This window comes from Rattus norvegicus, chromosome 2 (genome assembly GCF_021556685.1).
Source record: "Rattus norvegicus strain SHRSP/BbbUtx chromosome 2, alternate assembly SHRSP_T2T, whole genome shotgun sequence".
NCBI lineage: Eukaryota > Metazoa > Chordata > Mammalia > Rodentia > Muridae > Rattus > Rattus norvegicus.
Window position 1 is genome coordinate 111241130 of NC_141535.1, and position 72089 is coordinate 111313218.

Below are 72089 nucleotides of genomic sequence, written 5' to 3' on the forward strand. Positions count from 1 at the left end.
CCTTGATGGTAACCAGTAGCTCTCTAAAATATGTTTTTAATTGAAGAAGAATTATGCCACTTTTCTCCCTCAAGCCTCTCTCCTAGTACTCTCCTCCACCCCTTTCCATGTTGCCAACACTCAAGTTGATAGCCTCTTTTTCTTCTGATGGTGTTCTTGTATACACATGCATGTGTGCATGTGTATGCAAAATATACAAATGCAACCTGCCGAGTCCATGTTTGTTGTTCTTGTGTGTGTGCTTTCAGGGCTGACCACTCTGTATTAGACAACCCATAAAAAGACTCATTCCTGGGAGAGACCAACTCTCCTTCTCCCAGTAGTCATTAGTTGTCTATAATTCTTATGGGTGGAACCCCACAAAATCTCCCCCCTGCTATGTTAATATGCCACTACTATAACTTTACTTATACAGTAATAGCTAGAAGAGACTCTCATGGTCCATTTCTTGGTATTCTGGGTTTTACAATATCCACCACCACCACCACCCCATCCTGTACCCATGTTCCCTAACCCGTAGATGCAAGAGCTGCAATACAGATGTGTCACTGGGGAATAGGCAACCTACGATCCATTGATCTCTGCACTGTACCCACTTCCAATGTCTGTAAGAATCCCTTTTGCTTCTTTCATGGTGGGTAGTAACTAGACCTATCTGTGAGAATAAGGATAACATTTAGAATGTGAAAAGAAATTCTGGTTTAGCAAGTGGTAGTACTCCTGGGAAACTGGCTGAGTTTTCAGTAGCAGGCATAATTTTCTTCCTGTATAGACCTTAGATCCAATTAGAAAGCTGTTGATCCCCACCAGCATATGAGTGCAGCTTATGCTTCCTACTCACACCACTCACACTATTCATGCTATTTGCACTACTCACACTATTCATACTAGGCAGAAAGCAGAAACAACATAAATGTCCCTCAACCGATAAATGAATAATGAAAATGCATTACATATGCACAATGGAATACTATGCAGCTGTAAAGAAAAATAAAACCATGAGATGTTCAGGATACGAAAAGTCCATGGATAGACTTAGAAAAGATTCTATTGTGTAAGGTAATCCAAGACCCAGAAAGACAAATGCCCACATGCACTCTCTCATCTGTGCTTCCTAGCTCCAAATCCTCCATGTGAGTAGCTAACAGGGAGGTTATGAGGCCCCCGCACAGCAGGAGTTCCCCTTTAAACCCCTGGACTAGGTACAACCACACCAAACACCTATTCTTACAGAGAGATCCTTTAATAATCGGGGAAGAAAAGTTAGACTAGCTGTTCTCTGACTCAGGCTGAAAAACCTCAGCCAATGACCTTGCAGGTGTCATTTTTAAGAAGAGATAAAGGGGGGGCCTGTGTTAGAATGGGCGAGGATGCATTGGTATATTTTGATTGGGCATGTTAATTAGGTGAGCCAAAGTGGGCTTTTGATTGCTGGACTTCAATATTTTAATAGCTGAGCCTTGGTAGTCAATCTCGGGATAAGGGAGTGGCTTAATAAGGAAATAGACCTTAGTGGCTAGCTTTAGGAATATAATCTAATGGTTTTTTAGCAAGTCAGAGGGAATGGGGGAGAAGGGCAAGGCCTGCCAGAGCCATGCTTGATGAGGTCAAGCTGGCCAGAGTCCCTTCATGGGATAACCAAAGAAACTATAAAAGTATAAAGGGACCATGGGTAGGGATGGGGAGGCAGGTTTGAGAGGGACTAACAGGATTGAGATGATAGAAATGATTCAGATGATGAAACCAATCAGGAAGAGGCTCCAACTGGGGAAAAGAGAGGGAGGTTGAGGTGGCTTGAATATGCTTGGCCAATGGGAAGTGGTGCTATTAGGAGGTGTGGCCTTTTTGGAGAAAGTGGATCACTGTTGGGTGGGCTTTGAAGTTCTGCCCAGTGCAGAAGAGTGAGTCTTCTCCTGGCTGCCTTTGGATCAAAATGTAGAACTTCAGGCTCCTCTAGCCTCATGTCTGCCCATATGCTGCCATGCTTCCTGCCATGATGATAATAGATTACACCTCTAAAATTGTTAACTAGCTCCAGTTCAATGTTGTCCTTTTAAGAGTTGCCTTGAGACTTCAGGGGGAATCACTATCCCTGAACTCAAGTAGTATTACAGAGCAATAGTGATAAAAACTGCATGGTATTGGTACAGAGACAGACAGATAGACCAATGGAATAGAATTGAAGACCCAGAAATGAACCCACACACCTATGGTCACTTGATTTTTGACAAAGGAGCCAAAACCATCCAATGGAAAAAAGATAGCATTTTCAGCAAATGGTGCTGGTTCAACTGGAGGTCAACATGTAGAAGAATGCAGATCGATCCATGCTTATCATCCTGTACAAAGCTTAAGTCCAAGTGGATCAAGGACCTCCACATCAGGCCAGACACACTCAAACTAATAGAAGAAAAACTAGTGAAGCATTTGGAACACACATGGGCACTGGAAAAAATTTCCTAAACAAAACACCAATGGCTTACGCTCTAAGATCAAGAATCGACAAATGGGATCTCGACCCGCGGATCCCGGCCCGCAGGAGCTCTCTGATCCCAAACCCCGTGGGAGAGAGAGACCTCACCGCCTGGTCAGGTGGGCACTCCTGAGGCTGCAGAGCAGAGGAGACCACCAACACTGCCCACCCCCGCCCACATCCCTGGCCCAAGAGGCAACTGTATAAGGCCTCTGGGTTCCCGTAGGGGAGGGCCCAGGAGCGGCAGGACCCCTGCGCCTGAGACACCGCCAGAACCTGAAGGAAACAGACCGGATAAACAGTTCTCTGCACCTAAATCCCGTGGGAGGGAGAGCTAAACCCTCAGAGAGGCAGACACGCCTGGGAAACCAGAAGAGACTGCATTCTGCACACATCCAGACGCCAGAGGAAAACACCAAACGCCATCTGGAACCTTGGTGCACGGAGGCTCCCGGAAAGAGCAGCGCAGATCTTCCTGGTTGCTGCCGCCACGGAGAGGACTTAGGCAGTACCCCACGAGCAAACTTGACCCTTGGAAGCACAGGTAGGACCAACTTTTCCCCTGCAAGAGACCTGCCTGGTGAACTCCAAACACAGGCCCACAGGAACAGCTGAAGACCTGTAGATAGGAAAAACTACATGCCCGAAAGCAGAACACTCTGTCCCCATAACTGGCTGAAAGAAAACAGGAAAACAGATCTACAGCACCTCTGACACACAGGCTTATAGGACAGTCTAGCCACTGTCAGAAATAGCACTACAAAGTAACACTAGAGATAATCTGATGGCGAGAGGCAAGCGCAGGAACCCAAGCAACAGAAACCAAGACTACATGGCATCTTCGGAGCCCAATTCTCCCATCAAAACAAACATGGAATATCCAAACACACCAGAAAAGCAAGATCTAGTTTCAAAATCATATTTGATCATGATGCTGGAGGACTTCAAGAAAGACGTGAAGAACTCCCTTAGAGAACAAGTAGAAGCCTACAGAGAGGAATCACAAAAATGCCTGAAAGAATTCCAGGAAAACATAAATAAACAAGTAGAAACCCATAGAGAGGAGACACAAAAATCCCTGAAAGAATTCCAGGAAAACACAATCAAACAGTTGAAGGAATTAAAAATGGAAATAGAAGCAATCAAGAAAGAACACATGGAAACAACCCTGGATATAGAAAATCAAAAGAAGAGACAAGGAGCTGTAGATACAAGCTTCACCAACAGAATACAAGAGATGGAAGAGAGAATCTCAGGAGCAGAAGATTCCATAGAAATCATTGACTCAACTGTCAAAGATAATGTAAAGCAGAAAAAGCTACTGGTCCAAAACATACAGGAAATCCAGGACTCAATGAGAAAATCAAACCTAAGGATAATAGGTATAGAAGAGAGTGAAGACTCCCAGCTCAAAGGACCAGTAAATATCTTCAACAAAATCATAGAAGAAAACTTCCCTAACCTAAAAAAAAGAGATACCCATAGGCATACAAGAAGCCTACAGAACTCCAAATAGATTGGACCAGAAAAGAAACACCTCCCGTCACATAATAGTCAAAACACCAAACGCACAAAATAAAGAAAGAATATTAAAAGCAGTAAGGGAAAAAGGTCAAGTAACATATAAAGGCAGACCTATCAGAATCACACCAGACTTCTCGACAGAAACTATGAAGGCCAGAAGATCCTGGACAGATGTCATACAGACCCTAAGAGAACACAAATGCCAGCCCAGGTTACTGTATCCTGCAAAACTCTCAATTAACATAGATGGAGAAAACAAGATATTCCATGACAAAACCAAATTTACATAATATCTTTCTACAAATCCAGCACTATAAAGGATAATAAATGGTAAAGCCCAACATAAGGAGGCAAGCTATACCCTAGAAGAAGCAAGAAACTAATCGTCTTGGCAACAAAACAAAGAGAAGAAAAGCACACAAACATAACCTCACTTCCAAATATGAATATAACAGGAAGCAATAATCACTATTCCTTAATATCTCTCAACATCAATGGCCTCAACTCCCCAATAAAAAGACATAGATTAACAAACTGGATATGCAACGAGGACCCTGCATTCTGCTGCCTACAGGAAACACACCTCAGAGACAAAGACAGACACTACCTCAGAGTGAAAGGCTGGAAAACAACTTTCCAAGCAAATGGTCAGAAGAAGCAAGCTGGAGTAGCCATTCTAATATCAAATAAAATCAATTTTCAACTAAAAGTCATCAAAAAAGATAAGGAAGGACACTTCATATTCATCAAAGGAAAAATCCACCAAGATGAACTCTCAATCCTAAATATCTATGCCCCAAATACAAGGGCACCTACATATGTAAAAGAAACCTTACTAAAGCTCAAAACACACATTGCACCTCACACAATAATAGTGGGAGATTTCAACACCCCACTCTCATCAATGGACAGATCATGGAAACAGAAATTAAACAGAGATGTAGACAGACTAAGAGAAGTCATGAGCCAAATGGACTTAACGGATATTTATAGAACATTCTATCCTAAAGCAAAAGGATATACCTTCTTCTCAGCTCCTCATGGTACTTTCTCCAAAATTGACCATATAATTGGTCAAAAAACGGGCCTCAAGAGGTACAGAAAGATAGAAATAATCCCATGCGTGCTATCGGACCACCACGGCCTAAAACTGGTCTTCAATAACAATAAGGGAAGAATACCCACATATACGTGGAAATTGAACAATGCTCTACTCAATGATAACCTGGTCAAGGAAGAAATAAAGAAATTAAAAACTTTTTAGAATTTAATGAAAATGAAGGTACAACATACCCATACTTATGGGACACAATGAAAGCTGTGCTAAGAGGAAAACTCATAGCGCTGAGTGCCTGCAGAAAGAAACAGGAAAGAGCATATGTCAGCAGCTTGACAGCACACCTAAAAGCTCTAGAACAAAAAGAAGCAAATACACCTAGGAGGAGTAGAAGGCAGGAAATAATCAAACTCAGAGCTGAAATCAACCAAGTAGAAACAAAAAGGACCATAGAAAGAATCAACAGAACCAAAAGTTGGTTCTTTCAGAAAATCAACAAGATAGATAAACCCTTAGCCAGACTAACGAGAGGACACAGAGAGTGCGTCCAAATTAACAAAATCAGAAATGAAAAGGGAGACATAACAACAGATTCAGAGGAAATTCAAAAAATCATCAGATCTTACTATAAAAACCTGTATTCAACAAAACTTGAAAATCTACAGGAAATGGACAATTTCCTAGACAGATACCAGGTACCGAAGTTAAATCAGGAACAGATAAACCAGTTAAACAACCCCATAACTCCTAAGGAAATAGAAGCAGTCATTAAAGGTCTCCCAACCAAAAAGAGCCCAGGTCCAGACGGGTTTAGTGCAGAATTCTATCAAACCTTCATAGAAGACCTCATACCAATATTATCCAAACTATTCCACAAAATTGAAACAGATGGACCACTACCGAATACCTTCTACGAAGCCACAATTACTCTTATACCTAAACCACACAAAGACACAACAAAGAAAGAGAACTTCAGACCAATTTCCCTTATGAATATCGACGCAAAAATATTCAACAAAATTCTGGCAAACCGAATCCAAGAGCACATCAAAACAATCATCCACCATGACCAAGTAGGCTTCATCCCAGGCATGCAGGGATGGTTTAATATACGGAAAACCATCAACGTGATCCATTATATAAACAAACTGAAAGAACAAAACCACATGATCATTTCATTAGATGCTGAGAAAGCATTTGACAAAATTCAACACCCCTTCATGATAAAAGTCCTGGAAAGAATAGGAATTCAAGGCCCATACCTGAACATAGTAAAAGCCATATACAGCAAACCAGTTGCTAACATTAAACTAAATGGAGAGAAACTTGAAGCAATCCCACTAAAATCAGGGACTAGACAAGGCTGCCCACTCTCTCCCTACTTATTCAATATAGTTCTTGAAGTTCTAGCCAGAGCAATCAGACAACAAAAGGAGGTCAAGGGGATATAGATCGGAAAAGAAGAAGTCAAAATATCACTATTTGCAGATGATATGATAGTATATTTAAGTGATCCCAAAAGTTCCACCAGAGAACTACTAAAGCTGATAAACAACTTCAGCAAAGTGGCTGGGTATAAAATTAACTCAAATAAATCAGTTGCCTTCCTCTATACAAAAGAGAAACAAGCCGAGAAAGAAATTAGGGAAACGACACCCTTCATAATAGACCCAAATAATATAAAGTACCTCGGTGTGACTTTAACAAAGCAAGTAAAAGATCAGTACAATAAGAACTTCAAGACACTGAAGAAGGAAATTGAAGAAGACCTCAGAAGATGGAAAGATCTCCCATGCTCATGGATTGGCAGGATTAATATAGTAAAAATGGCCATTTTATCAAAAGCGATTTACAGATTCAATGCAATCCCCATCAAAATACCAATCCAATTCTTCAAAGAGTTAGACAGAACAATTTGCAAATTCATCTGGAATAACAAAAAACCCAGGATAGCTAAAACTATCCTCAACAATAAAAGGACTTCAGGGGGAATCACTATCCCTGAACTGAAGCAGTATTACAGAGCAATAGTGATAAAAACTGCATGGTATTGGTACAGAGACAGACAGATAGACCAATGGAATAGAATTGAAGACCCAGAAATGAACCCACACACCTATGGTCACTTGATTTTTGACAAAGGAGCCAAAACCATCCAATGGAAAAAAGATAGCATTTTCAGCTAATGGTGCTGGTTCAACTGGAGGTCAACATGTAGAAGAATGTAGATTGATCCATGCTTATCACCCTGTACAAAGCTTAAGTCCAAGTGGATCAAGGACCTCCACATCAAACCAGATACACTCAAACTAATAGAAGAAAAACTAGGGAAGCATCTGGAACACATGGGCACTGGAAAAAATTTCCTGAACAAAACACCAATGGCTTACGCTCTAAGATCAAGAATCAACAAATGGGATCTCATAAAACTGCAACGCTTCTGTAAGGCAAAGGACACTGTGGTTAGGACAAAACGGCAACCAACAGATTGGGAAAAGATCTTTACCAATCCTACAACAGATAGAGGGCTTATATCCTAAATATACAAAGAACTCAAGAAGTTAGACCGCAGGGAGACAAATAACCCTATTAAAAAATGGGGTTCAGAACTAAACAAAGAATTCACAGCTGAGGAATGCCAAATGACTGAGACACACACACCTAAAGAAATGTTCAACATCTTTAGTCATAAGGGAAATGCAAATCAAAACAACCCTGAGATTTCACCTCACACCAGTGAGAATGGCTAAGATCAAAAACTCAGGTGACAGCAGATGCTGGCGAGGATGTGGAGAAAGAGGAACACTCCTCCATTGTTGGTGGGATTGCAGACTGGTACAACCATTCTGAAAATCAGTCTGGAGGTTCCTCAGAAATTTGGACATTGACCTACCTGAGGATCCAGCTATACCTCTCTTGGGCATACATCCAAAAGATGCCCCAACATATAAAAAAGACACGTGCTCCACTATGTTCATAGCAGCCTTATTTATAATAGCCAGAAGCTGGAAAGAACCCAGATGCCCTTCAACAGAGAAATGGATACAGAAAATGTGGTACATCTACACAATGGAATATTACTCACCTATCAAAAACAATGACTTTATGAAATTCATAGACAAATGTTTGGAACTGGAAAATATCATCCTGAGTGAGGTAACCCAATCACAGAAAAACACACATGGTATGCACTCATTGATAAGTGGGTATTAGTCCAAATGCTTGAATTACCCTAGATGCATAGAACACATGAAACTCAAGACGGATGATCAAAATGTGAATGCTTCACTCCTTCTTTAAACGGGGGAACAAGAATACCGTTGGCAGGGAATAGAGAGGCAAAGATTAAAACATAGACTGAAGGAACACCCATTCAGAGCCTGCCCCACATGTGGCCCATGCATATACAGCCATCCAATTAGACAAGATGGATGAAGCAAAGAAGTGCAGACCGACAGGAGCCGGATGTAGATCCCTCCTGAGAGACACAGCCAGAATACAGCAAATACAGAGGCGAATGCCAGCAGCAAACCACTGAACTGAGAATAGGACCCCCGTTGAAGGAATCAGAGAAAGAACTGGAAGAGCTTGAAGGAGCTCGAGACCCCATATGTACAATAATGCTAAGCAACCAGAGCTTCCAGGGACTAAGCCACTACCTAAAGACTATACATGGACTGACCCTGGACTCTGACCTCATAAGTAGCAATGAATATCCTAGTAAGATCACCAGTGGAAGGGGAAGCCCTTGGTCCTGCTAAGACTGAACCCCGAGTGAACGTGATTGTTGGGGGAAGGGCGGCAATGGGGGGAGGATGGGGAGGGGAACTCCCAACAAGAAGGGGAGGGGGAGGGATTAGGGGGATGTTTGCCCGGAACCCGGGAAAGGGAATAACATTCGAAATGTAAATAAGAAATACTCAAGTTAATTAAAAAAAAAAAAAAAGAGTGTTTGCACAGTCACCTGATTTCCGCGATTTCCCATATGAACAGTTAGTTCTGTGCCAACAGAAGGGAAGGGGGTTAAAGGGGAGCATGGCTCTCCTGAGGATGTATCCAAGACAGAAACGTTCTGTTCATTCGTTCACTGGTGCTTTATGCCATGCACATGCTTTTAATTTCTCTATGGTTGAATTTGCTGTCTTTCCTTTCTTGGTATTCAGAAGCCTTCACAGCTCTATAGAAACATTTTCCCATGAGCTGCAGGAGTAGCTGGATGGTAGAACATAGGACCACAGGCCAGCATCATAGGACCGGCGCAAATGAGGCTCCGGGTTTGGTCGCTAGTAGTAGAAAAAAAAAAGAAAGAAAGAAAAAGAAAAACCAAAACTACCAGGGTGTCTGAATAAACTGTATTTTTAACTGTTGATACTTATATTCTGACCCCACTAATAACTGCTTTGGTTTAAAAGGAACTGTCAACTTATAAGCTCACACGTTTGAACACTCAGTCCTAGCTGACGGTGTGCCACAGAAGGCCATAGAGGTTTGTTTGTTTGTTATTTTACTTATTTACATTTCAAATGTTATCCCCCTTCCCAGTTAAAACTCCTATCTCCTACCCATCCACCCTGCTTCTATGAGGGTGATCCTCTACCCACCTGACCTCTCCGGCCTTAGCATTCCCCTACACTGGGTCGTCAAGCCTCCACAGGACCAAGAGACTCCCCTCCCATTGCTACCAGAAAAGACCATCCTCTGCTACATATGCAGCAGGAGTCAGGGGTTCCTCCATGTGTACTCTTTGGTTGGAACTTTGCAGTGGCCGAGGGAGGGGGTGGCTGATATTGTTGTTCCCCTAACTCCTAAGGGGCAGACTCTAAAGGGAGTCTCTGGCAAGTCTGAGGCTTTATACCTTGGCCCCACTTCCTGTTTACTCTGTGCTCCCTGAGGATGGATACAATGTGACCACCCAGCCTCCTGGTGCCACCGCCATGTTTTCTAAGCAGTGATAGGGCCAAAATAAACCCTTTCTTCCTTAAGTTGCTTTCGCTGGGGTGTTTTATCCCAGCTACAAAAAGTAATCAAGACAAAGATTAAATTAGAGGAGCCATCAAATCATTTCATAAGGGCACAACTTTAGTCTTATGCCAGCAGCATTCCCTGTGCAAGGAAAAGGAAGCACAATCATTCTCCTGTTTGTGTGGAAATAACCTCTCTAGGTAGCTCACACTGGCCTAGAGTTCACTGTATAACATAGTCTGGAGTTGAATTTGAGAACCCCAAGGCTGAGTTCATGAATTATCTAAGATTGAAAACCCAGTTTCACCTCTATTTTCTTAATCAGTGTTTATTTTGCATTTATTCACTTCTGTTTTCACATAACAATATATTTTACATTGAGTATAACTGTTCTTTTTCTCCACCCTCTCTTCTCTCATCGATGGCCTAGAGCAGTGACTCTCAACCTTCCTAATGCCGCAACCCTTTTATACAGTTCTTCATTTTGTTGTGATTCCCAACCGTAAAACTATTTTCCTTACTACTTCATAACCATATTTTCATTGCCCTTATGAATTGTAATGCAAAGTCTGTATTTTCTTATGGTCGTAGGCGTCTCCTGTGAAAGGGGCCATGACTCACAGGTTGGGAAGCACTGCCCTCAAGGGTGGAGCCTAGACAGCTTCATTCCTACCTCCAGGTTGTATGTGCATGATGATTTTGTGTAGCTGTATAGCATCTAGGATCTACAAATGAGAAGAAACCTACAATATTTGTCTTTCTGAGACTGACTTAATTTGCTTAATATGATTGTCTCCAGTTGCATCCATTTTCCTTCAAGCACATAGCTTGTTCTTGGTGACTGAAGGAAATTCCATTAGATAGATAAATCACATTTCCTTTTTCTATGCCTCTACTGTTGGGCACCTAAGTTGGTTCCCTAACTTAAGTGTAAAAGGTATATGCATGCATATATATGTATATACATGCATGCATATATATGTGCACATATGTGTATGCATTATGCATGTATGTATCCATATGTGTGTATGTATACACATGTATATGGGTGTATATATATGTATGTTTGTATGCATGTGTGTATTTGTGCCTTATGCATGTGTGTATTATGTATGCATGTATGTGTGTGCATATGAATATATGTGTGCAGGTGCATGTATGTATATATGCATGTATGTATGCATGCATGCATGTGTATATATGTATATATTTAAACTATTTCAAAACATTTCTGTAAAGCTTGTTTGTCTCTGATTATACAGCTGTAGAAACTGAATCTCAGAAAGGCTAAATAACTTGCCACTTGCCCAAGGCCACACAGATAATGAACATCATTTGGAACTTATGCCCAAACCATCTGACCTTAGAAGCCATCCTTTTGGCTCCAGACTAGCTCATGCCTCACCTTTGGTCTGGGGTGGACTTTGGCAGCTTCTGATTGCCCTGCACTGACGCCACATGTACTTTTTTTAATGAAAACAATGCTTGGCGAAGAACGACCCTGAAGAGTAAATGTGAAGTCAGAGCTCTGAAATTGTTTCCCATCATATTTCCTGAAAGCAATTGTTCATGAAGATAAGGTGGTACTTCCAGTAAAACTGTGACAGTCCCAGAGGTGCTGACTCACTCTGAGCGCAGTGTCATTCCTGGAACTGTCCTATATAAAGTGGCCTGTCAGAGCTACAGCAGAGACAGCAGGCCTCTCTGGTCATGGCGCCTCTCCCTAGCTTTCCTTCAAGAGCCATGTGCACAAGACACCTTCTGGCTACCTGGGGCTTCCACAGTTGTTAGAGAAGTCAACGTTCTACCATCCAGATCTACTACACACTGATACAGCAATGGGCATTTGTTTTCCTCTAAACAAAAAGGTTTGAAATTAATCATTTTTAACAACGTCTCCTTTACTGTTTTAGCATTTCTTTGAATCATTTTACCCTGCTTCCTTTCTTGGAAAGCCTCTTTATCTCTGTTTGTCTCTTTATATCTCTCTCTGTTTTGTCGCTCTTTATATATCTATATCTTTCTCTCTGTTTCTCTATTTCTCTGTCTCTGTCTCTCTGTCTCTCTGTCTCTCTCTCTGTCTCTCTCTCTGCCTCTCTCTCTCTCTCTCTCTCTCTCTCTGTGTGTGTGTGTGTGTGTGTGTGTGTGTGTGTGTGTGTGTGTATCGGCCACAACTCAACTTTGGAGGTCATTCCTTGGGAACTGTCCACCTTGGTTTGGTTGGTATTCCCCAGGTATGCTGGGCTGGCTGTGCAGAGGTGAGAAGCTGCCCCAGGCATCTGCACAGCTCTGCCTTTCCAGCACTGTGACAGCAAAGACACACCTGGCCTCTGTTTACATGGATTCTGGGATCACATTCATGTCCTCATGTTGGCAAACCACTTACCTCTCCCCAGCCCTTGAAAGTCACTTACATAGAGTTCTACCCCTTTACCATATAAAGCAGAATGTAGCCAACTCTTTCTCCAAAGCTCCATGGCAGTAATCTCTACTACTCCATATTTTCACTTTTCAGCATTTGACTCATTTCTATTCTTTCTTTTTTCCCTCCTCATTCCTCATCTTTCAAACTAAAGACTCAATTTCTTCATCAAAAACAAATTTCCTGCATATACTACCAATAAGTCACTTTAAATAGATGGTTAAATTCTTTGTCTCATTTGATTTGTGCAATATTTGACACCGTTCACCATTCCCTCCTTGAAACATCTATATACACTCATTTCTTTGTTATCATTATGTCACAGTGAAGGGACAGAAACACAGCTCCACACTGCCACCCTTGTCAACCTTGGAAGTCAGTATGCTTAATCTTTTAGAGACCTCAACTCAAGTCAAATCTGAACTATTGCTTTAGTGCAGAAAATAATTTCTATCCCAGACCTTTTGGCACAGAACTAAAGATCTTTATTTTGTTAGGAGGTAAGAAGAAAAAGGATTCCGAAAGACAGACGACTGTGTGGAGAGTGTGTCTTATCTGCATGTAAGTGTGATCTGCAAAAGGGAAACTCAAAGAGAATGGGATCTGGGTGAGGATGAGGGTTGCAAAGAGTAGCACACATCCAAGTATAGGTGTGTTCTCCTTAAAATAGCCACAGTTAACCGACTGTCCTAGCACTAACCCTATATGCCATATTGGTGTTCTCCAGTTACACCATTTTCCACTTCTGTATGCTCTGCATATGCAAGCACCATCTTATTACCTTGCTGACTCGTTCTATGTTTAAAGGTGGTCAAAAAACCATCTCTCTCTCTCTTTCTCTCTCTCTCCCTCCTTCTCTCTGTCTCCATCTCCCTGTCTCTTTCTCTCGAGCTCTGTCTCTCTGTCTCTGTGTGTGTCTGTCTCTTTCTCAATATTTATTTATGTGCACTGTGTGTGTGCAGAAGCCTTTGGAGGACAAAAGAAGACAAGGGAGCACCTAGACCTGAGTTACTAGCATTTGTGAGCCATCGTGTGGATTCTAGGAACCAAGCCCAGGTCCTCTGCAGGAACAGTAAGTGCTCTTTACCACTGAGCTATCTCCCTTATCACTTTTCCTCTTCCCTTCGACCAGTGGGGTTATTGGGTGACTCAGGGGATGCCTTGGATAGGAAGACATCATACTCTGATAAAGAAGAACCGGGAGCGAGAGCGTGGTACAAGAACTCAATAAATATCCTTTCCCTGTAAATGGGTCTCTGGTGATATCCCAAGAACATTGTAGGTTTACAGTTGGAGTGGGAGAGAGACCTTGAGCCCTTGTAATTGTACTAGAATTCCTGTTTCTCTTCTGGAGAAAGTCTTCAAATGGACTTCATGTGGAGGGGCTCCCCTTCTCATGTCCCTTCACCTGCCTCTCTGTCCTGACACAATTCTTCAACTATTTTTCTCTAACCCTCCCTATTTTCATCTATTAGTGATGTTGCTCATCCTTCTGTCTCCTGCATCCAAGATGTAAGTTATCCACAAGACACTGCTTCCAAGTGTTTACTTCCACAACGTCCCTAAGTGGCTCCATCCCAACTACTTTAAATGTGGCCATTAATCTGCATTTGCCAAGTACTGAAACCACACTGAAGGCAAGAGTTATGCTCACTTTGATCTGAAGCATAGAAAATGAGTGGTGTGTTTGTTGAACGTATTAAGTGTATATGCCTTGGTTTTCTTCCGTAGTCCCAGGCAGCAAATATACATGACACAGAACCACAACCAAAGCAACTTATAGAAGGAAGGGTTGATTTGGGGATTTTCATTCCAGAGGATAAGAGTGAGCCATCATGGCAAACGGATGCACTGAAGCCAGCACCAGACACAGCAGCAGAAACCCCTGACCACAGCATCTCTAACCACAGGCACCAAGTAAAAGTTCACTGAAAGGGGCACAAGGCTTGTGAAACCGCAAAACCTGATCCCAGTGACACATTTCTTCCAGCAAGGCCACACTTCCCAAACCTACCCCAGCAGAGTCTCCAAGCAGGATTGGTGGTGGTGTTTGTTTGTGACTGGTTCAACTCAACTATTCTGGTTCAAAACTCCTCTTTTAGCTGACTGATTCAAACTGGCATATCCAGGCTTTTCACTGTATTGCTGTGTTTGGCCTCAAACTAACTCTGGCAATTTGTTCTAATATTGTGCTTCCTCATTCTCTGGCTTATTCTGTCTTTGCCAGCAGCCTGTCTTTGTGAGACTGTTCTGGTAAACTGCCTCCTCTCAGAAGAGGCCCTTGATCCTGTCAAGGCTCCATACTCCAGTGTAGGGGAATGTCAGGGTGGGGAGGTGGGAGGGAGTGGGTAGGTGGGTGAGGAAGCACCCTCCTAGAAGCAGGGGGAGGGGGAATCAGATAGCGGATTTCTGGAGGGGAAACCTGGAAAAGGAATAACATTTAAAATGTAAATAAAAAATTCAATAAAAGAAAAAAAACTGTTTCTCTCTCTCTCTCTCTCTCTCTCTCTCTCTCTCTCTCTCTCTCTCTCTCTCTGCACTGCTCTTTCATAACCATTCCTTCCTCTGCCATTCTCAGTGAATTGGGTATACCCTATCTCTGATCCATTCTGTCAAATCTTTCTTGGATTCATCACTTTGTCTGCCACTCAAGTAGTCATCACTTTCTCTTTTTTTTTTTTTTATTAACTTGAGTATTTCTTATATACATTTCGAGTGTTATTCCCTTTCCCAGTTTCCGGACAAACATCCCCCTCCCGCCTCCCCTTCCTTATGGGTGTTCCCCTCCCAACCCTCCCCCCATTGCCGCCCTCCCCCCAAAGTCTAGATCACTGGGGGTTCAGTCTTAGCCGGACCCAGGGCTTCCCCTTCCACTGGTGCTCTTACTAGGATATTCATTGCTACGTATGGGGTCAGAGTCCAGGGTCAGTCCATGTATAGTCTTTAGGTAGTGGCTTAGTCCCTGGAAGCTCTGGTTGCTTGGCATTGTTGTACATATGGGGTCTCGAGCCCCTTCAAGCTCTTCCAGTTCTTTCTCTGATTCCTTCAACGGGGGTCCTGTTCTCAGTTCAGTGGTTTGCTGCTGGCATTTGCCTCTGTATTTGCTGTATTCTGGCTGTGTCTCTCAGGAGCGATCTACATCCGGCTCCTGTCGGTCTGCACTTCTTTGCTTCATCCATCTTGTCTAATTGGATGGCTGTATATGTATGGGCCACATGTGGGGCAGGCTCTGAATGGTAGTTCCTTCAGTCTCTGTTTTAATCTTTGCCTCTCTATTCCCTGCCAAGGGTATTCTTCTTCCCCTTTTAAAGAAGGAGTGAAGCATTCACATTTTGATCATCCGTCTTGAGTTTCATTTGTTCTAGGCATCTAGGGTAATTCAAGCATTTGGACTAATAGCCACTTATCAATGAGTGCATACCATGTGTGTTTTTCTGTGATTGGGTTAGCTCACTCAGGATGATATTTTCCAGTTCCAACCATTTGCCTACGAATTTCATAAACTCGTTGTTTTTGATAGCTGAGTAATATTCCATTGTGTAGATGTACCACATTTTCTGTATCCATTCCTCTGTTGAAGGGCATCTGGGTTCTTTCCAGCTTCTGGCTATTATAAATAAGGCTGCTATGAACATAGTGGAGCACGTGTCTTTTTTATATGTTGGGGCATCTTTTGGGTATATGCCCAAGAGAGGTATAGCTGGATCCTCAGGCAGTTCAATGTCCAATTTTCGGAGGAACCTCCAGACTGATTTCCAGAATGGTTGTACCAGTCTGCAATCCAACCAACAATGGAGGAGTGTTCCTCTTCCTCCGCATCCTCCCCAGCATCTGCTGTCACCTGAGTTTTTGATCTTAGCCATTCTCACTGGTGTGAGGTGAAATCTCAGGGTTGTTTTGATTTGCATTTCCCTTATGACTAAAGATGTTGTCTCTGCTCCCAGACCCCGTGGGAAAGAGACCTCACTGCCTGGTCAGGTGGGCACTCCTGAGGCTGCAGAGCGGAAGAGACCACCAACACTGCCCACCCCTGCCCACATCCCTGGCCCAAGAGGAAACTGTATAAGGCCTCTGGGCTCCCGTGGGGGAGGGCCCAGGAGCGGCAGGACCCCTGCCTGAGACACCGCAGGAACCTGAAGGAAACAGACCAGATAAACAGTTCTCTGCACCCAAATCCCGTGGGAGGGAGAGCTAAACCTTCAGAGAGGCAGACAAGCCTGGGAAACCAGAAAAGACTGCTCTCTGCACACACATCTCGGACGCCAGAGGAAAACACCAAAGGCCATCTGGAATCCTGGTGCACTGAAGCTCCCAGAAGGGGCGGCACAGGTCTTCCTGGTTGGTGCCGCCGCAAAGAGCCCGTGGGCAGCACCCCGCGAGCGAACTTGAGCCTCGGGACCACAGGTAAGACCAAATTTTCTGCTGCAAGAAAGCTGCCTGGTGAACTCAAGACACAGGCCCACAGGAACAGCTGAAGACCTGTAGAGAGGAAAAACTACACGCCCGAAAGCAGAACACTCTGTCCCCATTACTGGCTGAAAGAAAACAGTAAAACAGGTCTACAGCACTCCTGACACACAGGCTTATAGGGACAGTCTAGCCACTGTCAGAAATAGCAGAACAAAGTAACACTAGAGATAATCTGATGGCGAGAGGCAAGCGCAGGAACCCAAGCAACAGAAACCAAGACTACATGCCATCATCGGAGCCCAATTCTCCCACCAAAACAAACATGGAATATCCAAACACACCAGAAAAGCAAGATCTAGTTTCAAAATCATATTTGATCATGATGCTGGAGGACTTCAAGAAAGACGTGAAGAACTCCCTTAGGGAAACACAGGAAAACATTAATAAACAAGTAGAAGCCTACAGAGAGGAATCGCAAAAATCCCTGAAAGAATCGAAAAAATCCCTGAAAGAATTCCAGGAAAACACAATCAAACAGTTGAAGGAATTAAAAATGGAAATAGAAGCAATCAAGAAAGAACACATGGAAACAACCCTGGATATAGAAAACCAAAAGAAGAGACAAGGAGCTGTAGATACAAGCTTCACCAACAGAATACAAGAGATGGAAAAGAGAATCTCAGGAGCAGAAGATTCCATAGAAATCAGTGAACTAGACTGGTGGGGGGAGGGCGGCAATGGGGGGAGGGTTGGGAGGGGAACACCCATAAGGAAGAGGAGGGGGGAGGGGGATGTTTGCCCGGATACCGGGAAAGGGAATAATACTTGAAATGTATATAAGAAATACTCAAGTTAATAAAAAAAAGAAAGAAAGAAAGAAATCATTGACTCAACTGTCAAAGATAATGTAAAGCGGAAAAAGCTACTGGTCCAAAACATACAGGAAATCCAGGACTCAATGAGTCTTGGTTTCTGTTGCTTGGGTTCCTGCGCTTGCCTCTCGCCATCAGATTATCTCTAGTGTTACTTTGTTCTGCTATTTCTGACAGTAGCTAGACTGTCCTATAAGCCTGTGTGTCAGGAGTGCTGTAGACCTGTTTTCCTGTTTTCTTTCAGCCTGTTATGGCGACAGAGTGTTCTGCTTTCGTGCGTGTAGTTTTTCCTCTGTACAGGTCTTCAGCTGTTCCTGTGGGCCTGTGTCTTGAGTTCACCAGACAGGTCACTTGCAGCAGAAAAGTTGGTCTTACCTGTGGTCCCGAGGCTCAAGTTTGCTCTCGGGGTGCTGCCCACGAGCTCTCTGCGGCGGCAGCAACCAGGAAGATATGCGCCGCCCTTTCCGGGAGCTTCCGTGCACTAGGGTTCCAGATGGCATTTGGTGTTTTCCTCTGGCGTCCGAGATGTGTGTGCAGAGTGCAGTCTCTTCTGGTTTCCCAGGCGTGTCTGCCTCTCTGAGGGTTTAGCTCTCCCTCCCACGGGATTTGGGTACATAGAACTGTTTTTTTGGTCTGTTTCCTTCAGGTTCCGGCGGTGTCTCAGACGCAGCGGTCCTGCTGCTCCTGGGCCCTCCCCCACGGGAACCCAGAGGCCTTATACAGTTTCCTCTTGGGCCAGGGATGTGGGCAGGGGTGAGCAGTGTTGGTGGTCTCTTCCGCTCTGCAGCCTCAGGAGTGCCCACCTGACCAGGCAGTGAGGTCTCTCTCCCACGGGGTCTGGGAGCAGAGAGCTGCTGCGGGCCGGGGTCCTCGGGTGTGGGACTCCTGGTAAACACAGGAGGTGCCCGGTCCTAAGGGAATTCTGCCTCTGTGTGTCCCGGGATCACCAGGCAGGTCTCTTGCAGCAGAAAAGTTGGTCTTACCTGTGGTCCCGAGGCTCAAGTTTGCTCGCGGGGTGCTGCCCAAGAGCTCTCCGTGGCGGCAGCAACCAGGAAGTCTCTTTTTTTTTTTTATCTTTTTTTTTTCTGGGGCTGGAGACCGAACCCAGGACCTTGTGCTTCCTAGGCAAGCGCTCTACCACTGAGCCAAATCCCCAACCCCTAGTCATCACTATTTCCTTCTACATCATGGCTACTTCCTTCTACAAACTAACTTCAATGTTACTGTTAGGGATTAAAGGCATATACTAAGGGCTTGTCTGTATTCCACCTAGATCATACTGTAATGCAGGGTGTGTCTGCATTCTGGCTGGATCATATAGACCTATAAGATCTTTGAAGTGATTCCCTTGCCCAGAGCAGCCATGTTGCTGAACTAAACGTCCTCTAATTTTCTAGTTTCAATTTTGTAGAAGTTTCAGAAATTCCAAATATTCCACATGGGAACATCTAATAAACAGCATTATGAATATCTGGTTTCCTCAGCAATGTTTCCATGACTATTCTGTGGCTGATATTCATTGCAGCCATTAATCCCCCAGCCCACTACTTTTGTCAGTTTTCCAGCCATCCATACTGTTCCAACTTTAATTCATGGGTCCCATGAATAATCACCCTCTCCTTGTTCTTACTAGCACTGCAACAAACATCTTTCATGACAGGCTCACTCGAGGTAAATACAGGAGCATCTTAGTAGCAGGAATCAGTTTGTCTAACAGCAGAGCCCTAGGCCAAGCACACTAAATTTTTATGCGCTCACCATGCAAGGCCACTCTTGACAGATTTCTAGCCAATCTATAGCTTATTTGACTAACTTAAAATTATTGCTGGCATCCCTCAGGCTTCCTAATAAACCCTCTAGTGCTAATTGAGATGAGTGAGAGATCTATATTGATAGTAGGTACCTGATTTAGACTCTTTCAAATGCTAACTAGCCTCCCCTGAAGTGTGTATTTCTGATTAGGGTACTTCAACTATTAGCAAGCTGCCCCTGGAGGTAAGTCAGGCTAACTAAACACACACATATGGATCATACTTCCATGCTGAATGATTTTAATCTAAGTTGCAGACAATATAATACCCTATTTTGCAGGGCCCCACAAGCATGCCTAATTTGTCCACTGGGTAATTAAACAGTGCAGAATGAATATAAACAATTGTCCCATCAATGCACAAATGACTGACTTTTCTTCTCTATTTGTTATAAGGACAAAGACTCTTCGTGGAGCCCAGAATTCATTTCGAGTATCCAAAGTGTCAACGTTCTGTTTTCTCACCCGTAGTTACATACAGTCAGTCTCAGAAAGTGTTGAGTTTGGAGTAAAAAATAACAAACAAATATTGTAGTCTAGCTTTCTTGGATGCTTCCAAACCACCTCCAAATGACAAAGTGAAACTAGTTGAAAGCACTTGCAAGCTTTGAGTTCTACTCAAATGCTTAATGAAAAGATCTCCAGAGAAGAAGCAGATCCTTCCTTCTCCGGGATGCCAGTTGCCTTCAACCTCGTTAATATTCTTAATTATTCAAGAGGGGGCTGAGGTTGCCATGTCTATGAGGTTGTCATAGATCAATTAAATCCTGAGACTTTCTGAGGTGACATTCAGATCGGTGACAAGGTGAAAGGAAATCAATTTTCACTTTTCAGCCTGCGGGTGCCCACGGATTTCCTGGGGTGAGTGGCGAACTCTCATTTCAGACACAAAGGCAAAGATGGCCTTGTCTTCTGGGGCCAGAGGCTGATTGCTGAGGTGATGCCTGGAAGAATGGGAACCCCAGGGGTCTTGCCTCGCCATTAGGGGCTCTGATACAAAAAAAGACCTCTTTATTCTGGAGTCAGAAAAAAGCCGAGGATGGAATTCCTATTTCACCAATCCTTGAAGTGAAATTACCCCGCACATTTGGACTTCAAGCAGGGATAAGAGCAGCAGCCATCATTATTCAGCCAATACATGATGGGAAGAAATGCTTTCTGAGGAAGAATGCCACCTCACGGGGAGGAAAGATGAGTCAAGGTGGAGCAGAGTGAGCCCGCCATTTAATCGGCGATCACCCTGACCTGTCGGACTTCGTCCGGCTAGGCTAGTTCCTGTATGTTTGGGTCAAAGAAGAAGATAATTAAACAAAGACTGGAGCATTGAGAGGCCTGATATTTCCAGGGGTTGCACTGTGAGCAAGCTGGATAGATGTGCGATGCTTTTAATGCATTCCGTTTCCTAATTAGCAATCAGGGCCCATTTGTCAGTCATTCCAGCCATGACGCATACAACCCTGGAACATAGGGCGGAGCAAGGCAAGTTGAGAAAATCAATTATGCCTATGTTTACATTCCCTTAAGGCTGGGGTGTTGCAAAACTGCCTAAATATTGCATTCTCCTTACAAAGGAGCAGGAAGGAAGGGTGAGACTGCAATTCAGTATAATGAATAAATCTCTTGCTGTTTGGAGAAAGGTACAATGGCTGAATATTTATGAGACTGCTGATGGGTAATGCATTTTATGTGATCTGCAACTGTGAAAATGGAATTCCATTTTTAGACCTCGCAGGAACAAGTACATGTTCAAGAAATGAAGACTGTGCTTGTGCCTACAGAAGTTCCGTGCAAACGGTCCAGGATTTAGCCTCATGTTCGAAACTGGATGGAAGAATGGGGAGTTAATGTCCGGCTCAGATAATCACTGCTTGCAAAGTCGCCTCAGACTCAGAGACGAGGTAGAACAAAACTCCCGTCTAGACTTCTGACAGCTAAAGCCAGCATCTCCGCTTCCCCAGGGCCTATGCAGTGTTCATCCAAGCACCTATCTTCCATTTCAACCATTCCAGGAAACCCAGTCCTGCCAGCCCACCAGACCTTGAAACTTCTAAGCCCATGACTAACTCCTCTACTCAGCTTCCCAGATCTCCCAATCCCATTGTGACTTCTGTCGTTGAAACTCTTTCCTTCCTGTTTCCATGGTCCTCCCTCTTAACCATCCTTCTGTGTCTCCAGCGCCCCCTGCTTCTCTTTTCCTGAGCTCTGCCTTCTGTGTCTTAAGTACTGTCGGTTCCCACCTCAACCACACAGTTTTTGAGTGATACTTGCTTCGGTTTTCGCCATCAAAGTCCCTAACCGGCTTTAATTTCATAGCTGAGCCTAAACGGTCATCAACACTCTTTACTCCGTGGGTCCCAGCTACAAATGACCGTCTTCTGGTCCCACCACACCCCAGTTCTTCCTTGTGCCTTCCCTGTTACAGTTTGAAGTTAATGGCTTCTGAGATGCTCTAAAACTCACTTTGTGAGGATTGTGTCCTTGAGAGCCCCACCCTTTCAGGTGGGGTTGGACCTAGTAACCTTCTAACAGCTAGACCATGGTGACATGTGACTTCTAAGACGAGGTTTTTAAAGGGGTGTACACAGAGAGATTATATTATTTTTGTTTCTTTTGCTTTTTTTTGACTCAGTCTCCTATAGTCCAGGCTGGGCTTGAACTCCCTGTCCAGCAGAGGCTGACTTTAACTTCCAGACCCTTCAGTCCCTACCTTCTGATTGCTGAATTGTACATCCAGTATGAAATTATACTATATATAATAGAGCTTCCTAAATGATTTCTACTAATGATTCCTTTTCACTTGAGAAAAGTGTGCATGATCCCCAGACATACAAGTACATAAAATAGAAGTACAAATCAAACATTTACTTGTTAAAAATACAAAGAATTTTATTTTTAAACAATTCTTTTTTTTAAGTTTTTATTCTTACTTTTTAAGGGAAGGAGGAGCTGTGTGTGTGCATGTGAATGTGTGCATGTGAATGTGTGCATGAGTGTGTGTGTGCATAAGTGTGTGCGTGTGAGTATGTGTACATGAGTGTGTACACATGAATGTGTGCATGTATGTGTACGTGTGAGTGTATGCATGAGTGTGTGTGCATGTGTGTATGTGAATATGTGCATGTGAATGTATGCATGAGTGTGTGTGTGTGCATAAGTGTGTGCATGTGAGTATGTATACATGAGTGTGTACATGTGAATGTGTGCATGTATGTGTATGTGTGAGTGTGTGCATGAGTGTGTGTGCATGTGAGTGTGGGTGCTCCAGGAGGACAGACCTCTTTCCTCTAGATCTGGGGTTGGAGTAACAGGCAGTAGTTGTAAGTTTCATGACTTGGACATTAGGAATCAAAGCATTCAAACAGTGCAAACTCTAAGCCACTGAACCTTCTCTCCAGCCCAAACTTTAAAACAAATCTTCAATGAACATAATTTTACCATGTATTGAAGCAGGGGCTGCAGAGAGGGCTCAGCAGTTAAGATTCTGTTGATCTTTTAGAGGACACAGATTTGACTCTCAGTACCCACACGGTGCTGTGGGTAGCTCCAGGGGCTCCTGTATGCAAATGGTGCACATGCAGAGATGCAGGCAAAACAGCCAAACACACCAAATAAAATGAATAATTTTTAAAATGTTTGATATGAAAGCAAATGTGTATTCTAATAATATTAATATGTTTGTTGAGTATTTGCTACTTCAAGACATAAAGCATTTCTTCTTTCTTATGGTTGTTGGATAATGAATATTTTGATTTTTATAATAGCCAGTGCTGCTCCACATAAATACGTGATATAAAATAACAAGTCTTGAATTTGAACCAAGGTGTTTTGGGCAGCATTTATCCACATGGTGTGGCTTGATGGCATGTATAATGTGAAGTATGCATGTCATCAGTATGATGTCGTGTTCAGTCAGAATCAAGGCAGCAATGAGTTCATGCAATGCAACACCAGCAGGAATTGCCAGAAATGATTCATTATAAATTTGATTTCAAATTAATTTTTGGTTGTAGCATGCTTGGAAACTTTTACTATTGCCAAATTTTTCATTGCTTCTTCATTTTAAGTCATTGCAACTCACATTCAATAGGCTTAGATATATGATGTGAAGATTTATTGTTTTATAGAGAGTTTTATAGAGAGAGATTGACTATATGTATGTAGAGAAATAAAGAGGATTCACTCATGCAGTTATGAAATCTAAAGTCCCATGATCAACTATTTACAAACTGAAACACAAAATGGCTAATGGTGCAGTTTCAGTTGAAGTCCAGAAAGAACCAAAAGTGACCAATGGTATAAACTTGGTCCAAGGACAGGAGGCTGGTGACTCAGTCAAGCAGTCAGATAGAGGTGGTTGAATCCTCCCATCCCTTTGCTCAACACAGGGGGGAAGACACTGTACTCTGTTCCTCTCCCCACTCTACAGTCTCTTCACAGACAAAATATCTGCCCCCAGATATTTAGATAAATATCTGGGTATCTTATGGCCCATTCAATTAAATACATGAAGTTAAATCATCATGCTTATAGTTCTGTGTTTACATATAGATACGTGTTTTCTTTGAATGTACAATACATTTTGAGATTAAAAAGTAAATGTGTACCATATGATACATCAAACCTCTTCTGTGTTTATATCCCAAAGAAATGAGAACAGGGCCTGGAACTGAGCAGACACATGCATTTGTCTTTCTTCCTCACAACACAACCGACTGCTGCAAGTTCCTGCTACCTTTGACTTCCCATCATGATGAACTGTATGTATCCTTGAACTAGGACCCACAATAAACCCTTTTCCTTTAGGCTTCATTAGCATTTTAGTAGGAGCTAAAGGAAGGTGTCTCTCTTAGTCAGAGTTCTATTGCTGTAAAGAGACACCATGACCACAGCAACTCTTAGGAAGGAAAGCATTTAGTTGGGGCTGGCTTACAGGTTCAGAGGTTTAATCCATCATCATCATGGCAGGAAGTATGGAGACAGGCAGTCAGACGTGGTGCTGGAGAAGGAGCCGAGAATTCTATGTCTGGCCTGACTAGGCCCCTCAAAACCTACTCCCAGTGGCACACTTCCTCCAACAAGGCCACACCTACTCCAACAAGGCCACACCTCCTAATCCTTTCAAAAAGCTGCTCAAAAGGGGCAGGGGGTACATCAAGGCTAGAGATGTAGCTCAGTGATAGAGTGCTTTCCTAGCAGATACAAGGCCTTGGGCTTGACTCCTATCATCACAATGAATTGATAGACTAATTAATATAAATATATTATTAATGAAAACCAGAAACTAAATTTAATTAATTAAAAACTTGGAACTGACACATGACTGTAAATTTGTACAATATTGTTTTAAAAATTTATTTACATTTTAAATGTTATCCCCTTTCCTGGTTTCCCCTCCAGAATCCTGCTATCCCATCTCCCCAACTTACTCCCCCCTATTTCTATGAGGTGCTCCCTCACTCACCCACCCACTCCCTCCCACCTTCCCACACTGACATTCCCCTACACTGGGGCATCAAGCCTCATAGCCTCCTCCCATTGATACCAGACAAAGCTATCCTCTGCTATATATGTGGATGGAGCCATAGGTCCATTCCTGTGTTCTCTTGGGATGGTGGTTTTGTCCCTGGGAGCTCTGGGGGTTCTGGTTGGCTGATATGGTTGTCCTTATGATGTTGCAAACCCCTTCAGCTCCTTCACTCCTTTCACTAACTCCTCCATTGTGGAACTCGTTCTCAGTTCAATGGTTGGTTACGAGCATCTGCCTCTGTATTTGTCATGCTCTGTCAGAGCCTCTCAGAAGACAGCTACATCAGACTCCTATCAACATGTACTTCTTGGCATCTGCAATATTGTCTGGGTTTGGTGACTGTATGTGTATATATATATATATATATATACATATGGGCTGGATCCCCAAGTGGGGCAGGCTCTGAATGGCTATTCCTTCAGTCTCTGTTCCAAACTTTGTCTCAACATCTCCTCCTATGAATATTTTTGTTCCCCCTTCTGAGAAGGTCTGAAGCATCCACACTTTGGTCGTCCTTCTTCTTCAGCTTCATGTGGTTTGAATTGTTTCTTGGGTAATCGGAGCTTCTGGGCTAATATCCGCATATCAGTGCATGCCATGTGTGTTCCTTTGTGAATGGGTTAGCTCACTCAGAATGATATTTTCTAGTTCCAGCCATTTGCCTACGAATTTCATGAAGTCATTGTTCTTTTTTTTTTTTTTTAAGATTCGGCATTTGTTTTTTTTTTCCATCCCCCTCCCCCCTCCCCTTCCTTATGGGTGTTCCCCTCCCAACCCTCCCCCCATTGCCGCCCTCCCCCCATAGACTAGTTCACTGGGGGTTCAGTCTTAGCAGGACCCAGGGCTTCCCCTTCCACTGGTGCTCTTACTAGGATATTCATTGCTACCTATGGGGACAGAGTCCAGGGTCAGTCCATGTATAGTCTTTAGGTAGTGGCTTAGTCCCTGGAAGCTCTGGTTGCTTGGCATTGTTGTACTTTTGGGGTCTCGAGCCCCTTCAGGCTCTTCCAGTTCTTTCTCTGATTCCTTCAACAGGGGACCTATTCTCAGTTCAGTGGTTTGCTGCTGGCATTCGCCTCTGTATTTGCTGTATTCTGGCTGTGTCTCTCAGGAGCGATCTACATCCGGCTCCTGTCGGTCTGCACTTCTTTGCTTCATCCATCTTGTCTAATTGGATGGCTGTATACGTATGGGCCACATGTGGGGCAGGCTCTGAATGGGTGTTCCTTCAGTCTCTGTTTTAATCTTTGCCTCTCCCTTCCCTGCCAAGGGTATTCTTTTTCCTCATTTAAAGAAGGAGTGAAGCATTCACATTTTGATCATCCGTCTTGAGTTTCGTTTGTTCTAGGGATCTAGGGTAATTCAAGCATTTGGGCTAATAGCCACTTATCAATGAGTGCATACCATGTATGTCTTTCTGTGATTGGGTTAGCTCACTCAGGATGATATTTTCCAGTTCCAACCATTTGCCTACGAATTTCATAAACTCGTTGTTTTTGATAGCTGAGTAATATTCCATTGTGTAGATGTACCACATTTTCTGTATCCATTCCTCTGTTGAAGGGCATCTGGGTTCTTTCCATTTTCTGGCTATTATAAATAAGGCTGCGATGAACATAGTGGAGCACGTGTCTCTTTTATATGTTGAGGCATCTTTTGGGTATATGCCCAAGAGAGGTATAGCTGGATCCTCAGGCAGTTCAATGTCCAATTTTCTGAGGAACCTCCAGACTGATTTCCAGAATGGTTTTACCAGTCTGCAATCCCACCAACAATGGAGGAGTGTTCCTCTTTCTCCACATCCTCGCCAGCATCTGCTGTCACCTGAGTTTTTGATCTTAGCCATTCTCACTGGTGTGAGGTGAAATCTCAGGGTTGTTTTGATTTGCATTTCCCTTATGACTAAAGATGTTGAACATTTCTTTAGGTGTTTCTCAGCCATTCGGCATTCCTCAGCTGTGAATTCTTTGTTTAGCTCTGAACCCCATTTTTTAATAGGGTTATTTGTTTCCCTGCGGTCTAACTTCTTGAGTTCTTTGTATATTTTGGATATAAGGCCTCTATCTGTTGTAGGATTGGTAAAGATCTTTTCCCAATCTGTTGGTTGCCGTTTTGTCCTAACCACAGTGTCCTTTGCCTTACAGAAGCTTTGCAGTTTTATGAGATCCCATTTGTCGATTCTTGATCTTAGAGCATAAGCCATTGGTGTTTTGTTCAGGAAATTTTTTCCAGTGCCTATGTGTTCCAGATGCTTCCCTAGTTTTTCTTCTATTAGTTTGAGTGTGTCTGGTTTGATGTGGAGGTCCTTGATCCACTTGGACTTAAGCTTTGTACAGGGTGATAAGCATGGATCAATCTACATTCTTCTACATGTTGACCTCCAGTTGAACCAGCACCATTAGCTGAAAATGCTATCTTTTTTCCATTGGATGGTTTTGGCTCCTTTGTCAAAAATCAAGTGACCATAGGTGTGTGGGTTCATTTCTGGGTCTTCAATTCTATTCCATTGGTCTATCTGTCTGTCTCTGTACCAATACCATGCAGTTTTTATCACTATTGCTCTGTAATACTGCTTGAGTTCAGGGATAGTGATTCCCCCTGAAGTCCTTTTATTGTTGAGGATAGCTTTAGCTATCCTGGGTTTTTTGTTATTCCAGTTGAATTTGCAAATTGTTCTGTCTAACTCTTTGAAGAATTGGATTGGTATTTTGATGGGGATTGCATTGAATCTGTAGATTGCTTTTGGTAAAATGGCCATTTTTACTATATTAATCCTGCCAATCCATGAGCATGGGAGATCTTTCCATCTTCTGAGGTCTTCTTCAATTTCTTTCCTCAGTGTCTTGAAGTTCTTATTGTACAGATCTTTTACTTGCTTGGTTAAAGTCACACCGAGGTACTTTATATTATTTGGGTCTATTATGAAGGGTGTCGTTTCCCTAATTTCTTTCTCGGCTTGTTTCTCTTTTGTATAGAGGAAGGCAACTGATTTATTTGAGTTAATTTTATACCCAGCCACTTTGCTGAAGTTGTTTATCAGCTTTAGTAGTTCTCTGGTGGAACTTTTGGGATCACTTAAATATACTATCATGTCATCTGCAAATAGTGATATTTTGACCTCTTCTTTCCGATCTGTATCCCCTTCATCTCCTTTTGTTGTCTGATTGCTCTGGCTAGAACTTCAAGAACTATATTGAATAAGTAGGGAGAGAGTGGGCAGCCTTGTCTAGTCCCTGATTTTAGTGGGATTGCTTCAAGTTTCTCTCCATTTAGTTTAATGTTAGCAACTGGTTTGCTGTATATGGCTTTTACTATGTTTAGGTATGGGCCTTGAATTCCTATTCTTTCCAGGACTTTTATCATGAAGGGGTGTTGAATTTTGTCAAATGCTTTCTCAGCATCTAATGAAATGATCATGTGGTTTTGTTCTTTCAGTTTGTTTATATAATGGATCACGTTGATGGTTTTCCGTATATTAAACCATCCCTGCATGTCTGGGATGAAGCCTACTTGATCATGGTGGATGATTGTTTTGATGTGCTCTTGAATTCGGTTTGCCAGAATTTAATTGAGTATTTTTGCGTCGATATTCATAAGGGAAATTGGTCTGAAGTTCTCTTTCTTTGTTGGGTCTTTGTGTGGTTTAGGTATAAGAGTAATTGTGGCTTTGTAGAAGGAATTCGGTAGTGCTCCATCTGTTCCAATTTTGTGGAATAGTTTGGATAATATTGGTATGAGGTCTTCTATGAAGGTTTGATAGAATTCTGCACTAAACCCGTCTGGACCTGGGCTCTTTTTGGTTGGGAGACCTTTAATGACTGCTTCTATTTCCTTAGGAGTTATGGGGTTGTTTAACTGGTTTATCTGTTCCTGATTTAACTTCGATACCTGGTATCTGTCTAGGAAATTGTCCATTTCCTGAAGATTTTCAAATTTTGTTGAATATAGGTTTTTATAGTAAGATCTGATGATTTTTTGAATTTCCTCTGAATCTGTAGTTATGTCTCCCTTTTCATTTCTGATTTTGTTAATTTGGACGCACTCTCTGTGTCCTCTCGTTAGTCTGGCTAAGGGTTTATCTATCTTGTTGATTTTCTCAAAGAACCAACTTTTGGTTCTGTTGATTCTTTCTATGGTCCTTTTTGTTTCTACTTGGTTGATTTCAGCTCTGAGTTTGATTATTTCCTGCCTTCTACTCCTCCTGGGTGTATTTGCTTCTTTTTGTTCTAGAGCTTTTAGGTGTGCTGTCAAGCTGCTGACATATGCTCTTTCCTGTTTCTTTCTGCAGGCACTCAGCGCTATGAGTTTTCCTCTTAGCACAGCTTTCATTGTGTCCCATAAGTTTGGGTATGTTGTATCTTCATTTTCATTAAATTCTAAAAAGTTTTTAATTTCTTTCTTTATTTCTTCCTTGACCAGGTTATCATTGAGTAGAGCATTGTTCAATTTCCACGTATATGTGGGCATTCTTCCCTTATTGTTATTGAAGACCAGTTTTAGGCCGTGGTGGTCCGATAGCACGCATGGGATTATTTCTATCTTTCTGTACCTGTTGAGGCCCGTTTTTTGACCAATTATATGGTCAATTTTGGAGAAAGTACCATGAGGAGCTGAGAAGAAGGTATATCCTATTGCTTTAGGATAGAATGTTCTATAAATGTCCGTTAAGTCCATTTGGCTCATGACTTCTCTTAGTCTGTCGACATCACTGTTTAATTTCTGTTTCCATGATCTGTCCATTGATGAGAGTGGTGTGTTGAAATCTCCCATTATTATTGTGTGAGGTGCAATGTGTGTTTTGAGCTTTAGTAAGGTTTCTTTTACGTATGTAGGTGCCCTTGTATTTGGGGCATAGATATTTAGGATTGAGAGTTCATCTTGGTGGATTTTTCCTTTGATGAATATGAAGTGTCCTTCCTTATCTTTTTTGATGACTTTTAGTTGGAAATTGATTTTATTTGATATTAGAATGGCTACTCCAGCTTGCTTCTTCTGACCATTTGCTTGGAAAGTTGTTTTCCAGCCTTTCACTCTGAGGTAGTGTCTGTCTTTGTCTCTGAGGTGTGCTTCCTGTAGGCAGCAGAATGCAGGGTCCTCGTTGCGTATCCAGTTTGTTAATCTATGTCTTTTTATTGGGGAGTTGAGGCCATTGATATTGAGAGATATTAAGGAATAGTGATTATTGCTTCCCTTTATGTTCATATTTGGATGTGAGGTTATGTTTGTGTGCTTTCATTCTCTTTGTTTTGTTGCCAAGACGATTAGTTTCTTGCTTCTTCTAGGGTATAGCTTGCCTCCTTATGTTATTATCCTTTGTAGTGCTCGATTTGTAGAAAGATATTGTGTAAATTTGGTTTTGTCATGGAATATCTTGGTTTCTCCATCAATGTTAATTGAGAGTTTTGCTGGATACAGTAACCTGGGCTGGCATTTGTGTTCTCTTAGGGTCTGTATGACATCAGTCCAGGATCTTCTGGCCTTCATAGTTTCTGGCGAGAAGTCTGGTGTGATTCTGATAGGTCTGCCTTCATATGTTACTTGACCTTTTTCCCTTACTGCTTTTAATATTCTTTCTTTATTTTGTGCGTTTGGTGTTTTGACAATTATGTGACGGGAGGTGTTTCTTTTCTGGTCCAATCTATTTGGAGTTCTGTAGGCTTCTTGTATGTCTATGGGTATCTCTTTTTTTAGGTTAGGGAAGTTTTCTTCTATGATTTTGTTGAAGATATTTACTGGTCCTTTGAGCTGGGAGTCTTCACTCTCTTCTATACCTATTATCCTTAGGTTTGATCTTCTCATTGAGTCCTGGATTTCCTGTATGTTTTGGACCAGTAGCTTTTTCCGCTTTACATTATCTTTGACAGTTGAGTCAATGATTTCTATGGAATCTTCTGCTCCTGAGATTCTCTCTTCCATCTCTTGTATTCTGTTGGTGAAGCTTGTATCTACAGCTCCTTGTCTCTTCTTTTGGTTTTCTATATCCAGGGTTGTTTCCATGTGTTCTTTCTTGATTGCTTCTATTACCATTTTTAATTCCTTCAACTGTTTGATTGTGTTTTCCTGGAATTCTTTCAGGGATTTTTGTGTCTCCTCTCTATGGGCTTCTACTTGTTTATTTATGTTTTCCTGGAATTCTTTCAGGGATTTTTGTGTCTCCTCTCTATGGGCTTCTACTTGTTTATTTATGTTTTCCTGGAATTTTTTCAGGGACTTTTGCGATTCTTTCAGGCATTTTTGCGATTCCTCTCTGTAGGCTTCTACTTGTTCTCTAAGGGAGTTCTTCATGTCTTTCTTGAAGTCCTCCAGCATCATGATCAAATATGATTTTGAAAATAGATCTTGCTTTTCTGGTGTGTTTGGATATTCCATGTTTGTTTTGATGGGAGAATTGGGCTCCGATGGTGCCATGTAGTCTTGGTTTCTGTTGCTTGGGTTCCTGCGCTTGCCTCTCGCCATCAGATTATCTCTAGTGTTACTTTGTTCTGCTATTTCTGACAGTGGCTAGACTGTCCTATAAGCCTGTGTGTCAGGAGTGCTGTAGACCTGTTTTCCTCTCTTTCAGTCAGTTATGGGGACAGAGTGTTCTGCTTTCGGGCGTGTAGTTTTTCCTCTCTACAGGTCTTCAGCTGTTCCTGTGGGCCTGTGTCTTGAGTTCACCAGGCAGCTTTCTTGCAGCAGAAAATTTGGTCTTACCTGTGGTCCCGGGGCTCAAGTTCGCTCGTGGGGTGCTGCCCACGGGCTCTCTGCAGCGGCAGCAACCAGGAAGACCTGTGCCGCCCCTTCCGGGAGCTTCAGTGCACCAGGGTTCCAGATGGTCTTTGGCTTTTTCCTCTGGCGTCCGAGATGTGTGTGCAGGGAGCAGTCTCTTCTGGTTTCCCAGGCTTGTCTGCCTCTCTGAAGGTTTAGTTAGCTCTCCCTCCCACGGGATTTGGGTGCAGAGAACTCGAAGTCATTGTTCTTAATAGCTGAATAGTATTCCATTGTGTAGATGTACCACATTTTCTGTATCCATTCCTCTGTTGAAGGACATCTGGGTTCTTTCCAGCTTCTGGCTATTATAAATAAGACTGCTATGAACATAGTGGAGCATGTGTCCTTGTTGTATGTTGGGGCATCTTTTGGGTATATGCCCAGGAGTGGTATAGCTGGGCCCTTAGGTAGTACTATGTCTAATTTCCTGAGGAACCTCCAGACTGATTTCCAGAGTGGTTGTACCAGTTTGCAATCCCACCAACAATGGAGGAGTGTTCCTCTTTCTCCACATCCTCACCAGCATCTGCTGTCACCTGAGTTTTTGATCTTAGCCATTCTGACTGGTATGAGGTGGAATCTCAGGGTTGTTTTGATTTGCATTTACCTGATGACTACGGATTTTGAACATTTCTTTAGGTGCTTCTCAACCATTGGATATTCCTCAGTTGAGAATTCTTTCTTTAGATCTGTACCCCATTTTTTAAAGGGTTGTTTAATTCTCTGGAGTCTAACTTCTTGAGTTCTTTGTATATATTGGATATTAGCCTTCTATCCAATACAGGATTGGTAAAGATCTTTTCCCAATCTGTTGGTTGCCATTTTATCCTAACAACAGTGTCCTTTGTCTTACAGAAGCTTTGCAATTTTATGAGGTCCCATTTGTCGATTCTTGATCTTAGAGCATAAGCCATTGGTGTTTTGTTCAGGAAATTTTCCCCTGTGCCCATGTGTTCGAGGCTCTTCCTACTTTCTCCTCTATTAGTTTGAGTGTATCTGGTTTATGTGGAGATCCATGATCCACTTGGATTTAGCTTTGTACAGGACGATAAGAATGGATCCATTTGCATTCTTCTACATGCTGACCTCCAGTTGAATCAGCACCATTTGTTGAAAATGCTATCTTTTTTCCCACTGGATTGTTTTAGCTCCTTTGTCAAGTCCTCATAAATATATGGGTTCATTTCTAGGTCTTCAGTTCTAGTCCACTGATCTATCTTCCTGTCTTTGTACCAACAACCATATAGTTTTTATCACTATTGCTCTGTAGTACAGCTTGAGGTAAAGGATGGTGATTCCCCCCAGAAGTTCCTTTATTGTTGAGAATACTTTTCACTATCATGGGTTTTTTGTTATTCCAAATGAATTTGCAAATTGCTCTTTCTAACTCTATGAAAAATTAAGTTGGAATTTTGATGGGGATTGCATTGAATTTGTAGAACGCTTCCAGCAAGATGGATATTTTTACTATATTAATCCTGCCAATCCATGAGCATGGGAGATCTTTCCATCTTTTGATATCTGAGACTACTGATTTGTTTGAGTTAATTTTATATCCAGCCATGTTGCTGAAGTTGTTTATCAGCTATAGGAGTTCTCTGATGGAGAAATGCAAATAGTGATATTTTGACCTCTTCCTTTTCAATTTGTATCCCTTTGACCTCTTTTTTTCTCTAATTGCTTTGACTAGAGCTACAAGTACTATGTTGAATAGTTAGGGAAAGAGTGGGCAGCCTTGTCTAGTACCTGATTTTAGTGGGATTGCTTCAAATTTCTCTCCATTTACCTTGATGTTGGTTACTGGTTTGCTGTATATTGTTTTTACTATGTTTAAGTATGGGCCTTGAATTCCTGATCTTTCCAAGACTTTTATCAAGGGGGTATTGAATTTTGTCAAACGCTTTCTCAGCCTCTAATGAGATGATCAAGTGTTTTTTTCTTTGAGTTTGTTTATGTAGTGGATTACTTTGATGGATTTCCCTATATTGAACCATCCCTGCATCCCTAAGATGAAACCTACTTGATCATGATGGACGATCATTTTGATATGTTCTTGGATTCAGTTTGCAAGAATCTTATTGAGTATTTTAGCATCGATATTTATAAGGAAAATTGGTCTGAAGTTCTCTTTATTTGTTGGGTCTTTGTGTGGTTTAGGTACAAGAGTAATTGTGCCTTCATAGAACAAATTGGGTAGTGTTCGTTTTGTTTCTATTTTATGGAATTGTTTGGACAGTATTAGGTATTAGTGCAGAAGGTCTGATAAAATTTCTTTAGGAGTTATGGAATTGTTTAGACGGTTTATCTGATCCTGATTTAATTTGGTACTTGGTGTTTGTGTAGAAAATTGTTCATTTTATTCAGATTTTCCAGTTTCATTGACTATAGGCTTTTTTTATGACTATGTATGTATGTATGTATGTATGTATGTATGTATGTATTTATGTATTTATGTGAGTACACTGTTGCTCTCCTCAGACACACCAGAAGAGGGCATCAGATCCCATTACAGATGGTTGTGAGCCACCATGTGGTTGCTGGGATTTGAACTCAGGACCTCTGGAAGAGTGGTCAGTGCTCTTAACCTCTGAGCCATCTCTCCAGCCCCGAGTATAGGATTCTGTAGTAGATTCTGATGTGGGGTTTTTTTTTTTTTGTTGTTTTTTTTTTGTTTTTTTGGTTTTTTTTTTTGTTTGTTTTTTTGGATTTCTTCAGTTTCTGTTGTTATGTCTCCCTTTTCATTTCTGATTTTGCTAATTTAGATACTCTGTCTCTCTGTACCCTCTGCTCAGTCTAGCTAAGGGTTTATCTATCTTGTTGATTTTCTTAAAAAACCAGGTCCTGGTTTTGTTGATTCTTTGTATAGTTCTTTTTGTTTCTACTTGGTTGATTTCAGCTCTGAGTTTGATTATTTCCTGCCTTCTACTCCTCTTGGGTGTATTTGCTTCTTTTTGTTCTAGAGCTTTTAGGTATGCTGTCAAGCTGCTGATGTATGCTCTCTCCTGTTTCTTTTTGGAGGCACCCAGAACTATGAGTTTTCCTCTTAGCACTGCTTTCATTGTGTCGCATAATTTTGGGTATGTTGTGTCTTCATTATCATTAAATTCTAAAAAGTCTTTAATTTCTTTCTTTATTTCTTCCTTGACCAAGTTATCATTGAGTAATGTTGTTCACCTTTCATGTGTAAGTTGACTTCCTGTTGTTTTTGTTATTGAAGACCAGCCTTAGTCCATGGTGATGATAGGATGCATGGGATTATTTCAATATTCTTTTATCTGTTGAGGCCTGCTTTGTGACTGATTATATGGTCAATTTTGGAGAACGTACCATGAGGTGCTGAGAAGAAGGTATATTCTTTTGTTTTAGGATGAAATGTTCTATATATGTCTGTTAAAACCATTTCTTTCATAACTTTTGTTAGTTTCACTGTGTCTCTGTTTAGTTTCTCTTTCCATGATCTGTCTATCTCTGAGAGTGGAGTGAAGTCTCCCACTATTGTTGTGTGTGGTGCAATGTGTGTTTTGAGTTTTAGTAAAGTTTCTTATATGAATGTGGGTGTCCTTACATTTGGAATGTCCATTCAGAATTGAGAGTTCATCTTGGTGGATTTTTCTTTGATAAGCATGAAGTGCCCTGCCTTATCTTTTTGATAACTTTTCATTGAAAGTCAATTTTATTCAATATTAGAATATCTACTCCAGCCTGTTTCTTGGGATCATTTGCTTGGAAAAATTTTTCCCAGTCTTTTACTCTGAGGAAGTGTCTATCTTTGTCACTGATGTGCATTTCTGTATGCAGCAAAATGTTGGGTCCTGTTTACATATCCAATCTGTTAGTCTATGTCTTTTGGGGAGGGGGGTATTGAATCCATTGATGTTGAGAGATATTAGGGACCAATGATTGTTTTTTCCTATTATTTTTGTTGTTAGGGGTAGAATTATGTTTGTGTGGCTATCTTCTTTGGGGTGAGTTGAAAGAAGATTACTTTCTTGCTTTTTCTAGGGTGTAGCTTCTCTCTTTGTGTTGGAGTTTTCCGCCTATTATCCTTTCTAGAGCTGGATTTGTAAAAATATATTGTGTAAATTTGATTTTGTCATGGAATATCTTGGTTTCTCCATCTATATTGAGAGTTTTGCTGGATATAGAAGTCTGGACTGGCATGTGTGTTCTTTTAGGATCTGTATGACATCTGCCCAGGATCTTCTAGTTTTCATAGCCTCTGGTGAGAAGTCTGGTGTAATTCTAATAGGTCTACCTTTACATATTACTTGACCTTTTCCCCTTCCTGCTTTTAATATTCTTTCTTTGTTTTGTGCATTTGGTCCTTTGACTATTATGTGATACAAGGAATTTCTTTTCTGGTTCAATCTAGTTGGAGTTCTATAGGCTTCTTGTATGGGCATCTCTTTCTTTAGGTTAGGGAAGTTTGCTTCTATAATTTTGTTGAAGATATTTACTGGCCCTTTAAGTTGGGAATCTTCGCTCTCTTTTATAACTATTATCCTTAGATTTGATCTTTTCATTGTGTCTTGGGATTTCCTGGATGTCTTGGGTTAGCATCTTTTTGCATTTTCTTTGACTGTTGTGTCAATGTTTTCTATGGTATTTTCTGCCCCTGAGATTCTTTTTTCTATTTCTTGTATTTGTTTCTGATGCTTGCAACTATGACTCCTGATTTTTCCTAGGTTTTCTATCTCCAGGGTTGTCTCCCTTTGTGATTTCCTTATTGTTTCTATTTCCAATTTTAGATCCTGGATGGTTTTGTTCAATTCCTTCTCCTGTTTGGTTGTGTTTTCCTGTAATTAATTCTTTAAGGAATATTTGAATTTCCTCTTTAAGGGCTTCTATCTGTTAACCTATGTTGCCTGTATTTCTTTCACAGAGTTATTTATGACCTTAAAGTCCTCTAACATCATCATGAGATGTGATTTTTAAATCAGAATCTTGCCTTTCCAGTGTGTTGGGATATCCAGGACTTGCTTTGGTAGGAGAACTGGATTCTGAAGGTGCCAAGTGGCCTTCATTCTTTATTTTTGTTGCTTAGTTTCTTGCATTTGCCTCTCGACATCTGGTTATCTCTGATGTTAGCTGGTCTTGCTGTCTCTGCCAGTGGTTTGACCCTTCTGTCTGTAAGTCTATGTGTCAGCATTCCTGGGAGACCAGCTCTCTCCTGGTGGGATTTGGGTACTGAGACTTGTGGCACAGGGTCAGCTCCAAGCACACATGAAAACAGGAAGAATCCTATCCCATACTGCTCCGTGGCTCCTGTGTCCCAAGGGCTCCAGGAGGGTCCTTTGGAGCAGAAGTAGTAGCCCTGTCTGTTCTCTTGGATGTGTCAACACTCCTGGGAGACCAGCAGTCTCCAGAGGAATCTGAGTACAGAGAGCTGTGCCACAAGGTCAGCTCTGGGCTCAGAGGGAAACTGGAACCTGTACAATATTTTTAACCATATAAATTATCTTCAATCAGTTTGTAACTAAATTGATCTAAGCCTGGGGTATGATAGAATCTACCAATGCATGCAGCACTGGGCTCTGACCCCAGAACTACATAGGACTGGGTGTGGTAGTGCATTTTTCTATTGGAAACACTCAGGTGGAAGTAAGATGATCAGAAGTTCAAGGTCATCTTCAGGTACATAGTGATTTCAAGTCCAGTCTAAAACACATGATGCCTGGTTGCTATATTTAAGAATAATTTTAGAATTACAAAGATGTTCTAAAAAATAGCACTGGGTTCATTTATACCATTTACTCCACTTTCCATAGTGTTAATAACTTGAGTAACTAGCAAAACCAAGGCATTAGCATCAATGCTATTAAGGAAGCCCTATTTGGGCTATATCCATTCTATGCCCAACACCTATCTTTCTAGAATCCTACCAGGCATCACTGTTGGAACATGGTCAAGAGAAGGCTCTATGGTGAACCATGCTTTGGGAGAACTATGAAAGAGACTCCAGGAAAAAAAGACAGAGGGCCTCTTACATCAGGTGGATTGTGTTTCCTGAATTGTTCTTGGACTTGATTTCATGCTTCCTGTGACAAACATTTCCATTCACCTTAAGAAATATTTATTCTTGTTGGATGTCAGATCATAGCTATACAACCCAATCTGGTCAGTGTGCCCTGAATCTGGACATACCCTTCTGCCTTGCTTTTGTTCTTTCCTAGATATAATCTATAGTACGTGCCAGGCAATTGTCTTTAAATTGGTCTGTCCAGAGAAAGTCCTGGAAAAGGGATGCCCTGTTAATATCTAGCATTGCTCACATGTTTTTCTGATTTCAAACATCATGTGGATCGTTACTGTTACATTTGTGTATAAAAGTACACAGAAACTGAAGTATGGCTGTCTTCAGTATCAGACTATAGTCTGCCTCATTCTTTCAGGTTCTCGGATCCCAGGTCCAGCAAACAAGAGCTGCATAGATCAGCGAAGTTGACACATCACAAGACAGTTTATTCTTCTGCACACATCTCTACAACAGTGCTTCCCTTGTCCTTCCACTCTCTTAATGGAGTCCTGGTCAGTTATTTTGGAACTGTTCTTTACCATGGACTAGTTTTAGTTTTCACTTGCTTGTGACACTGAGCCTTTGGGATGAGAATAATGTGTAAACTGTTTGCATTCCTCAGAGCACACCCAAGGGTAAATGAATTGAGTGTTAACCTTGGTCACTGGCTGAGCAGTACCTGCAAGGGATCTCCCACATCAGTAATGGCTGTGTTGACATTTGCCCACACACAGTTGTCCTATGACTTCAGCCTTCCTGAATTAGTGGTTCTTACAGCTGCACTTACCTAGTAAGTACTGCGTTCCCATGATGCCTTCTGTCTTTGTGTAATAGATTGTTTTTCTATAGGAAACACCCAAGTAAACACCTGACCTTTCCCATTTATTTGTACATTTCATTATTTATTTAAGCCCATGTGATTTCAATGATATTTATTTTATTGGTTAGAATCCAACATTAAACTTGTATATTTTATTATTCAATTCTTTCCACTTGGGGCTGGCAGCAATCCTCAGTGACATGCTCTCCTTGCCTGTTTCTTGTTTTCTGATGATACATGTTGTTCTAGTCTCACATTTTATTTTATCTTCCTAGGTCTCAAGCCAACCACATAACCAAGGAGCTCTGGTTCCTTTTATTGAAAAATGGTGTTTACAACCAATATTATATCACCAAGTGTGCTCATGGCTGTTAGATATTCTTTCTCCCAAGCCTTTTCAGTAGAAAAAGCTAGGGAGAGAGAGAGAAAGAGAGAGAGAGGGAGAGAGAGAGAGAGAGAGAGAGAGAGAGAGAGAGAGAGAATGTGGAGAGAGCAAGACACACACACACACACACACACACACAGAGAGAGAGAGAGAGAGAGAGAGAGAGAGAAATTCTTCCGATTCAAAGCCAACACAATGAGGTCCATTCTCTTCTTCCCCTCTGTATCTGTAATTCCTTTTCCAACAACTGGAGACTCGTTTCTCATCATCAGTGATAGATTCAATACTAGTATCCATGCAAAGTATCTGCGTGGTTACCAGGCTATGCCTATAGCAAACAAACTTACTGACTGGCTCCCAGTATTTGTATACAACTCTAATCATCTTTTATCTCACATTTTCCAGGCAAAGTGTTGTTTTCCAAGTTAAATGAGTTAGTCTTCGTCAGTGCGATTATGACACCCATTTGTAACACAGCCAGTATACTAGTTAGCTTGTGTCACTATGACCAGAATACCAACAGAAACGTTCTAAGTGTGGAAGGAAGGGTTCATTTTGGCTCAGTCTCTGAGCATTTTTCAATCCATTCTGGCAGGGAAGACATAGAAGTGGGGAGGATGTGGGAAGACTTTACACATGGCAATTGACTAGGAAAGAGAGCTTGGGTTTGAACTTATAAAGATCCGCCCCTACTCACCTGCTTCCAACAGCCAGACCCCACCATCTCCGTCTCCACAGCCATTAAAGTAGCAGCAAAAACTGGGGGCGGGGAGCTTAAAACATGATCCTGGGGATATTTCAGATCCAACAACAGCCAGGCTCATTTTTTTACTGATTACATTCCATTTTGTGTTTCTCCACTTGACTGTAACTATATAGTGAGGGAAATGTATGGATTTGTAACACCTGCCCAGTTCTAACAAGAGAACTCAAGAGAAGCATCGTTCCCGTTTTACTACTAGCCCAGCTCCATTCATTCCTTCCCATACCCTCCCCACCAGCTTCTCTAGGTAATCAACATCTAGCTTCTTGTTTCTCTTTGATCCTACTTCTCTTGCACAGATGCGTTCCTCTTACATTTTTGTATCCATCTTTGTCACATGAAGAGAAGAAGCATGCTAGATATGGGGTTTGGGGTGGGGTTTTTGTTTTTGTTCTCGTTGTTAGTTTGCCACTTAGTAAGATCTAGAAATTGCTTCATCTCTACTCACTGTGGTCTTGCTCATTCTCAGGAACTTGGCGCTCCCTCGCATGGATTGGAAGCTATCCAGTTACTGTCCTCCACCACTGGAAGTTAGCTTGCTCCTGATACCTTACCATTACAAATAATGCTGGGACATGTAACTTCACCCTATCATTGTGCTTGAAGAAAGTCTTCAGAGTAGATTCTTAAAAATGACCTGCAGGTGATTATACCTTGTGTTAAGTCTGACCAACTTGCTTCCCAGTGTTTAGTCATCTCCACTGTCAACTTGACTAGATTTAGAGACATGGGGAAACACCTCTACATATCTACAGGAAGTAGATCCTGAGTGTATCCAGGAAGATTAGACTACATATGGAACATGACCCTGAATATGGACAAAAAAACCACATAAGCAGGGGTACTGATACAAACAAACCAACAAAAACAAAGAGAAAGGAAGCTCAATATCAATATTTATCTCCCTCTGCTTCCTGACATAACATGACCAACTATTTCATGCTCCATCAGCTATGCCTCCCTACCACAATAACGGACTGTGTCTCTTCAAACTATGAGACAGAAAGAAACCTTTCTTCCCTCTTTCCGTCTGTCCATCTGTCTGTCTGTCCGTCCATCTGTCATTTTAGTCAGGTATTTTCTCACAGCAACAAGAAGAGAGACAAACACAGTGGCACTCTTATGAACTCTTACCAGAAGCTTAGGAGGAAGTGTCTGCCTCACTAACAGAACAGAACCTGCCTCCTAGCTTCTACACCTGACGAAAACTTATAAGTGAACTTGAACAGACTTCTTACGCTGATGTTATTTTGTACTTTGTGCTTGTTGATAGTCTTCACCCATCTACATTTGACTATGAAGTCTTGGTCTTTGTCTCTCTATCTCTACAAGCTCTGTAGACATCGATTTAGAATATAAGTCTGTCATGGTATTTTGTCCTAGTTGGGCACTTGTAATTTTATTCAGTCAGGAAAGACTTGAAAAAATATTTTTATATGCTTTACATTTTTCAATCAGTTCTTTTGTTGAGCTTGAATTCCAATTCAATGCTATAGAAGATTTCTTTATGCCGTTATTCAGGTGAAAGAAGAATTTACTCATGTTTTCTCTCTCATGTTTATATTGCTCTTATTTTTTTTTTATTTAAACCTCTAATCTTTGGAGATTTATTCTTGTGTATGCATAGTGTGAGAAGACGTGGGTCTAATTTAATCCCCTTCCAAATGGCTGCCCTGTTGTCAAACATTTATGAAAATGTTCAGGGATCATAGACAAGATGCTATTTAATAAGCTGATTTTTAAATCTATAAAAATAAAGGGATTATGAGAATTATTAACAGACAAAAAAATTTAAAAGATAAATTCATTGAAAAAAATAAACAGACGGAGCTGAACAAAGGAAGCCATGCTCCCACAGATATTTACTTCTCAAGAGCTTGTCATCAGGGCTGGACATCAGCCTTGTGCACACCAGGTAAGGGCTCTTCCACTGATGTCACCCACAACCCACAGCCATTCCTCAAAAGGCCACTCTTAAATGTGTACCAATTACCCTGCTCTTTCTTTGCCTCTTCTTCTAATCTAACAAAAATGCCATGGCTCTCACCTGACACAAGAGTTGCTAGGGAAAATCATTTATTTATTTGTTCTAGGATTGTTTTGCATTTCATCCTACAAAGCCAGAGGCAGAATCCAGAGTTTCAGGCCACATCTCCAGTAGCACCCATAGGTCCCTGACATGTTTTATATTCTTAGGAGAACAGCTGGTTGAAGCGCTAATCCGAATCTTCCAGCTGGGAGGTTTGATCCCTTACTTTGGGCTTCTTACATTTTTACCACATCTTTTCTCTTCTTTTAGAAAAATTCCAGGCACTGAAAACATCCATTTGCTCTCAAGAGAACAATTCTGAGACAGAACCCTTTTTTTTATCTTGAATGATTATGAGAACCCAGCAAAGTACTTCCAGGCTTCATAAGCCACTCCATTCCAGATCGGTCCTGGGTGCTTTTCTGCCTGCCACTGGGCTAAACCTTAACAGAAGAATCATTGAATTTCATAAACACTTGGTATTAATTATAAAGTAGATGATAAATCTTGCTATATGTAGACTCAGTTAGACATCGAGGAGAGGCTCCTGAATCCAGCTTTTAAAGGTATGTAAGGTATGTAGATTAAGTAGCTAGGATTCACACCGAAAGATTTATCCACACCTCTTAGCCGGTGGGATCTGTGAGTCAGCAGAGTCTACACTTCATGTTTATGAAATGCTTTTCCTCCAGGGAGTTCTCCTCACATTCATTATCTCATTAATCATCCAGCTATTCCCTGGGAGAAAGGAAAATGGGGAAGCATGCATTCTATCAGCTCTCTGAGTCCCAGGAGGAACTACTCAGACGGTGAGAGAAAAAATAATTTCCTTGTCTGTAAAATGAGTCCTCTGGCTTAGCCCGTGCCTTTTGCCCTCGGAGCTCGGTAAGGATGAAATATTTGTGAGTTTCTTTACTCCTCAGGAGAAAGTTAACTGCATGTAGCTACTCCAGCAAACTATCAGAGGATCTGCTGCTATGACCCGGGTGAGAATCGTAATGAAAGCTAAAATGTGCTGTGTGGGAGCCTACCACTACGTTGTGCCTCCAGATACTTATTTCTGGTGGATCATTGTTAGAATCCCAATCAGCAAGGCTGCCACAGCTTGTCCTGTTGTTGAGAATGTTGACATGCTCAGTATACATACAAGAAGACAGAAATAACTGACACTTGGGATACTATCTTTTCAGACAAGTTTTATTGAATCCTGCTAGACATCATAAGAAGAAAGCATGGGGTGAGAGGGGCACATACCTTTGATCCCAGCACTGGGGAGGCAGAAGCAGGCAGATCTCTAAATTTGAGGCCAACCTGATCTGCAGAGCGAGTTCCAGGACAGCCAGGGCTACACAGAGAAACCTTGTCTTGAAAAGAAGATTTAAAATAAGATAAAAAATAATAAGGAAACTATAGAAGTGTACCAACGACATGACAGCTAGTAGAACACCAGTACACAGGTATGCATACATGTGTGCATGTCAAGTCCAGAGGGTAGCCTCAAGTATTGTTTCTTGAGTGCCATTTACCTGGTTTGTTTATTTTGAAAATGGCCTCTTACTGGTCTGAAACTCACCAAGTAGGCTAGGCTGGCCAGCAGGCCAGTGAGCCCCAGAAATCTGCCTGTCTCTGCCTCCCCAAAGCAGGGATTATATGTGCTTACTACTCCACTACCTTTTTTTTTTTTTAATGCAAGCTCTGGGGCTGGATCTCAGGTCTTCCTTACAGGCCAGCATGTTACCACTGAACTATTGCCTCGGCTCAAATGTTTTGAATTTTAAAGCCATGTTCTTTTCAACACATAGAATGGCCACCAGCAGACATGTGTTTCATCTTCCCTCCGGTGAATGTCAGCATTCCAATCTAGGAATCTTGAAAGTGGGCGTGACTCGCCATTTGTAGCCCATGCACTTGTTTGCAGATGCACTGTTTTGAGACAATGCTACGCTGGTGCTCTTACTTCATGGGAAAGGAGAGAGAATTCTGCTAACCAGGAACCGCAGTTCTGGGGCAACTGAAGATAAGCCAGTGAGGCAAATGGCCTTGAGCCTAGGGAAGAAGGTATTGAGGCTGTTTCTAAAATACTCATCGGGTTAAAATTCCTATCTTATTGAATGCCATAAGCTTTCACGTTTGCCTCGTAAAGGATGCAACACACTTATATCAGCACCAGTAGATTTTATCACTACAGCAATAGTGACCGAGCAGAAGACATGTGCAGTCCAGGCAAGTACTGTAGCACTGAGATACATCCCCACCCTGTCACAGGGTGGATTCCTTCCCTATACCAATTCCCAGCTAATCTCAATGTCAGGATTTGAGATAGGGAGGCCTCTGCCAAGGTTAGGAGGCTGTTCTGGGTTAGACGAGCTGGCTGGGGGAGGGGGGGTAAGCGGTAACGGAAGGCTATATTCCCGTTATTAAATAAAGCCAAACCTCATTGGTCCTTCACTAGAGCAAACGTCATGAAAATTATAAACCATGCATAAACAAGATTCACTTCCGCCCTCCTGGCACAGGATGACGTAAGAGTGTACACGTCATTATTGCAGACTGTAAATATGCAGGATTCTCCCCTCCAGACACTATCTTGAGAGCCACAGGCAGTGACCCTGTTTGGTCGTGATTAGGTAAACCAAGGTAGAGATAACATGACCCACTCTCTAACCATGTTAAACATTTCTATGTATTAGTCCCTGTGGGCTGCTGTGACAAAGTAACTCACTAGAAGAATTTATAAAGGAGAGAAGTTGCACACTACAGTAGCACACACCTACAATCAAAGCACTCAGGAAACTGAGGCAGGAGGGCTTCTGCCTGGGCTGCTGGTTGAGATGCTACAAAAACAAATTCACACACAGAAGTTGGGGCTGGAGAAATGGCTCAGCAGTTAAGAGCACGGATTGCTCTTCCGAGGGCCCAGTTTGATGGCCAGCACCCACACGAATGCTCACAACCACCTGTACCTCCAGCCACAGGGTATCTGTCTTGGTGTTCTATCGCTATGAAGAGACACCGTAACCATGGCAACTCTTATAAAGGAAAACATTTAACCGGGGCTGGATTACAATTTCAAGGATTTAGTTCATCAACATAGTGGGAAGCATGGCAGTGTGCAGGCAGACATGGTGCTAGAAAATGTGCTGAGAGTTCTACTTCTTGATCCACAGGCAACAAGACAAAAGATTTAAGACCTACTTCCTCCAGCAAAGCCACACCTCCTAATAGCACCACTCGCTGTGGACCTTTAGGGGTTATTTTATTCAAACCATCACAGGATCTGGCTTCCGTGGACACCAAGCACATACGTGGTGCACAGGTAAAACTTTTACTTCCAGGTAAAACACTCAAAATTAATGAACTGCAGAATTAGAGTATCTAAGGTACCAGGAAATACGGATCAAGAAACCATCAAGACTGGTGCTGGTGAGGGCTGCCTGCAGGTCTAAGATGGACCTTGGGTTGGGCATGTAGCTCGGTTGGCAGAATGCTTCTACAGCACGCCCGAAGCCAAGCTTGATCCGAAGCACCGCATGAACGCAGCACATGTGTGTAACCCAGTCACTCACAAGATGGAGGCTGAACATGCAGAAGTTCAACATCGTTCTTGGCTAATGAGTCAAGGGCAGCCCAGGCTACATGAGAGTCTGTCTTTTTTAAAAAGAGGGAGGGAGAGGGAGAGAGAGAGAGAGAGAGAGAGAGAGGGAGAGAGAGAGGGAGAGAGAGAGAGAGAGAGAGGGAGAGGGAGAGAGAGAGGGAGAGAGAGAGAGAGAGAGAGAGGGAGAGAGAGAGGAAAAGAAGAGGAGAGAAGAGAGGAGAGGGGAGGGGAGGGGAGAGAGGAGAGAACAGGAGAGGAGGGGAGGGGAGGGGAGGGGAGAGGAGAGGAGGGGAGGGGAGGGGAGGGGAGGGGAGGAGAATCATAAATTCAAAGAAATCTAGGATCAAGACTTCAGTAGGATGCTGTCAGACATGAACTGCTCTCCACTTCTAATGTAGTGTCTTAGGCTTAGGCTGGGGTGTAGCTCAGTTGGTAGAGTGTTTGTCCAGAATACACAAAATCCTGGGATTGATTCTTAGCACGGCAGAAACCAGTCATGGTGGTATACACCTGGTAATCCCACCACTCAGGAAGTAGGGACAGAAGGATCCAAAACTGAAGGGACATCCTCAACTATGTAGTAAGTTAAATCAGCTTGGGCTACATATGACTCTATTTTATCTTGTTTTTTAAAGATTAATTTATTTTTATTTATTTTATTTTAATTATATGAGTACTCTGTAGCTGTCTTCAGACACACCAGAAGAGGGCATCGAATCTCATTACAGATGGTTGTGAGCCACCATGTGGTTGTTGGGAATTGAACTCAGGATCTCTGGAAGAGCAGTCAGTGCTCTTAACCACTGAGCCATGGCTCCAGCCTTAAAGGTTAATTTCTTTATTGGCAGAGAGTACATGCATGTAAAAGTCAGAGGACAATGTGAGTCAGTCCTCTTCTACTGTTTGAGTTTAGGTGACCGAGCTCAGTGAATGTGGCTTGGTTGCAGGATCCCTTATCTGCTGGGACATCTCACCAGCCTCAAGACCCTGTTTAGGAAAATTAAGCTAGTGTCTGTTGTTCCATCATCCAGAATGCTGCCCTTACATAGTGGAAGAAACTGGGAAGGAAAGACAGCTGCCAGCACCCCTGTTACAAAGACACCAAGTTCTGCCCAAGGACCCTGCCTAGAAGATGCCCAGAACCCCGCCTTCTCACACTGTTTAACTCCACTAACTTTTTCTTCTGAGGATTTAGGATTTCTGCTTTGCCTTAATCATTCCCTGAAGCCTTGGATGTCAGCACCAAATGGCAGGACTGGCTTCTCCCTTCGCCGGCTCATTGTTCCTTAAGCTACATGCCAAACCCACGTGACAAATGGGAAGACCTTCTGAATGTCCACACTTCCCATAAATCCCTTTTCTCCGTCATCAGCCCATACATCAGCCGATAAGCAGCACACTTGGCATTGCCCATCTACAGACAAGATACCTTTGAAGGCTGCAGCGTCTTTTAAGTGCAGAGACTATAGCCATGGCGGAAGATGAGAGGGAAAAAAAGGGCACTATGACAGCTTCTCCAAACCCATCAACACAGAAGGGCACCCGGAGATTGGGCTATTGTCAAAAGTACCGCGTTTGCAAGGTGTACTGTTTTGATGATGGTAGAGAGCTAGCTCTTCCTATAATCGCTGATCACTACCTTGCTCACCCAATCTTTTATAACCCAAATATCACCCAACAGGCAATTCCCTCTTCCGCGGTCCCTAAGAGACGCACGGGCCTTCGAAGCGGTACACACCAGCTTAGTTCCATATTCACTTCAAAGCCTCGCTAGTCTGTCCTGCCTGCTTTCTGTTCTGGCATTTGGTCTGCTTTCCGAATGGGCATGAGAGTGCAATTTCATCAACGTTAAAAACTGCCCTGCTGTCCAATCGCCTTTGTCAATAGTTTTCTTTGTTGGCTCTTGCACATTCCCCATAGGCTTCTCAGCATTCTTAGGAGACGTTTGCATAGAATGACGAGCAGAAACTGACAAGATAGTGTGGAACATGTCGAGGCTGTGTTTGCACAGGATTCGGGATTATCAGGAAAAAACGCCAGACCCCCCTGTAACACGTTCTCAACTTTCACCCATGAATATGTGCACAAATCAAACAGCTCCAGTGAGACAGTGGGGTTTTTTCTAAGGAGCTTTCCTTGTACAGAGGGAATATGGAACAAAACCTGCAATTCCTCCTAAAGCAAATATTTGTACTGTAGGATCAGATGGCAAGATGTGACTGTTACCATAGGAGAAAACAGAAAGATACAGTTCAACAGGAATCAAAGTAACAAAGAGACGGAGTAACTTCAGTTCCTGGAGAGGGGGCAGCTATTAATGTTCCCTAATCTATTTCAAATAAATAGGTGTCTGTGTAATGGATTAAATGGGTAAAATAGATACATCAGTTGAATAAAATGTCATCTACCTGGACTGGACAGTATCCACATTTGACGCATTTAAGCACATCAGCACATTCTGTCCACTTGCTGTACAAGATTTAGCCATAACCAAGAGCCAAAGAGACAGCTCAGCAAATCAAGGCACTTGTCACCAAGTCTGACTTCCATCCCTGCGACCTATGTGACAGAGGAAGACTGACTCTTTCAGATTATCACATGAGCCCAACAGTAGAGCTGTGGCATATACCCCTACCCTACCCACAATGCACCCAAATAAACAACTTTAAAATATAATGGGATATTGAGACTGGACTTTTTTTTTTTTCTTATTTCAGTGGAAGCCACCAGAAATGTGAAAGGAAGATGATAAAAGACACAAAGTACCTGCACAGGAGGAGGAGGAGGAAAGGGAGAGGGAGGAGAAGAAAACAGGTTTTTAAGCTTTGAAAATCAACATTATGAAAAGGCTTTATAAAAGAACTGATACTAGCTAAGTGAGGAGATAAGCTCAGGGTAACCAGGGAAAACTGCAGCTGTCCTTGGCAGCTGTATTTGCTGACGTCAGAGTGGCCTTTTGTGATGGAACTGCCCGCAGGCTGCAGATGGGTCCTTCCCACTGTGTAAGACGAGAAGGGCCAAAACAGACTTCCACAGTTGCCGCAGATATACACTAATGTGAGCGTCTGCCTCCTCAGATGACCCTGACTGCCTGTCATGCTCATCACACTGTAATTTTGACCCAACCTCTTGTGAGGAGGACCATGGGAAGAGATGCCCTACAAGGGAAGTCTATTCCACCATGATTTGGGAAGGAAAAGGGGCCATGGCAGTTCATGAATATGCTACTCACCCCATGAATATTCATAAAACCTTCTTTAAGATCCACAATGCAGGACCATTGAGCCGCTCACTTTGGGATAATTGGGAGCTTTATTTCCCCAGTAAGAACCAAAACTGTGATTTTTTTCCTTACAGTGAGCTTGGAGGGTGGCTTTCAAAAGAGTGTTTAGAAATTTGACATCTAAAATAAGAAGAATACCGTACCTCAGGCAGACAAGTCAAAAAAATCCCAGGCTTAGGAGGCAGTAGCAATACCTGAACCAACATTGCCAGTCAACCAACATTCCAGGACCAGGAATTACTAATCCACCAAGACACCCCAAGATCTGACATCTTCAGTCAACCAACATCCCAGGGCCTTGACTTCTCTCTTCCACCATAGAACTCCAGGAAGCAGAAGTAAAGACAGAGATGAGGTTCTAAGACCCAAAGGAAGCAAGATACCTATGGACCACCTCCTCTTGAGCCACTCCAGCTGTATGAGGCCAGAGCTCAAATGAGGTTCAGTGTGTCGGTTATCTCCTTGAACTGAACAGAATTGCGTCAGAGGACAGTATTCTTGTCACTACACATAAATGGAAAGATGTAATTTGTGGCGAATGATCAGAAAGCCATCAGTGAAGTCTCTCCAGGGAGCAGGAAATCAGGTGTGAAATGACTAATGACTATGGTGTAGAGATTAGAAGAAAAATAGTGCATCGAGTTCTACCCTGTGGAGTTGCACTCACATCACTGAACTTTCCAAATGCAGAACGTTGCCAGGATTATCAGAAATAAATTGTAATGACTCATCTTCTTTACCATGTGTAGTGGTTTGAATGAGAAACACTCCTCCCCCACCAGGGCTTTGAACACTTGATCTCCTATTGGTGGTGTTATTTAAGATAGTTATGGAATTTTTATAGATTTGCTGGAGGAGGCTCTGGGGGGGGTGAAATTTGAACACTTATAGCCTCACCCTATGTGGTGGTTTGAGTGGGAATGACCTCCATAGACTCAAGTGTTTGAATGCTTGGCCCACCAAGTAAGGCTATTAGGAGGTGTTGGAGTGGGTGGCGGCCTTGTTGAAGGAAGTGTGCCATTGTGGGTGTGGGCTTTGAGGTCTCAGATGCTCAAGCTAGTCCTACTGTGGCACTCACTTCAGCTGTCTGGGAATTAAGATGTACAACTCTCAGTTCCTTCTCCGGTCTGCCTGTGTACCATCATGCTTCCTGCCATGATGATAATGGACTAGACCTCTGAAACCGTGAGCTAGCCCCAATTACGACGTGCTTTCCTTTATAAGTTGCAGTGGTCCACGGTGTCTCTTCACAGCAATGAAACCCTAACTGAGAGACCCCCCACGTCCAGTCTGCTGTTTCCTTTTGTGCAGTTGACATGTGATCTCTTAGCCTTCTGCCCTGGCTCGCTGTGGCCATGCCTCCCTCACCATTGTGGACATCTAGTCCTCTAGAGCCTAGAGCCAAAACATACTCTTCCTTAACACAGCTTTTTAAAACAGCAGGATGTTGAGTCTGTGGTACAATTATCACTAAAAAATCTTATGTAGGTCCACAATGAAAAGCAGCAGGAAGGAGAACAAAAAGAACAGTATGAAATGTGCAGTTGGGAAGAAAAAGAGCATGAGAAAGCTTAATGTTCCATGTGTTGAAAGAGAGGATGCCATTGACAAGATTGGTGCTATTCAGTAGGGGCCTTCAGCTCCTCTTTGAAATAAAGAGAAGACTTTCCTCAGAACAAGACCCTACCTAGCTAAGCTTCCAATTTGTGAAAAGAGAAAGCCTAGGGGTGCCCTGCTCCAGAAAATAAAGAACTGCTGCAAATGTGATTCAAAGGAGCAAGATTCACACTTGGTGTGCCATTCCTATGGTGGAAAATGCAAGTTGTGGATCCTTCATCCATGGTTTCCAGTAGCTGCAAAGAGTTGTAAGAGGCCATCAGATGGAGCAGTAAAAGTGGTGCTTCTGGAAATCAGTCTGGAGGTTCCTCAGAAAATTGGACATTGAACTGCCTGAGGACCCAGCTATACCTCTCCTGGGCATATACCCAAAAGATGTTCCAACATATAAAAAAGACACGTGCTCCACTATGTTCATCACAGCCTTATTTATAATAGCCAGAAACTGGAAAGAACCCAGATGCCCTTCAACAGAGGAATGGATACAGAAAGTGTGGACATCTATACAATGGAATATTACTCAGCTGTCAAAAACAATGAGTTTATGAAATTCATAGGCAAAAGAATGGAACTGGAAAATATCATCCTGAGTGAGGTAACCCAATTACAGAAAAACACACATGGTATGCACTCATTGATAAGTGGATATTAGCCCTAATGTTCAAATTACCCTAAATGCACAGAACACATGAAACTCAAGAAGGATGACCAAAATGTGAATGTTTCACTCCTTCTTTAAAAGGGGAACAAGAATATCCTTGGGAGGGAATAGGGAGGCCAAGTTTAGAACAGAGGCAGAAGGAACACCCATTCAGAGCCTGCCCCACATGTGGCCCATACATATACAGCCATCCAATTAGACAAGATGGATGAAGCAAAGAAGTGCAGGCCGACAGGAGCCAGATGTAGATCTCTCCTGAGAGACACACCCAGAATATAGCAAATACAGAGGCGAATGCCAGCAGCAAACCACTGAACTGAGAATGGGACCCCTGTTGAAGGAATCAGAGAAAGGACTGGAAGAGCTTGAAGGGGCTCGAGACCCCTTATGAACAACTGAGAGAGAGTACTGCCCTCATCCCTAGCTTCATCTTACCACCCTACTCCCTCCCCTCTTGCTGTTTGTGAATTTTCATTTATGTGAGTGGGAGTACATCAGCATATAAGTAGAGGACCGAAGTCAGCTGTCTTCTTCCACCATGTGGATTCTGGGGGCAGAATTCAGATCATCAGTCTTTACCCACTGAGCCATCCTACCAGCAGCCCCCCCTCTACCCACTTTCCTTTACATTTTGTTTTATAGAATATATTTATGGAAAACACTACAAGGGCTGTTCTGAAATATGGTGAGAAAACAAATACATTTATCACAAATGCCTTTAGACCTAGCTTAAAATACCCAAATTAAAATTAATCTTGAACATCACTTAGCTGTGTTCCCGTGATTGTGGAGGTCCCAGGGTTTTGCATCGCTCAAGGACATCTAGATGAACATTAATTATTATTGTGCTGTAAGTGTGATTAAGCCCACAGAGGAGTCTAATGAATGGTGAATCTGATAAAAGTTCGCTCTTTGCTGCTAGCCCGGGGTGAGGTGGAGGGTGAGGAGTGTTCTGAAATCATCATGCTTCATTTCTAAGTATTTCTAAGGTGATGCTTACGTCTGTCATTTGGTTGTAGAGGAACAATTCTTTCTACCTGAGTACCCTACTTAAAATCTTTAAGATTTTATGGTTCATTTAATAATACCTGAAGCTGACAGCGGTAGAGCGGCAGCATTGGTTCCCATTTACAGTTCAGACTGCAACCATTGGAAACACACAAGTCTGGGGCCACTGATGTAGCTCAGTTGGTAGCAGGTTTCTACCATGGACACATTTTAATCCCCAGAACAGTGGCTGTGGTGGTAGAGTCATCCTTAATATGGAGCTCCGTAGTGATTTTGATAGCCTAGGGCACCTCAGACCTGTCTCAGAAAGAAACAACGAAAAACAAGGAAACAAGAAAGAAACCAGAAAGAGTTACAAGTATTATTTTTCTAAACAAATTAAGTCATGCTATTGTCTTAAAAATAAAGTTGCAATAATTTGGCAAAATTATGTCTATGAAAACTGAAATTGTCAAAGCACAGCATTTCAAATTGAATATATATATGTATGCAAATGAATTCAACCCGGCAGATTTATTTAGAAGTTTTAAAAAATAATCTATCAGCCTACGATATTTCCCCAGGTCTTTCCCACACCTCTCTGACAGAATTACCTCATCTCTTGGCAGCAAGACTCCAGCTTTGGGGAGGTATAGCACTAATGCCTTGTTATAGTTTCCAACCCAGCACGATGACACTGGTCCATGGCCCCATTCCATCTGAGCTCATGTGTGACTGCTGGAGGCTCCTTTTGTGGTGAAAACTACTGTGGAGGGCTGAGGCTCTCTGCCGGAAGCTGCCACATGCCTGCTGGTTTTCACACTTAGGCACATGACAACAGTGGACCATTCCAAGATGGCCAAGCTAACAGCTACTGCCACCTTTCTCTTTCATTTTCATTATAGTGGGTAGGTGTAGACTGACATTTTCCCACAGCCTTGTATTGCACACTCTCCTCTATCTCTCCTGCCTTTTCTCATTCCTTCCTCTTCCTGCTAGTCCCCCTTGGACAATTACACTTCTACTTCACACACACGTACACACACACTCACTCACCCACACACTCACACACACATATACACACTCACGCACACACATACACACACTCACACACACATACACACACTCACACACACATACACACACTCACACACACATACACACACTCACTCACCCACACACATACACACACACTCACACCCACACACTCACTCACACACACACTCACTCACCCACACACTCACACACACATATACACACTCACGCACACACATACACACACTCACACACATACACACACTCACACACACATACACACACTCACACACACATACACACACTCACTCACCCACACACATACACACACACTCACACCCACACACTCACTCACACACACTCACTCACCCACACACTCACTCACACACACATACACACACACACTCACACACATACACACACACTCACTCACCCACACACACACTCACTCACACACTCACTCACCCACACACACACACTCACACACACACTCACACACACACTCACACACACATACACACACACATACACACACACTCACACACACACACACACGATTCTGTGTATCTATATATAATGTATGAGAAGTGAGAGACAGCATATCTGTCTTAACTTGTTTAATTCCAATGTATGTCCATTTCCCTGCAAGCAACATGACTTCATCTCCTATGGGTGGAAAACCCCACTGTGTGCTTGCCACATTGCCGTTATCCATTTGTCGAGCACTGGGTTAGTTTCCATAACTTAGCTGCTGTGACTAGCTCTGCAGTGAGTAGGAATGTGTAAGTGCACTGATGTGATATGCTGCCTGGGCGGCCCCTTTGTGGTTCCCACCCTCTTACCTAACACTCCTTCACACGGTGCTTAACATCCTTACTGCTAGGGCTTGTGGGATGGCTCTGAGGGTAAATGCCCTTGTCAGCAAGCCTGATGACAGGAACCACATTGTGGAGAGACCCATAGTTGTCCTCTTGATCTACCATGGCATGCACAGGCATGCGTACACACAAAGAAAAAGACAGAGAGATAGAGAGACAGGGAGATAGAGAGACAGACACAAACACATAATAAATATAATTAAAAAAAACTCAATCCCTATTTCTCCCAAGGCACATGTGCTGGGAACTTACCAGATTAACACCTGGAAGGAACCGGCACCCTAAGGACAGGTTCAGGCGTGTATCAAATGTAGTTGGTCTTCATTTTAGTGGTGAGTTGGCCAACTTTCCCCTCTATAGTGCCCTCCCATTAGTGCTGCAGCAGCCTGTGCTAGGAGCTCTGCTGGTTTGATGACTAAAGTAGGTAAGGCTGGGACTCTGGCTTGAGGGGAAGGGTGCCTCAGGGGTAGATCCCTTGCCTCCATGTGTAAGACATTCATTCTCTGCCAAAAGGAAACACTAAATGATGTGGGGAGAGAAAAGAAACTAACCCAGCTGGGGGATTCACGGAGGCTTTTTGAAGGAAAAAGCAGGCATAGGAGGCCAACATCCTTGGGAGAGGGGAGAGCAGAGGCAGGGCCAAAATAGATCACATTCGTTGTAGGAAGAATCGATATGGGAATAGGTGTCCAGGGACACACACACACACACACACACACACACACACACACACACACACACACACACACGGGGGTAGACAGAGTAGTTCACTGCACACACCTAAGCCTTTCAGATTCTACTGTTCTTGCTGAAGCCAGGATTGGAGGATGTGCCTTGGGACTTCTGAGTATTTGAGGTGCCCGAGCTGCTGGGTCTTCACACCAAGCACAACCCGGGATCACAAAGGACTGAAATCATGCTTCTGAACTGTGGGTTTGAAGGCTACGAGAACTCACATAACGGTAGAGAGTTCCCACGGGGCTGAGCAGCAGAGGTTTGTAGCATGGCCAGCCCAATAAAGCAAACTGTTAGCTTTTCCTCCTCCTCTATCTCAAGTCAGAGTGAAATACACGGGTAAACTTATGCAGGAGCTTCTGTTCCAGGTTCTGCTTTTGTGGGTTTCGGGTTAGAACTGAAGGCTACCAAGCAGATCCGGGAGAAAGCTGTACACGCTTCAAGTAAAGCCCAGCAATAGACTGCTGATGAGGAAATAGATTCATTCACAAAACTGTAAGAGCCTGGAATCAAAGTGCCCGCTAGAAGGAATGATGAAAGAGATGAGCATGCGCGAGAGCAGCCCAGGGTTTCTGGCTCAGGTAGGGTAGGGCAGGTGATGACTGACGCCAACGTCAGCATACAAAATGGCATGGCAAGAATTAGAGAATGTCAGTCTTGGTTTTTGTTGTCGTTCTTAATTACTTGGTGTTTATTATACAGTCTAGATAAAACACTTATAGACTGTGAGGATCTTTGAACACGCAGCTATGGAGTTTTACATCACTCGAGGGCTTACATCCTGCAGACAACTTTGTATGTATAAACAGGCAGGTAAAATACAAAGAATTGAATCCAGAGATAAGAGATATGTGGCGTGTTAGGCAGAAGCTTCAGGGAAAGAAATCGACGTCCCTTGTTAAACTATTGAGTGCTTTTCAGAGAGCCCCTCAAAGCGTTTGCAGCGTCTGCAGCGTCTGCTTTCTCGTGTACAGTTCTGGTGGAATCCTAAAACAAACAGATCCAGTCACTCAGTGAGTCGCCGTCTGGAGGCTGACGATAAGAAAACAATCAAATGTGCATAGCTGTGTTATAGGGTCACACGTTTAAAAAATTTTTTTTAGAAATCTTTGATGCACAATTTTTTGAGAGCAAAATATGAGCTTATACATCTCTTGCAATCACTTTGTGAAGAATATCGATGTAACCCCAACATACAGCGTCTGCATGCAGAGAAGGGATCTGCACTGGCAACAGTCTACAGGGTGGTGCAGCCTGAGGCAGCAGTAGACATGTCCCCGGTCTTCAACTTCAGCAGTCGGGCCAGAGCATGAAATCGACCAATGGGCTGCCAGTGTGTGCCTGGCTGTCACAGGAGGCCACTACTAGATAAATATGTGACTAAGAAGTTGAGGTATTTCCATGGTATTTTCCAGCTTTTGAGTGTTTGCAACTAGCAAGCTAAAATAACACAGTCTAGAGAACAATAACACATTGTTCTCACAATGGTGAGGAACGATTCCATATACACAAGAAAGTACACCTTGGGGCTACTCTGTTCTGAGTATCCCGCATTGGAAATAAATGCTTAGGACAAGATCTGCTTCATATTTAGGAGTGTCTGTGTGTGCATAATGAGATATATTGGGGATGTGACCTAAGTGCAAATGAAATGTGAAAATAATATATTGTGTATACTTTATTCACAGAACTTGAAGGTAATTTTATACAGTGTTTTCAGTTCACCAAAAGAGGTGAGGTGGGAGGCTCATAAGATGGCTCATTAGACAAAGGAACTCAATGCCAAGCCTGACGACTCCAGGTTGAGATCTGAGGCCAACACTGTGGAAGAGAACACACGCCTGAAAATCGTTCCCTGTGCTCTGTGTGCAATGGCACGCACATGCCCATTAGTAAACAAACAAATAAATGCACTGTCTTTAAAGGGACAGGCTAGGTATAGCGTTCTGTACTTTGGTGCCATGCTGGAAACTTTTGTAGTCCCAATTTTGGACCATTTAGGATTTTGGATCCTTTTCCCCCCTTTTATTGAAAATAAATTCTTCTCTCACATAACATGTCCCAACCACAGTTTCCCCTTTCTCCTTCCTGTTCCTACCTACCTCTCTCCCATTTGGATCCACTCCCACCCTGACTCTTAGACAAAAAGCAGGCTTCTAAAAGATATAAATAAAATATGGCAAGACAAATCAACAGAAGAAAAAGAGCCCAAGAGAAGGCACAAAATCAGACTCATTCATTCACACCTCAGGAAACCCATAAAAACACTAGACTGGAAGCCATAGTGTAAACAAAAGGGGCCTACTGCAAACTCTCGCAGGCCCAGTGCAGACTGCTTCAGTTTCTGAGTTTGTAAGTTTGTACCATGTTGTTAAAGAACCTTGTTCTTCTGGTGTCTTCCACCCACTCTGGCTCTTAAACTCTTTCTGCCTCCTCTTAAGAGGTTCCCTGAGCTCTGAGGGGAAGATCTGATGGAGACATCCCATTTGGGGCTGAATATTCAAAGATCTCTCTCTGCCTAAGGTCTGGCTGTGGGTATGTGTATTCGATTGAGAATCATTTATGTAAACTGTGGTGCACAGCACACCCTTGTCGGCAGCACATCACACCTAGATTTTTGAAGAAGCATTACTTCATTTTTATATAGTCTCATTTCCTACTACATGGAGTAATTGTTCATATATCCACTGGTTATTCAGAGTGAATTGTCTGGTAATGGCTTGTCCATTGATCTTGACAATTATGCCTTGACACTACAATGTTTTTTACGGATGAAAACCATTCAGCTGCTACCACACATGCGACATGTCCCCAAAACCCAGGACTCTGTGCGTTAGGTGGTAAAGGAACTTTGTAAAAGTGACTGTGCTTGAGATTCAATGTTCTAGGAATGGCCAGGTGGGGCTGTCCTGATTTAATCACTCCTGTTCTTCTGGGAGGGAAGGCAGTGTGACCTCTGCAGACTGCAGTGACAGCCAAGAAACAGTCCGAGCTCTGAGGTGGGAGAGACAAGGAATGGGCTCTCTCCTAGAAGCACCCTGCCCCACTGACCTGCAGTCAGACTGATACTACACTTCTCATCTCCAGACAAAGGGAATTTGTGGAGGTTGGGAGAGCTGTTTTGTTTGGTTAGAGAAAAGGCGTAGATATACAGAGCAGTCTGGACACACACACAATCCATTATCAGTTTGTAATTAAGCTGATTACCTTTTAATGTCACCAACAGGAAACAAATACATGGAAGCACATGCCTGCAGTCCCAGCACTTGGGAGGCAGAGGTGGGAGGATCAGAACTCTGAGGCTAGGCTGGGATAACCGAGACTTGTCTCAAAGTCAAACAACAGCAAGCAGAAATTGCTAGGAAATTAGTCAGTGAAAAGGTACACGAATTAAATACACAAGTATACAAAAATTTATTATTGTTGGGTGTGGACATAATATATATATATATACCAAAATACTAGGCTGTATACCATAATATAAAAAACTTTTTATCAGTTTAAAATAGATGAGAAAAGGGAGAGTAAGAGTATACGGGGGAAAAATTGCTCAAGGTACAATACATACTTGTATGAATGAAAAAATTAGCATAAAAGAAATAAAACCCCAATAAGAGAGGGAAATGAAGATGGCTCAGGGGTTGGCAGACCTAGCTGCTCTTGCAGTGGATCCAGGTTGTTTCCAGCACCCACATGGTAGCTCACACCTATCTGTTCCAGGGGATCTGATGCCCTCTTTTGGCCTCCGTGTACACCAGGCAATAATTGTGTTGGGGTAGAGATAGACATGTAGGCAAAACATCAATAAATTAAAAAATTAAAGAAAAAGAAAGTATACTAAAAGGGATTCAACTTTATGCTAGTGGTGGGGCGGGGCGTGGGGAGCGCTTTTTAGAAATACAGACACCTAGCAGTAGTGTAGAATGCCTGAACCGTGCTCAGTGCCTAGAAGGCAGAGTCGGAGGATCAGGAGTCCAAGGCCAGACCTGACTATGAAATGCATTCAAGGCCATCCTGGGCTACATGAGACTGCCTCTACAAAACGAACCACCAAAAGGAAACGTGGATGTTAGTGATTCCACAGTGAAAACTCAGAAGGACCCCAGCAGAAGGACTGCATCCTCTCTCTGAGAAGAACCTGAATCCTTCAGGACAGCTGGTAGACATATACGTGCTGTGTGTGCTGAGAAGTCTCTGGAAGAAATGAGAATTGTTGGAAACAAGGCAGAAGGGAAGTTGGGGGAACAAGTCACTTAGTGATCAAGAGATGCCTTTAGGAGATTGGCTGTCAACCAGTGTCCTCTGGAGAGAAAGCAGGACTACCTTTCACTAACCACATCAGAATGTCAGTTGACTTCACGTGACCACCTGACTGGATTAAGGGATATCCAGATAGCTAGTTAAACATAATTTTGGGGTGTATCCGTATTATTCCTATAAGATACTGGCAGCAGAATGAGTGAAGATTCACCCTCACCAATGTGAGAGGGTATCATCCAGCTACTGAAAGCCTAACTAGAGAAAAACCAGGGAACAGCCAGCGTCCCACATTTACTCGAGGGTCTCCATGTTCGCCAGGGATTTCACTCTCACACCTCTGGACTTGATCCAGTAATTAATCACTGGCTCCCCTGGTGCTCAGAGCTTCAAACATGGACTGAATTATACCAGCTTCCAAAATCAAGTGAGCCACTCCCTGTAAGACTATTTTACTAAATTCTATATACTAATTGGCTCTGCTTCTGAAGAACTGCCATCTAAAGTTTAGTGCCACCAATGTTTCCAAAGAAACAGAATTGTGAGGATGAGACTCCTCAACTGGCACTACAATTCCTGAAGCTGGCTCTCTAAACTGATTAAGACATCAGTGACTTGCTTTCTAGTAGCTTTGCTAGTCTGTGTTGTCACCTTTATATCAGCCTTTGACATTCCTGCGCACTTAGAGAAGGAGCTAAAAAACTCTGCAAAGCAGCTTGTTGTGAACACTTCCAAAGCGACAGAACGGCATGGTTAATTGTGCCCAATGTCACTGACAAGAGAAATGACCATGCTCAAGGGTTCTACTTCACAACTTGTTCACGGCATAAATGACCTAAAAGAATCTAGGTGTCCTGGATTAAAAGCCAATCAATTAAAAAAAAACAGCTCCTTACTTTGTGAGTGGCAGGATTAACATGCAGGCTGAATTCCCAAGCTCTAAGTATCACACCTAAGTAAGAGGTCACAGCTAAGGAGAAAGTCCAAGCCAGTGGGCTATACCCAGAGAATGCTTGAGTCTCCTCAGCTGTCTTCTCAGCCTAATAACTAGGTTCAAGTGCCCACTAGCCTGACAGATGAGGCACAGCATATGCGTAGCATACAGGAAGCTCTGCAGTCCACCCCCAGCACCACATAACCCAGGCGTCTTGGCACGAACGTGACATTTCAGTGCTCGGGAAGTAGAGGTGGGTCAGCCTAAGCTAAGCAGGGTCAGCAAAAGCAGTGTTTACCTTTCAGCTCCCTGATTCAGGCCCTCAGACTCAGGACTTGATTATATCACTGTATTCCTGGAAAATTCTAATACGACCAGCAGCAACACACAGGGCTCTACTAAATAAACCTTCTGAGATCTCTGAAGAGACTAAACATGTACTTACCCATCTCACCAGAAGCCAGGAATAAAGATGGGACCACTGAGAAAGCTGACTGAGGGACAGGCTCTTGTCTAAGTTTTATGAGTTATATCTGATTCTGACTCTGTCAGAAATACAGTGTAGACTGATTAAGAAGACAACACCAAATGAAAGGGTGTCCCAGCTCCAGTTCACAAGCAGAAGACTAGCCCAGCTGCTCTGATACAAACTGATGCCAGCCTTATTGAAAGCACAAAGGATTCCTAAGAGATCTTATGAAGATAGGCCATTTCATCCGATTATGACAGCACGGTACATACCAGGGGATCCACAACCACCAGGTCACTGTGCTATCCTCCTAGCCGCAGCTTGGGCAAGAATGTCACCTCACACTTGTGACCAACTCAAACAGCCTCTGACTGACCATTGCTTTTTCTGTATCAAGCATTCCTTCTCCCTAGCTTTGGTTTCACAACGTAATCAAGTTTCTGTTCCTTACCTTTCTTCCTTGACCTCAACAATTTGGGATTTCCCTTAACAAAGAACCATCCAGAAGGCGAGGACTATGATCTATGCAGAAGATCAGCTACGGATGTCCCTACATTAGTTGAAATTCCTTGGAGTTTGTAGCAGGCTCCAAGGACCACATCATACTCTCTTATAAACACAAAACTATTGTCCTGAATGTTGCTTCAAAACGGTTTTCTGGAAATCACTACACACACAGCTAAGTTAACTTCAAGTACGATATATAGTACAGGTGAGCTTTCATTACCTAATCCTACGTCAATGGACTTGACTTTGCAGTATTGCTCCATTCCCACAAGGTGGGAAAAGAGTACGTGTCAATGGGTGGTATTACTTTTAGTATTTCTAAATTCCCTGGATAAGGATTACAGACATTTTATTTTGCTACTAGGAAAAAATGGCATACAATTTCCCAGTTTTTCACCAAAGTAGTAAATATTAAGATCAATAATGGCATCTTTATCTAATGGATTATTTTCAATTTTTAAATTTTTCTTATGTTAGTCTGTTTACACTTCAAAAGATCAGTTTCACAATATTTTAAATATTTATCACTATTTTATGTATAAATGTTTGCCTGCACATGTACCCGCAGAACCACACAGTAAGCTAGAAGAGTTCTTTTAATTTACCGTGTGCTTAAGTGCTGAGTCCTCACTCCAGCCCCTCACTACATATTTTATTAAATATAATGCTGGTCTATTATCCATTACTGATTCTTTGCTCTCAGTGTGTGTGTGTGTGTGTGTGTGTGTGTGTGTGTGTGTGTGTGTGTGCTGCATACACTTACAATTACAGAGGCCACAGCAGAGCAGCAGTGCCTTCTACTTGTATTCGCTGTAGATATCATTGCCTTAAGATGGGACTGTCACTAAGCCAGAAGCTCACCTTTGGGCTGGATTGCAGTGAGGTCTCAGGATCCACCATCTGCTCCCAGTGCTGAGCTTAAAGGCACACAGAGCTATGCCAGAATTTAACATGGATTCTGAGGATCTGAGCTGAGGTCCTCACATGTACACGTAGAGCATGCACAACAGTGGGCACCCCTTTGGCCCTGAGTACCCGCATCTAGGTGGGTATGTATTTTTTATCGATCTATTATTTTCTACTTGGTCATCTGTTTATCTTTCACACTTTGCCTGTTTTAACTGCAAGCTTACCTTCAAGTCAGGCTTTTTCTGTTGCTTGAAACTGAGACATGTTTAAAGATATTTCTGCTGGGTGGCAAGACCACATCTTAAATTTTAGAATTTATGTGAGATATTTGTACATAATCATCCACATTCCCAAGGTATCAACTCCAGAACATTCCACAGCCAAGGTACCAACTCCTAATCGTCAATAGAATGAGTCAGCGAGCATTAGCTACCACCAATAGGCTTTTAGTTTTCAGTTCCTCACACTAATGATTTCCACCGTGTCATTTCTTCTTGGTTACATACCAACATGATTCTTTGTTACAGTTCATAAAGGAATGAACGATTTTAGGGCTAGCAACACAGACACCTCAATGGTAGCTTGCTTGCCTATGTGATGAGAAAGTGGGTCTAATCGCCAGCATCAAATACAGTTGCTTTTTGTGCTGCCGAGTGGTCCTCAGAACGTAACTGTGGAAGAATATTATTAAGCAACCTTTTGAAACTTGGTGATGAATTATTATCTCACCTTTATTGTCAATATAAATCATATCAATAAACACCTTGATGTTAAACCACCCTTGCATTCTTGAAAGAACCCTATCTGATGCTCTGAAGCTTTAAAACAATTGTAAAGGCTTTTGTGATAAATAAGGCAGTGTTTCTTTCTCAGCAGAGGGGAAAGTTGCTGATAATTCTGCATGATAGAGACTCCTAATGTATTTACTACACGAGCAATTTGCCTTTATCTGATAATGAGAACACACCAAAGCCCTACAGCAGACAGTTAATGATAAAACTCAGACACAGCAGCTTAAGTTAAAATTAATTACTCGCTTATGTGATATTTTCAAATGGTACACCCAATAATAGTAATAGTTCAAAACTTCTGCTATTTCTTCCCCTGGAAAATGCAGTCTTTGGTGGCAGGGCAATACCTCCATCTCTGATAAAACAAGAAAGGCTGTGTGTTTTCTCCTGGGGAAAAAGTGTATACATAGACATAAACACAAAATTTAAATGAAATACGGGATTTACACCCCCTCCTGTAAAGCTGAGCTTAAAACCCCTATACTACAAATAGCCCAGTATACAAATATTCAAAACCATTAGTGAAACACATGAATAAAATATCAAACAACCCAGACTAAGAAAGCATTCACATGTCTACAAAAATTCCCCTGAAGAAATTATGACAGGACACATAAGATACTTGCATTTTAAAGCTATTTATTTACAAAGTTCTTGCTAATATAACTGCTTTTAAAAATACAGCAAAACAAGGCCACTTACTAACCTGTGAAGTAGCACATGCATGGTATAGAAAAAAAATCCAGTCAGCTAAACTATCAAAGCAGATTACTGAAAAGTCCGTAACAAGGAATCTTGCAATATTCCCTTGAACATGTAGGAAATAAAATACATTTGGCCATAGGAACCCAGTCATTCTGCCTTACTGACTATAAGAAATGTTATAGTACAAGATAATGGCAGACTTGCAAAATTTCTGACAATAAACTTCCAAATCTTGTATTTAATGACATGGGCACAATAAAGAGTTGACCATACATTACATCCATGCATTTCACAGGCACTTAGCAAGAGTGAAGACAACCTCAGAACAACTATACAGAGAACAGAAGCAATTCTTAATAGCTTCCCCGTGGTCTTATCCTTTGAAATAAATTCAATACAGTAGTCAAAACTAAACCAAGATTTGCTAGTGTCTAGAACAAGGAAATAAAATAAAAAAAAAAGTTTCTGAAACAATTATAAAGTACACACTAATATCTTGTCTTTGCAACATATACAATGTTTTGTAATCTTTCTCTTATCTCAATTTGCAAAAAGAATTCGAGTGATCTTAATTATATGGTTAATAACGGTGTGTCTTTTAAAATTCATGTGTTAGATCTTTTATTTAAAAAGAAAATAAACTGCAAAAGCGCAGTTGAGTACATCAAACAATCCAGCTGAAGAACAAGCCTCCAGACGACAATCAGAGGCTTTTATTCAGCAGGAATCGAATTGATGTTTAGTCTCTGTACAAATTGAGATACACAAATATGTACTTCCCAAAATTCATTCAAGCTACTGTACAAATACACAATAGTTTACTGTATCAGGGTTACAAAGCTACTGATTATCATGAATAACTTAAAGCCACTGGTCTTCTGATGTGAGATTCAAACAAAGAGATAAATTACATCAAAATTAGTATTTTTTTACATAGACTATCTTGAAAATGTATTTCAAGAAAATAAAACTGTTGGTTAGTGTTACTTATCTTCTCTACAACTTTTACCAAGTGCTAATTCAAAGTACCATGTAAGTCAGCATCTTATTGAAGTATGAGGTCCCTTGGGATTTAAGTTTCATATCAAGTGAGTTGTAGATCGACTTAATGTATGACTTCTCCGTTCAAAGAAAGAAGGGAGGCTGACAAGGGAAGGCGATGGAATACCCTATGAAAGAAAAAACAAATATAATTTACATTATTCTCCTCAAAACTTAGAGTTGCAGAGTACCAGAGTTGAGAGCCAAGCCTATGTTCTTACCCTCTGCTAATTAACATGACAATCAAGACACCAACAGTTCCAGACTCTAAATATAAAACTTAAGATCAGAGGAAAGGAATAAAACACAATTAAAACTAGTTTAGCATTCTCAAACAAAAGCTAGATGACTGACTGATTCAGCAGATGTTAATTAACTTCACCAGAAGACACTGGCTTAGTAACAGCGCTGGAGTCTTTTCTTCTATGAGACACTGATGGCTCAGTGTTAAGTTTTGGAAAATCAGTAGGTTCTTTAGTTAAAAAATAAATACTGGAGGGGTTGGGGATTTAGCTCAGTGGTAGAGCGCTTACCTAGCAAGAGCAAGGCCCTCAACTCCGAATAAATACATACATACATACATACATACATACATACATACATACATACATACATGCTGGAGGAACTTGTTTATTTGACAGAGGACGAGTGTCAGGATCTCCCCTTCCAGGGATAGAACTTGGAACTCAGGCTCGGAGGCAAGCACCTTACACCTGCTGAATCATCCAACTGGTTCTTTCTTAATTCTTAATTAAAGGTTGGTGTGTGTGGGTGTGAGGGTGTGCTGTGCACTCTCATGGGTCCTGAGAACCAAACTTGGGTGCTCTGAAAGAGCAGGAAACATTCTTAATTTCTGGGCTCCCCTCTCCAGAACCCTCTTAATTATTAACACAGAATTAGGAAGGATAAAAAGACATCTAATTTTAAGTCATATATTCCCAGAGTGCTGTATTATATGCACAGCTCCTATATGTATGTATATGTGTGCATTTTCATGGGTGTATATTTCACTCCACATGAAAACTGAACAGAACTGCAGCATTCTGAATAATAATAATTATCAGATTGCTAAGCAATCTAAACTTATTCTTTCAAAGGTCAAAGTTAATCATCATTAGAATCTTAAACTATATCCAAAACATGCAGAAGGTTAAAGCCCAAGAGTGGGTATAATCAAGATAAACTAAAAGTCTACTTTTTATTAGAATGCATATAAATGACTAACTTTATCTAAACTGAGGGCTAGTAAGATAACTGGCTCTAAGTTCTCACCAAAGGGAGTAAAATAACTAAAATACTACCATTCAAGTGATAGGATAAGAACTTCAACAGGGAAACTGTCTTCCCCAGGCAGTTTCTATGATTTACTCTATAAAAGCCACAAGTGTAAGGATCTATGTATCACCACGCCACTCTCCTTTACACGATCATTCTCCTATCGAAGAAAATGTGTAATAAAACATGCTTCTCGTGAACCTAATACATGTTTGTAAAAATACCTTTATTTGGCAATATGCGAAACCTATTTAATCCAATTCACTATCAATGCAGAGCAACGAAGAAGTTGTAAAGTCAAAGGATCCAACCCACAGAAAGGGATTCGATGACAGAGTGTTTTGTTCCAAGAACGAGTTTCAAATACAATGAGCTCCCACTAGACTTCATGAGACTTGTTTCCATCACTGTTTTGCGTCAGCAGAGACTAACTTTTTTTGAAATTTGAAAAACAAAAAACAAAAAACAAAAAAACAATTTGCTACCTTCCCCTAGTAATTCTGAAGACCCTAGCTGGGGAGGTAGGATGGTGGGGAGATGGACACCCGGAGCGCTGAGCATGCCCTACAGTGGGCCTGAGAGCGCCGCATGGACTTAATCCACCATTGCTTATGGGTGTTAGTATACAGCAGGCCACTGAGGAGAGAGCGTGGAAGCCTTAAAGATATTTTAGGTACTTCTCATTTACAGTATATTTCAAGTACTACTACAAGTAATATGAATTTTCTAACAATTCTTTTTTAAAAAAACATTTACTATAATTTAAAGGCAATGGCATTTACATTATTTACAACAAAAATTACACTAGATAAACCTTTGGCCTTGAGAAAATGTATAACCTAACAAGCAAGTGCTTGTCTGCACTGTGTTTATAATTTTGCACACTTTTTTTTTAATTTTCTTTTTCTGTTTAAATTTTTTTTTCTTAAAGACAGAATCCTTTCCATAACTACATGGCGGAGGCTGACCTTGGACTTGGGGCTCTGCCTCCACTCCGCTGCATCCTGGGACTGCAGGTGTGTGGTTAGCATGTGTTGGTTGCCTTGTGCACCGGAGACAAACCCTACCAATGAGCCGAGTCGTCCTCTGTGGAGCGCTACAGACTTCAGCCATCTTCTAAAAGACAGCTTTCACCTGTCTTAGCTCCTTGCCTGCATTAGCTCTGCATGGCACACAGCTAACCACTCGTTAACACTAGAGCACACTGTGTCCCAGACCCTAACACGGAACATACAATTAGTTCACCCTCTATCACCAGTGCTGGAGACTTGTCTGCTGTGAAAAGTGAAGCAGATCTTTAATAAAACGTGCTTCAAGTTACACAATGGTAATGCCAAAACAAGGCTTACGGACTTGGGCTTCATGCTCTAACCAGTACCCACCTGCCTTCCTGCATGGCAGTATACATGACATAGATGCATTATTTTACTATAACTTAGTCCTCTGAGGTAAGCATTACTGACCTGACAGCTACTTCACTTCCCGAGCCTTAGTGTTAATAGCGCAGGTTACTAACCATTCAATAACACGGCTACTTTGGTGATGTGACACTCCTACAAATGTCTTCACCCGATCATTCTAAAACCGAATGCAGACTGTTCAGGAACACTTAAGTATTTGCCCAACTTGAGATTCCAGAGAAATCTCTATTCTTTGGTTGCACAGATTATACTATACATCAAATAATTGACAAGAAATAAACCTTTGCCCAATGTTATTGGAACTCAAATAGAAATATAACATTTATAAAGTGATAAGCCAGGCCAAAACATGATTTTCTTCTTATGGAAATTAGAGTATGTCTCGGTTCCAGTAAAAAACTCATATCCAATAAACTACATAGTAGGCATGCAACTAACTCGGTAAAAGGAGACTCTTAGCTGGGCATGGGTGCACACATCTTTAATATCAGCACTTGGGAGGCTAAAATACACAGGCAGATCTGAGAGTTTGAGGCCAGTCAGGTCTACATAGCAGCTACATGATAGCCAAGGCTACACAGACTCTGTCTAAAGGATAAGGGGGTGTATCTTTCAATTGCTTTTATAAGTAAAAGTTACATGTTTAGACAATAAAACAAACTCCATTACTTCGTAGGCTACCCTAAAATTTTCAATTAAAAAAACTATCAAAAAGTTTTTTTAGAAAAATAGATTACTTTACAGTATTAAAAAGTTCACCAACGTATACATCTAGGAGAGTCCATCACCATGTTAAACCAATACTTACTGCTAAGGAAGATGTGCTGGACAGACGGCTCACAGCAAGTTTGCCACTACTCGGAGGACTCCTTCCCTCTGAGCTATGGGATGATGACAGAGCCATCCGCAGGGCTCTCTTGGGAGTTTTGGAAAAAGAGAATGCCCTTGTAACCTGAGGTTTAAAAGCAATAGTATTAGTTATAGCTAGACAAACTTAAGATGGTCAATAAAAATCTGTCTTCATAAAGGAAGCCAAATATATCACTTTCCACAAACAGGATGTGGTAGAACTCTCTCTGGCACATGCAGCGAGAAATGAAGTATGCTATAAACTATCCCCGCCTCCTGCAGGTAGGGGCACTGAAATCCAGTAGGAGAGGATGGGAAGGAAGGTAGCCAGCCTGGAACACAAGAACTTAGGGCTTGTTGTGTTGCTTGTTTTCTATTTTCCTGTTTGTAGGGTGGGATTGAACCCAGGCTTTCTGTGTGCTAAAAAGCTTTATCCTCAGCTAAACCCCAGCTAAGGAGTTTCTCTTATTCTGCCAAAGTGTAGACATGCAATCCAAAACCCTAGTTTCTTTACTGCAAGTGAAGGAGTTCTTCTAAATCATAGTCTATCTAGTTTGTCTCCTATGTTACATGTGTTAAGTGAGGGCATATATAAAGGTAGAACAGGACCTCCCTTTCAAAGGGAAACAAAACAAAGCTATAACGCTGCAAACGTCATGTGGCTCTCTGAAATTCTACTTCTATTCTTTTTGGTTTTTTGAAACATATTCTCTCTCTACATAGCCCAGGCAGGCCAGCACACCCAGCCAACTTCTATTTTCCATTACTAATATAAGATGAAAACATGAATACATTTCCTAACTCAAGTCATGCTTTGCTGAAAACTGTTCTTGACGTTATTTAAGATGAATGTAAATGCATTTATGTCTAAAACACCAACAACTCACTCAAGTCTGGTTCATACAACATTCATTGCACCAAGAATACATCAGCAATCTGTAAGTGCTGTGACAAAGAAGCCACTGAACACTATAAAATGTAATCTGTGAGTCATTTCCGAGTACTGTAGATCAGTTCTGTTGTAGACTCTGTGTGTGTGTGTGTGTGAGAGAGAGAGAGAGAGAGTGTGTGTGAGTGAGAGAGAGAGAGAGAGAGAGAGAGAGTGTGTGTGTGTGTGTGTGTGTGTGTGTTTGTGTGTTTGCGCGCGCACATACACATGCAGGTCACAGGGGTCCTGCCATGTATCAGCTGTTTTCTAACTTTTTTCTTGTTAAAGGTGGGATCTCTGCTGGCCTCACCAAACAGGCTACACTAAGGACCACTGAGTTCCAGAAATGCCCTGGACTCTGCTGCCCCATACTTAGGATTATCGATATCTCAGTGCCCGGCTCCACATGTTCTAGATTCAGAACTCAGGTCTCACAACAGCTCTAGACTATTTTGTTATCGGTGCTGAATGCAGCACTCTTTTAATTTAGTGTGAAAAGTACATTCTAGAGAACTAGAAGTTCCAGAAGTCCAGAACTTCACTAGAACTCACCTTTTTTGAAGTCTTTTTTATTGCTCTAGATGCTCGACTAAGTGTACTATCCATATCTTTTGTATTTACTTCAAAAGATTCTGGATCAGTCACGTACATAAGATTCTCCTGTTGAAAAACAAAGTTCAAAAACCAACTGTTTCTAAAACCATTAAGCACTCATGCACATCCCCACACATGGTAACATCTATAAATGAAGCTACTTCAGACTTGTGACACAGGCACATATGTCCTGGATCTGACAAATGTAGCCACCCTACCCCACCTATCAACAAAACTTTAATGTACTTATTTTTTACCCTTAAAAACAGTACCTTGAGGATAATGAAAAATAATTATTGTATAAAGTTACTGTAGACCACATAACTCAACAGGGAATGCATCCATATAAAATCTTACTAGCAACTCTAAAACTGAACAGTATTTAAAACAGCAAATGCTCTTTTAAATTTATGCCTCAAAGCTAACAAAACACAAAGTTTCCTTAAGAGAGTCACACCTGACTTTCTTCCTCAGTTTGTGTCTGGAAGAAATCTAAATTAGAAGTTCTGGCCCAACATCCTGAGTCCCTACAGAAACAGCAGCTAGGTATCAGATATCTGTAACACTCTTGAAACTGTGCAAACATTGTGTATAAATATGAGCAAAGTGTTCTTTCCAAAGAAGAGAGTTCACAGATTATAGAGTACATTCTCCAACGAGCAAAAGCCCTCCTAGAGTAAGCAAAGAACCATGGACCAAAATTACCCTTAAAACAAGATAACCTTTGTCAGAACATATCCATGAACTGGAGTCATGTGAGTGGAATTCCAAGTGCTTATGAGAAAACTCCAAAAAAAGCAATTCTGGACCTCAGTTTCTTCAAAACACAGAACTGCTCTTGGAATGTGTTTTCGTGTCCCTCCCAGGTGAAATGGATTAGAGTGAGTTTATTTCAAATTATTCATTATAACTGACTATTGTTTAAATGTCTCTGCAGAAAAACACGGGGTTTTTTTGCCTCCTGGAGCTTATCTGGATAATTGTACAATTTATTCACAGGACTCATGTTAATCTTCAGCGTTATTATAAATTGTCTGATGCTCTGAATAAAGCTACTTACTGTATGATATACTAGTCAGCCTCATTTATTGGCTCCATTTCCCAGATCCCAACCCTCTAGAGGACCAGACAGCCTTCTTCAACTAATTTCAAATAGTACTTTGGACTTTCGATATTAAGTATTTTCACTTTAAATCCATAAATCTAGACTGAAAAAAGGTCAATGACCTCATTCTTCAGGCACTGAAAAGCCTGCTCTAACTTATAGAAATATATACCATCTTGTGAATGATTTTTTTTACTGAAAGTTTTCCTGTGTACACACACACACACACACACACACACACACACACACACACACACACACACACACACACACAAAGGGGAGAAAATATCTGGCATGTCTAGCCGAAGCAATTACAAGGAAAAAGCCTGATAGTACTAGAACTGACTGAGTACACAACTGTAGCAGAAGCCAGAGTGCAGTCCTAGCACCGGTCAGGAGGCTCCCATCTGCCCTAACTCCGGCCCAGAGACTCAGTGCTCTTCTGTCCTCCACCTCCCTCACAAGCACATACCGCCACACATAATAGCTAGAATTAAGATGAATCTTTTAAAATTAAAAACAAGAAAACAAGTCTTTCTACCTTCTTTAGACCCACTTTTTCCACCTGACACATCTGCTAAATTTCAGACTAGTCCAATCCCCAACAGATAACAGTACTTGTAGATATTTTTATCTTAGAAAGAAAAGTTGGGCTGGAGAGATGGCTCAGTGGTTAAGAGCACTAGCTGCTCTTCCAGAGGTCCTGAGTTCAATTCCCAGCAACCACTTGGTAGCTCACAACCATCTAATGGGATCTGATGCCCTCTTCTGGTGTGTCTGAAGATGGCCACAGTCTTATTTATATATACTTATTTACATATAATAAATAAATAAATTTTTTTAAAAAGAGATAATACATACTACATATACTGTTTTTGAAATGGTCTCTCATTTTCCACACTTAATTCATATTTATAATTTTCATAGGAATAGGATATACATCTAAATTCTAAATACTTAATGAATTTTTGTAGTGTCATGGGCTAATAACTACAGCTAAGGTCTACAATAATGATAGCCTTATTTCAAGACCATCTACGCTGGAGCTGAAGAAATGGCCCAGCAATAAGGAGTACAGGCTACTTTCCAGAGGACCTGAGTTTGATTTCAAATACCCACCTGTCAGCTCAAAACCATCTGTAACTACAGTGCCTGGGAACCAAGGCCCTCCATGGCCTTCTTGTGCACTGATGACCAAACATACACAAAGGCAAAACATCCATCTGTGTAAAATACTATGTATTTATTCTACCTATAGGTTCATATATAAACTTTAAAACAGTGTAAAACTTTTCATAAAGTACAATTTTAGGGCCAGAATGATTAAGCCGTGAGTAAGGTGTCTGTCTGCAAGCCTGATGCCTGATTTCATCCCAGAACAACTGTGGTGGAGAAACAGAACTTGCTCCTATGAGCTGTCCTCAAGCTTCCTTCACAAGAGCACAGTAGCATACACATGCACTCTTCCAATGAACAAATGTCACATTTGAAGCTTAAGTATAATTTAGTATTTCAAATGGTAGGAGCATTACTAAATTTTCTAGGTATAATTTTATTTTCTTTACAAATTATCTTAGGGATCACTCTGCCAAATTCTAAAAGTTTTCCCTAGGACTTTAGAGACAGAAGAAATCCATAAACTAATTAAAGATGAATCAACATCTGTGTATTAACATTCTCACTCAGGAATATC

General features: G+C 42.0%; 1 protein-coding gene and 1 long non-coding RNA gene across 10 annotated transcripts in view; one reads left to right on the forward strand and one right to left on the reverse strand.

Moving 5' to 3' along the window:
• The first annotated feature begins 11636 nt into the window (after positions 1 to 11636).
• Positions 11637 to 48082, forward strand: LOC102555118 (uncharacterized). Of its 4 annotated transcripts, XR_015671484.1 has the most exons (9): positions 11685 to 11884; positions 12936 to 12999; positions 13401 to 13510; positions 38200 to 38335; positions 38446 to 38613; positions 40261 to 40434; positions 42552 to 42629; positions 42744 to 42806; positions 46447 to 48082. It is a non-coding gene; the product is annotated as an uncharacterized LOC102555118 (long non-coding RNA). The 4 variants fall into 4 exon arrangements; XR_015671481.1 differs by lacking the exons at positions 38200 to 38335; positions 38446 to 38613; positions 40261 to 40434; ... (1 more) ...; positions 42744 to 42806; positions 46447 to 48082 and adding an exon at positions 19927 to 22430 and having other exon boundaries at positions 11637 to 11884; XR_015671482.1 differs by lacking the exons at positions 38200 to 38335; positions 38446 to 38613; positions 40261 to 40434; ... (1 more) ...; positions 42744 to 42806; positions 46447 to 48082 and adding an exon at positions 16383 to 17702.
• Positions 48083 to 63100: 15018 nt separating this feature from the next.
• Positions 63101 to 72089, reverse strand: part of Ect2 (epithelial cell transforming 2) — a 61956-nt gene continuing 52967 nt past the window's right edge. For all 6 annotated transcript variants that reach the window (XM_087626158.1, XM_087626143.1, XM_087626155.1 and 3 more), the window contains 3 exon segments: positions 69250 to 69357; positions 67729 to 67872; positions 63101 to 64352 (listed from right to left, as the gene is read on the reverse strand). In XM_087626158.1, coding sequence (XP_087482284.1) covers positions 64263 to 64352; positions 67729 to 67872; positions 69250 to 69357 — 342 coding nt within the window. In that variant the 3' untranslated portion in view covers positions 63101 to 64262.